The sequence below is a fragment of the Sorex fumeus genome, unplaced genomic scaffold (genome assembly GCF_029834395.1).
Source record: "Sorex fumeus unplaced genomic scaffold, SorFum_2.1 ptg000028l, whole genome shotgun sequence".
Lineage (NCBI taxonomy): Eukaryota > Metazoa > Chordata > Mammalia > Eulipotyphla > Soricidae > Sorex > Sorex fumeus.
The window spans coordinates 14510594-14581772 of NW_026606085.1; the positions used below are offsets into that span (position 1 = coordinate 14510594).

General features: G+C 50.4%; 2 protein-coding genes across 2 annotated transcripts in view; one reads left to right on the plus strand and one right to left on the minus strand.

Moving 5' to 3' along the window:
* Nucleotides 1-2561: 2561 nt before the first annotated feature.
* SLC35F2 (solute carrier family 35 member F2) lies at nucleotides 2562-38796 on the minus strand. The gene is made up of 8 exons (XM_056115153.1): nucleotides 38500-38796; nucleotides 16650-16825; nucleotides 14844-14971; nucleotides 10481-10640; nucleotides 8910-9066; nucleotides 7949-8001; nucleotides 6717-6871; nucleotides 2562-3018 (listed from the first exon to the last, which is right to left on the minus strand). The coding sequence occupies exons 1-8, from the start codon at nucleotides 38592-38594 to the stop codon at nucleotides 2833-2835; spliced, it is 1110 nt and encodes a 369-aa protein (XP_055971128.1). The 5' UTR covers nucleotides 38595-38796; the 3' UTR covers nucleotides 2562-2832.
* Nucleotides 38797-65099: 26303 nt separating this feature from the next.
* Nucleotides 65100-71179, plus strand: part of RAB39A (RAB39A, member RAS oncogene family) — a 6500-nt gene continuing 420 nt past the window's right edge. The window contains exons 1-2 of the mRNA XM_056115154.1: nucleotides 65100-65420; nucleotides 70606-71179. The exon at nucleotides 70606-71179 is cut by the window's right edge and continues 420 nt beyond it. Of these exons, the coding sequence (XP_055971129.1) occupies nucleotides 65194-65420; nucleotides 70606-71032 (654 nt within the window). The 5' untranslated portion in view covers nucleotides 65100-65193 and the 3' untranslated portion in view covers nucleotides 71033-71179. The remainder of the gene's footprint in view (nucleotides 65421-70605) is intronic.

Sequence of the window (71179 nt, forward strand, 5' to 3'; positions counted from 1 at the left end):
AATGTAGCCTGCCCACAGGGCAGAGTCTGGCAAACTCCCCGTGGCCTACCAAATATGCCAAATACCAGTAACAATGATGGGTCTCATTCTCCTAAAGAGCAGTGAATATAATCTCAGGGCTAGGATGAAAGAGACATTACTGGGGCCTGCTCGAGGCAATCGACGATTAACAGGATGATGAAATGAAAATGAAATGGTATCTTCAAAGATGCCATGCCACTGGCCGAGCAAGTGAAAACAGAGATAGATAAATGGGACTATCTTAAACTAAGAAGCTTCTGCACCTCCAAAGAAACAGTGACCAAAATACAAAGACAGTCTACAGAATGGGAAAGGATATTCACCGAATACACATCTGACAAGGGGTTGATATCCAGGATATGCAAAATACTGGTTAAACTCCACAAGAAGAAAACATCCAACCCCATCAAAAAATGGGGCAATGAAATGAACAGAAACTTTCTCAAAGAAGAAATCCGAATGGCAAAAAAGCACATGAGAAAATGCTCTACATCATTAATCATCAGGGAGATGCAGATCAAAACCACAATGAGATACCATCTCACACCTCAGAGACTGGCCCACATTCAAAAGAACAAAAGCAACCGATGCTGGCGCGGATGTGGCGAGAAAGGGACACTCCTTCACTGTTGGTGGGAATGTCGACTGGTTCAGCCCTTCTGGAAAACAGTATGGACGATTCTCAAAAAATTAGAAATTGAGCTCCCATTTGACCCAGCAATACCACTCCTGGGAATATATCCCAGAGAGGCAAAAATGTATAGTCGAAGTGACATCTGCACTTGTTTGTTCATTGCAGCACTCTTTACAATAGCCAGAAACTGGAAGAAACCTGAATGCCCAAGAACAGATGACTGGTTAAAGAAACTTTGGTACATCTACACAATGGAGTACTATGTAGCTGTTAGAAAAGATGAAGTCATGAAATTTACATACAAGTGGTACAACATGGAAAGTATCATGCTAAACGAAATGAGTCAGAAAGAGAGGGATAGACATAGAAAGATTGCATTCATCTGGGGGATATAAAGTAACAAAATATGAGATTAATACCCAAGAATAGCTGAGATCAGCACCAGGAGGATTACTCCATAGCTTAGTGGCCAGTCGGGCATTCTAGAGGAAAGGGCCGCTCAGACAGAGAAGGGAGCACCAAATAAAGGGTGTTTGGAGGACCCTCCCAGGAGGGGAGATACATGTCGAAAGTGGACTATGGACTGAACATGTTTGCCACTCAAAGCCTCTTTTGCAGACCACAACACCCAAAAGGAGAGAGAGAACACAGGGGATTGCCCTGCCACAGAGGCAGGGGGGGATGGGGGATGGGGGTGGGGGGGATATTATCCATGGTGGTGGAAAATGGGCACTGGTGGAGGGAAGGGTATCTGATCATTGTATAATCAAACCCAAGCACAAAAAATTGTAAATCTACAACTGTACCTCATGGTGTTTCACTAATAAAAAATAAATAAATAAATAAATAAAAAAGAATATTGAATGTAATAAATTATTGTGGGCTGGAGCAATAGCAGAGCAGGTACGGCCATGTGGCCAACCCGAGTTCGATTCCTCTGCCCCTCTCGGAGAGCCCGGCAAGCTACCGAGAGTATCTTGCCCGCACAGTAAAGCCTGGCAAGCTACCTGTGACGTATTGGATATGCCAAACACAGTAACAACAAGTCTCACGACGGAGATGTTACTGGGCCCACTCGAGCAAATTGATGAACAACGGGAGGACAGTACAGTACAGAACAACTTCATAAAAATAAAACAAAAATTTTAGAATAAAATAAAACTTTTACCAAAAGTAATGAAAGAAATGTAGAAATTCAGCACTTTAAAAAGCTTATTCTCGGACCAGAGTGACAGTACAATGGGTAGGGAGTCTGGCTTGCACATGACTGACCCGGATTCGATTCCTGGCATCCCATATGGTCCCCCGAGCACCACCAAGAGTAATTCCTGAGTGCAGAGCCAGGAATAACCTCTGAGCATCGCAGGTATAACTTCCTGTATTTAATACAAAAATTAATAAGTAAGAATGAAATGAAATGCTTATTCTGAAGCCAGAGACAGTACAGCAAGAAGGTAAGGTGCTGGCCTTGCACGTGGCTAAGACGGGCTCATTCCCCGGCACCCCAGAGGGTCCCCAAGTACCTAGAGGAGTAATCTCTGAGCGCAGTCAGGAGTAAGCTCTGAGCACAGGCAGGTGTGGCCCCAAGGCCACAACCAAATACACAAAATGCTTCTCCCTGTAGCCGACCTACAAGTTGACCTGAAGCCCCTCCAGCGGGTGGCAAAGACACAGCTGCCCGACCTGCAGGATAGAAGCTCCTGAGCTTCGCTGGAGAAGGGAGGGTGACTAGGTCAGGTGCTGACCAACCCCCAAGGGGGAGGGCTGGGAATCAGAGAAGCCATGCGCTGTGTGTCCACAAAACCCATAACTTTTAATCCCCATGACTCGTACCCTCAGTTCCTCTCACACTCCCCTCTAGGACACGGCAGAGAGCGTGGCCCCCAAGCGCTGACACGTTAGCCGTGCTATTGGTGGCTCTGCACGGGAGTCCCCGGACGTCCTGGGCCCCTCCGAGTCGCGGCGTCTCCTGTGTGCCACGTTCTGTGGCTGGACCCCCGCAGCCCCGCTCCGAGCACCTCCCGGGCGCCCAGGCAGCCCCTCGGGGCGCCCCAAGGCCTGCTGGCCCCTTTTCCCAGCTGCCAGGTTCTGCGGTCCATCTCCGGGGTCCCGTTAGCGCCTGTTGCTCGCACCCAGCTCCCCCAGGGTCCCACGGGGCGCGGGGGCGCCGGCTCCAGCTACACCACGGCGGCGGGCAGCTCCTGCGGGCTCTCCTCCAGCTTCAGCCCCAGGTTGTCGAAACCGATGCTGGCGGCGGGCGGGATGCTGCTGGCTGGGGGTTCCGCGGTACGCGTCGGGGTGGCGCAGTACAGGACGAAGCCCGTCATGATGATGGTGAAGGACAGGAGGTAGAGTCCCGAGAACTGCGGGGACAGAGGAATGGCTGTGGGCACGGCGCCCCCACCTCCCCAGGCCTCAACGGTCTTTCCTGGAAGGAGCGTGTGGGCTGCACACTGCGCCCTGCGCTCTGGTGGGAGTGGAGGGGGGGGGTTTCCCTGCATGCACTGACAGCCTCGGAGATACCCCGACCCCAGCAGCGATGTAACCCGGCCCCCTCCTGGGGAGGGTAGAGGCCTCAGGAGGGCCCGGGTGGCACCCAGCATTGTCCCCAAGTCAGGGGGGAAATGGACCAGGGACCAGGCACCCAGCAACCCTGACTGTTCTGCCCTGGGGACTCACTTTGTTGTGATTCATGGGTTAACTGAGGTACACAGCTATGGGGTACACAGATAAGGTTGCATGGGCTGTGTAGACGGATGTTTAGATCTGGGGGAAATCTACATCTCATTTTCTTTCCCTCAGAAGAGTCTGGAGCCCAGTAGGGTTGCTGGCCAGGAGCCCCTTGGCATGGGCTGGGCCCTCCAGGCATCTCCCTTTCCTGTTCCTTGCAGGACCCACAAGAGCCAGGATGGAGAGATTAAGGCAGGCCAGCTGCCTTCCCGGGCTGCCCCTCCCTAGATGGGATCTCAGAGAGCACAGACACCCCATCTCTCTCCTTCACCTCAGCCCTGAAGTTCAATCACGTCTCACAAAGCCCTTTGCGCACTGACGCTTTCTTGAAACAAGGAACCAGGCAAAAGCTCAGGCATTAGGGATGTGATTGTTTGGGGTGGACTGGGGGTGGAGCAGCATATATGGCTGTGCTCAGGCTACTCCTGGAGCAGTGCTCAAGGGCCACAGCCAGCAGAACTTCCTGGGGGTGGAACCTGGCCTCCGTAAGCAAAGCATGCACTGTCTTTCAGCCACTTCCCTGCTCCAGCAATTGTGTTTTGTTTGGGGGTCACACCCGGCAGTTCTCAGGGCTGACTCTGGTCTCTGCTTCTGGGGATCACCGGTGGTGGGACTCAGGGGATCAAGCCCAGGTCAGCTTCCTCCAAGGCAAGCGCCCTCCCCACAATGCCATCTGTTCAGCCCCTACATTTCTTTCTAACAGAATGAAAAACATATATAAAAAACCAAGAAGAAAACAGCCTAGGACTGACCAACCAGGATGTCATAAAATTCAGGGAAGGGGGGACAGGGCTGTAGAAATAGCACAGCGGGTAAGGCATTTGCCTTGCACGTGACCGACCTGGGTTCGATTCCCAGCATCCCATATGGTCCCCTGAGCAACACCAGGAGTAATTCCTGAGTGCATGAAATGAGCCAGGAGTAACCCCTGTGCATTGCTGGGTGTGACCAAAAATTTAAAAAAAAAATTCAGGGAAGGGACGGAACATGGTTAATGAGGAATTAACATCCAGGCTCGATTATTTACTAGTGACTAGTTCCTACAAGCGGCCCTGCTCAGCTGGTTTTGAAATGAAGGTGGAGGCGTTACTGCATGCAAAGCAACAGACATTTCTAGTTCCTTTAGATTCCTATTACACCCAACAGGGAGAGCCTTAAGTGGGGTGCAGACAAAAAGCAAACATAAAGGGGTGGGAAAGGAAAAAGAGAAGACGGAGAGAAAAGGAAAGATGCTCTCTCAAGGGAAGCAGGAGTTGGTGAATCTTAAAAGAGATTGTGGTCACCCCCAGTTGGGGCACTAGGGGCCCACCATAGCCTTTCTGTGAATATCGCAGGTGCCCCATTCTTTCTCTACCAGAACCCCCCAGAATCCCTTCCAGGCTGGACAGAACAGCCCCCCAAGAGCAGGACAATCATTCCTTCCCATAAAGCCAGGAAGAGTCTCACTGAGCGAGACTCGTTTCCTGCCAGTTTTTCCTTCTTGCATCTAACAGTGAACACAATGCCCCGGGAGAGCTGGGTGTTTAGGGAATGCTAGAAACTGGCTCAGACACCATCAGGGAAAAATCACAAGGGTCCAGCATGCCCTGAGGCACTGCAGACAGAATCACGGCTGAGTCAGGTTCCTGCAGAGCGCTCTCTGGGCTCACCTGCCCTGTCCTATGAGGTTTGGTGGCTGTTGACGTGGAAAAGAAAAAGGCATCTTGTCCTTTAACAAAGTCCCTCTCAAAGGCAGGCGGCTTTGTTAGAAGGGAGTGACAGACAGGATGGGAGGTCAGGCACCTGGATCAGAGGCGCTTACCTCTCCTTCCTGTTTAAACTTCTCCCTTGCATCTGGATCTCCACCTGACGTTACCTAGGGCTACTTTGTGGCCAGTGTTTCCTCAGAAACACTGCCAGAGGGGCAGAGCCCATACCAGAGAGAACAGACAGTTTAAGCCTCTTTTCTTTTCATTTTTAGCTGTTTGCTATAAAATAGCACAGCCAAAGTTATTTAGAATTGTTGTTTTGCGGGGCTGGAAGGATAGTACAGCAGGTAGGGTGTTTGCCTGGCACACAGCTGACCCAAGTTCAATCCCTGGCATCCTCCCCAAGCACCACAGAGTGATCTCTGAGTGCAGAGCTAGCTGTAAGCCCTGGGCATCACCAGGTGTAGCCCAAATATCAAAAAGCAACAAAATCTACATAAAATTGTTTCTTTATCAAAACATTTTAAACTGGTGGTAGACAAGGCCACATGGATATGATTCAGTGGGAAAACACTTGCCTTGCAGGTGTGGGGTCCAGAGTTCTATTCTTGGACTGAAAACACACACACGCACACACACACACACACACACACACACACACACACACACACACACGTGGTGGAGCCAGAAAGATAGTCCAGGGGGCAGAGAGCTGCCTTGCTTGCAGTTGACCCAGGTTTGCTCCCGGCACCACAAATATCCCCTGAGCACAGAGCCAGGAGTTAGCCATAAGCACTGTTGGTGTGGCCCAAACACCAAAAAAAAAAAAAAAAAAAAAAAAAAAAAGGCATGTGACCTTAGAATTCTGCCTTTACAAACCAGCCCTAAGGTGCTTGGATTATCTGTGTACTGGTCAGGTTTTCTAACTTCCTGATCTACTCTGAAGATCTCAGCAGACCTGCCCTTTGCTCTGGAAGTCTTGGAAATGGCTTTTGGCCAAGAATAATAAAACCCTATCTGGGTAAAGTCAAGGTTGGGAGACAGTTTCTGGAAGGACAAAGAGGAACAAAGCAGAAGGATCAGAAAGGACTGGCCAGGGTGCAGGCCCTGACGTGGCTGGGGACATTGGAGACAGTGGCGGAGGGAAGGTGGGACGGGGTGGGATTGGGGTTGGAATACTGAATGTCTGTAACAAATCATCACGGACAACTTTGTAAGCCACAGTGTATAGATAAAGTATAAAGGGGAAATTAAAAAATTAATAATAAAAGGTAAAAGGTAAAGACCCTCCCGTTGATCATCGATTTGCTCGAGCGGGCCCAGTAACGTCTCCATTGGAGACTTTGTTGTTACTGTGTCTGGCATATCGAATACTCTCGGTAGCTTGCTGGGCTCTCCGAGAGGGGCGGAGGAATCGAACTCGGGTCGGCCATGTTGGCCGCTTGTAAGGCGAACGCCCTACCCGCTGTGCTATCGCTTCAGCTTAAAAAAACAGAAAGGGCCTAGAAGCACTACTTCCATGGCTGGTTCACTTAGAGCAGGTGCACCAGGAGGGACACTGGCACTCTTGCCCAAGGGTGAGGTTTTGTTCCCGGGCCTGTAGCAGCAAGCCAGTGTTCTATGGGTGGATCCATTTGCTTTACCTTATAGCCAAACAGAAAGAGTCCGAAGAACAGGCTGTAGAGGTCGGCGGTCAGGATGCCCAGGTTGACTGAGGTGGCGCTGGTGACTCTGATCACCACCGGCATGAAGCTGTACAGGCAGAACATGCAGAGCGCGAAGGCAGCGAAGAGCAGCGCTGTGGAGGCAAGGGGGGGCGGGTGAGCGCGGGCATGGAGACAGCACAGCAGGGAGCGAGCTTGCCGGACCCATGGCTGACCCGGCTTCCATCCCCGGCACCCCACTGGGTCCCCTGAGCACCCCCAGGAGTGACCCCTGAATGCATCACCTGGTGTGGTTACCCCCAGCACCCTCCCAAAAAAAGGAAAAAAGAAAAGTCTTTTGTTGATCAGGATAGTGGTTGGACATGATCTGTGTCACTGAATTCAGAATCAAGTCTCCTCAAGGGCACGGAGGCAGCTGGGTATTCTATTACCGTTCTCCCGCTCCCTCAGTGCCCCCAGATGGCACAGCCTGGCTGTTCTCCGCGCAGAGTGGCTGTGTGGATGCCAACTGGGTAGCAGTGCCTCTGCCTGCACACACACACACACACACACACACACACACACACACACACATGCACTCACACACATGCACTCACACATCACACTCACACACATCACACTCACACACGCCACACTCACACACGCACTCACACACACATGCATTCACACACACGCACTCACACACTCATGCACACACTCACACTCACATACACACTCACACACTCACACTCACACACATGCAGACTCACACACATAGACGCACACAGACACACACACATACTCACACACACATACTCACACACACTCATGTACTCATACACAAACACACAATCTAAATTGAATTAAAATGATCTAATCATTGGACAGCTTTCCAGCCATCATTAAGTAAAATTTAAATATTTCCCTGATGGGCCTCAGAGAAGTCCAGAGGTTAAGGCCCTGCATGTGACCCGCTCTGGTGTGATCCCTGGCACCGCATATGGTCCCCACGTGCACCACCAGGCCGGTCCCAAAAGACAAAACAGCAAAAACCAAACCAAACAAATCTTTCCTTCTGTTTCCCCACATTTTCCTCCTGCATTCTGTCTCTTCTGTTTTACAAAAATGCTTCTAGCCTTTTTGATGAAATCTTTTCCAAGTGCTTCCTTCTCAGCCTGCGCTCTGTGAGTTGGAAGGCAGGGTGCTGAGCAGAGAGAATCTGCTCCACATACCGATTCTCCAGTCCCAGGGAATGCTGGCCACATCCTTGTACTCCACGAGAAGCCTAGGAGGAAATCAGGAGGAATCAGGATTCACGCACATATCTCAGAAGCATGTTCTTAACTTCCTGTGTGGTGGCGGGACGGAAGCCAGGGTCTCATACGTACACACAGCTGTCTCCTGCCCAGCCACACCCCTGGGTCCTCTTACAAGTATTTTCACTGCTGTAGCGATAGCACAGCAGGCAGGGCATTTGCCTTGCATGCGGCCAACCTGGCCAACCTGAGTTCGATTCCTCCGCCCCTCTCAGAGAGCCCGGCAAGCTACCGAGAATATGTCGCCTGCATGGCAGAGCCTGGCAAGCTCCCCGTGGCATATTCGATATGCCAGACACATTAACAACAAGTCTCACAATGTAACAGGGTCCACTCGAGCAAATCAAAAAACAACGGAGGACAATGACAGTGACAGATATATATATATGTATATATATATATATATATATATATGTAAGAATATATTTCCCTCTAATATTTGTTGCCTTCTACTTTAAACTCCGTTAAATGTGGTATACTACTCTTGGAGTATGAGTGATGTGAGGTATGAGATGTCATACTTGGACTAGGTTGGACAGGAATAGGTTCACTCATGGGCGAGGTTTGGCCCAAGTATGTGGAGAGCGCCCATGAGCATGACAGTGACTTTGGCCAAGGTGGGGAATTACGTTAACTTGGGGATCCTTCTGAGAGGAGAAGACCAGCTATCCTTGGTCGCCACAGTGGGGGTGCTCTGCACCAGCATCAGTCATGGAGACCAGGCGTGGAACTCACTTCCCCTGAGCTGGAAGTCAAGCCTTCCCACCAGGCCCTTCCTGCTTCTCGCAGCCCTGGGAAGGAGGCTTCTTGGCCGCTGCTTCTCCCAAAAGACCCGTGAATGGGAGTTCGTCCCAGATGTGTTTGTGTCACTCCTTACAGCTGGATGCTGCTGATGATGGTCCCAAACAGCCCCACCATTCCCAGAAACTCGCAGCGGCTCAGCTTCTTCACGATGTACTCCTCACACACGTTGGACACGGCGTAGAGGCACGCGCCCAGCAGGACCAGGACGTCTCCGATGAGCACATCACTCCCTGCAGGAAGACGGGCATAAAGCGCAGGTTGGGGAGCACCTGACCTAGAAGGACTTTTCCTCTCCTCATTTTCTCCTCATTGAACTCCTTATGAGCCAGGCTCGAGAGCGGGGACAGTGACTCCCTGATGGAAGGGGATCTAGGTGGTGTGGGGACCCCAGAGAAGAAAGGAAGTGAGGGCAGGGGAGCTTTCCACGGGACAGTTACTGGAGCCCAGGTCTGTCCACCAACAGCCCCAGCTCGTGAGCTAGAAGGGCTCACTCATGCCATGCAGTCTCCTTCTCAATAAAAACTGAAACTTGGGGCTGGAGTGATGTAGCACAGCGGATAGGGCATTTGCCTTGCACGCAGCCGACCTGGGTTCAATTCCCAGCATCCCATATGGTCCCTCGAGCATCGCCAGGAGTGATTCCTGAGTGCAGAGCCAGGAGTAACCCCTGAGCAACACCAGGTGTGACCCAAAATGTAAAAAAATAAAAATACCTGAAACTTGAGACTACATGGTGGGGTTTTCAGTGGCTGACCCCAGTGGACGAGGGGACAAGGATGACTCTACCTAGAGGAGGAAGCTTCTCTCTGTTGTTCCCTAGTTTCAGATCCCCAATTGCGGAGAGACCAAGTCCACACACAGAAAATGCAAAAGCAAAGGGACTTTATTACTAGCCTGAGCCAGCACTAGCTCGAGCCAGGGTCCAAGTCTCATCCAATGCAGTGAAATCTTGACAGGGACCCTGACTCCAAATCACAAGCAGTTTATATAGGGTTCAGACTTAAGAAGCAATTTAAATACTTGTCTATTTTTAGCATTGGCCCTATTACAATGGTGGTCAGCAATTAGGCAATGGTTAGCAATAATTTCTAAGGAGGGCACAGTGACCCTTCATGACCGGCCAGACCCAATCTTGGCAAATTATTCAACGGGGAGTTTACCAGAAACTGCAAGCCCTGCTTTGGGGAAACAGAAACTGAGGACTAGTTGAGATTTAATGTTAGCTGCAGCTTGTCATGGCTTCTGAGGAGTCTGCTTTGGGGCCTCACATCTCCTGTGAGACAAAACTGTTGAAGGCCACAGAAAAGACCCAGGCCGGAGGGCACAGGATGGGGGGGCCATGGAGCAGCTCTGTGGCGTGGCCACCAGACAACAGAAGCCACTGACCCTGAATCAAATTCAAGCTGCCAGCCAGGGCTTGGTTTCTACCTTTTACTCTTATCTGTGCAAAATGAAAGCAAAAACACAAGTGTTTGTGTGTGTGTGTGTGTGTGTGTGTGTGTGTGTGTGAAAGCTTGCGCGCGGGGGGGGGGGGGGGGGGGGGGGGGGGAAGGGTGAAGGAGGGGCTGGGGGAGGAAGGGGGAAGGGCAGGAGAGGAGGTGAGGAGAGTGAGGGACACACCTGGGCCGGGCAGCACAGCCTTACCTGAGTTGTCTTCCCTTCCGGCTAGTATGTCCGCACCGACCATGGTCCCCACACCCAGCAGACACACAGCCACGGCCACGAAGTGGATGACACGGTACCGTGCATACAGGATGAACCACGAGAGCGCCATCAGCACGGGGATCCCAAAACAGTCCAGGAGCTGTAGAGAAGCCATGCCCATCACCACCCATCAGCACCCGTCAGTGCCCATCAGCACCCATCTGTGGGAGCCCGAGGATCGGTGTGGGCTGAATGCTTATGTCTGCCAGCCCGCTACTGATCATGGAGCTAGTCCAGCACTGACTACAGGACCGGCCCAGCACTGACCAATCATGGGGCCAGCCAGGTACCGATCATGAGGCCAGTCTGGCACTGACCACAGAGCAGCCCAGCACTGACCACAGGGTCAACCCAGCACTGACCACAGAGCCAGCCCAGCACTGACTACGGGGTCAACCCAGCACTGACCACGGGGTCAACCCAGCACTGACCACAGAGCCAGATCAGTACTAATAAAGCCCAGTACCCAACAAGAGACCAGCCTGTGGCTGAGCACAGTGCAGAGATGAAACCATCAGCATCCACGATGACCTCATACGATCTGAACCTCCACCCCATTGTTCACACGAGAACACCCAGGTCCAGCTCACATGGTTCAACGGGGAGAGAAGGCAGCCCTGGCACAGCCCATGGCGCTGACCCCTGCCGCTGCAGGGGCCCCAAGCATGGCCAGTTGCTGAATCCCTGGAATTCTGTCTTGGGAAGGGGGGGTCTGTGCAGCTTTTCTCTGCAGCCCACCAGAGCTCTCCCATTGGCCCAGGAGGCAGGGATTCTGCCAGTCTTTGGTTCTGAGCCTGGGCCCAGGGGAGGCAGGAGGGGTGGGGGTGGAGACAGGCAGTTGGGCTGGGAATCAGGACTAAGTGTGGGTCACTCAGAGAAAACCCCAACACCCCCTCCCTGATATGATGCACTGGGCGGGACAGCAGGGGCTCACAGCAAATGCCCTCAAAAGCATCAAAGCTTCACCTTTGACCCAAGCCCAGGAAGTACCCCTCCCCCTCCAGGCTGCATGAGGGAACTACAAAGGCCAACAAAACAAAACATCACAGCACACCCAAACTCTGCCGCAGAGGGCTCAGCACTCATGCTCCTCCTCTGCCTTTTCCCACCGGCTCTCACCCTCAACAGGCTTATAGAGCGCATCCCAGGGTAAGAAGCTTTCAAGGGGCCTCTCTGAGGGTCCCCCCCTTCCTGTGACTGCCCTCAGACTCCCTCAGGGCCCCTTCATTCTCCGACAAACCCCTAAGCTCCCTCCACTGCTGCCTCTACCCAGGACAGCCCGTGGAGCCCCATGCCCTGCACAGCCCGGGCACCCTGCCTTGTTCCCGCCCATTTCCTAAGTGCTTTATTGAGCCTGCCTGCATAACAAACCTTCGAATGGGTAACAGCCCGTCCCAGAAGACAGCATCCAGCTCTGATGACTTAACAAAGTCTGGGCTACGTTCCTGACCTTACAGAGAAGCGAAGGCGGCTCAGAAAATGATCACAGATGCAAACCAATGCCAATTTGTTCTTTAAAATGAAAAACGAAACAAACAATTCTGGGTGGACGATGAATGGCCATTTCAGGAAGGTCAGACATTTCAGAGTCAGACAATCCAGATCACTCCTTTGTGGGTGTTTTTGGGGGCCTTTTTTGTTTCTTTGTCAACCTGCCATTCACCAGCTCTCCATCCCTAACTCCCCATATTCCTTTTTTTTTTTTTTGGCTTTCTATTTCACACCCGGCAATGCTTAGAGATTACTCCTGGTTCTACACTCAGGAATCACTCCTGGTGGTGTTTGGGTTGGGGGACCATATGGGATGCCGGGGATCAAACCCAGGTCGGTCGTGTGCAAGGCAAACGTCCAAGCCTGCGTGGGTGCCCCCGGCTCAACTAGCCTTGACTCCTGCAACAGCACTGTGTCCAATCCTGAGTCACATGAAGGCCTCGCCCGCATGCGCAGAGGGCTGACCTCGCCATTTCCAAAGTCTTCCTTTTTCATCTTTCAAAACGATAGCTGTGGCCCAGGATCTCCTCAGAACTTTCAAAAATATTTTTTAAATTAAAATTTGGGGGCCAGGCGGGAGATTCCGATGGGGTGATGCACAGGCTTAGGGGACAACAGCTCAGGCTCCCAGTACAGGGTGCCCCCATCACCCAGAAGTAGCCCCTGTTCACCGCCAAGTATGATCCAGAAAATCAAGTGAAATAATAATAGCAGCCGAGGAGGGGCATAAGGGCTGTGGCCCCACAGCACCGCCAGGAGCAGCCCTGGAGCTCTGAGCCAGGAGTTCCCAAACACCACCAGCTATGGTCCAAAAACACTCACAATATGTTCAAATCAAAGCACCCTGAATCAGAGAGCACTGCAGGAGGAGTCCATGAGGATCCTCAGCATGAACTTTGACAAGCAAATGCCTAGATTTTCCCAACAGGCCAGGGTGGAGAAAATTATTTCCAAAAGTACAGGATGGGGCCATAGCAATAGTACAGCGGGGAGGGCACTTGCCTTGCATGCAGCTGACCTGGGTTCAATCCCTGGCATCCTATATGGTCCCCTGAGCACCGCCAGGAATAATTCCTGAGTGCTGAGCCAGGAATAATCCCTGATCATTGACGGGTGTGGCCCAAAAAGAAAAAAAAATTTTTTTTTCTTAAAGTACAGGGTAGGGCCAGGGAGGTAGTTGAAGGGCTGGAGAGCAGAGGCCCTGGGCTCAAATCCCAACACTGCTGAGTATTGCTGGAGCAGCCCTGGGCTCCCTGAGCTGCTGGGAAGGAAACCCCAGCCCCACCCCCCCCTTACAAAAGCACAGGCTCAAATTTCAGCCACCAAAACCCAAATGTGATGACTGGCACAACCTAAAACTCATAATAATCATTAACTGAAGATTAAAGTCTCTGGAAATCTTCATCAAGTGACGAAATTGTGTGGGAGACAGGACGAGAAACTGTGAGGACACAAACTGTAAGGACACGAATGCCATTCGCAACGTGCTGATGCCGCTGGGGACACTTGATTCTATGGGTGGCAAGCTTCATTCTCTAGGAAATCAGGCTTTTACTTTGACAGAGATCATCTGAAATGAGCCCCTTCTGCTCTCTGTCTTAATAAATAGCTGCTATCTCAGCTGGATGGGGGGGAAGGGGGGCAATGGGCTGCGGCCCCCTCAGGGTACATCCACATGCAAGGCCTGCAGACCCCACCCAGAGCCAGTCCCCTCATCTTTGTCTTTGGACTTTTGGAGTCAAAACCCAAGTGACTGGCTGAGAACAATGCTTAACACAAGACCCCAGACAGGGAGGTCGCTCATAAATATGCATTCTGGCCCCAAACTGAGACAAAACAAAACAAAAATGCATTCTGGTAATGAATGCCATTGTGTGAATATTTATTTGCACTGGAAAAAATTCTGTGTCGTGATCTCTGTATATTTTTGCAAGTGAAATAAAGCTAATTTCACCTCCGTTTTCTGATGACCCTGGAATGCAGTACGCAATTTCAGCCTCTTCCGTGTGATGTTGTAAAGCTGAGAAAGTTGTCAGTCGCTATGCTGAGCTGCCCAGCCCTGACCAGAGGCATTAGACAGTGCTGACAGAGAGTCCCTGCTGGAATATGGGTCAGTATGCCACCCAGTCAGAACGACACCAGTTGGGAGAGTGCTTCTATATGGAAACACACACGGGCTGGAGTGATAGTACAGCAGGGAGAGAGCTTGCCTTGCATGCAGCTGGCCTGGGTTCAATTCCCAGCATCCCATAGGGTCCCCCGAGCACCACTAGGTGTGATTCCTGAGTGCAGAGCCAAGAGTAACCCCTGAGCATCGCCGGATGGGACCCAAAACAAAAACAAAACAAAACTAAAAACACAACCTCGCTCTCTCCAGCAAGGAGAAGCCTCCCAAAGGACAAGCTGGTAAGTTCTGTGAGCAACCTCTCCATCCCCAAAGACCCCTTCCATTAGCAACGTGACTTCGGAGAGTTTTTCCTACAAACCCCCACTTCACAGCACACGAGGGTAACCCAGGAAAAAGCACCTTGCCAGCATCACAGAATCAATCGCTAACTAAATATTTACGCTTGTTTTGGTGGAAGCATTTCTAATCTGCTGCCGCAAGAGCAGTGGGGACCGATTAGCTGGCTCTGTTTTCACGAATTGCAGGAAACCTTGCTCATTAGCGCATCTGCTTCTCCAAAGACAGCAGGCACCTGCGTGCAGGTGTGCTTTGAGTGAGCAGCTCTCCCACGAACGGGGTTCGAAAGTCAGAGTCTCCTCCTGGTGCTGCGAATCCAAAGTGGGCCGGGGGCTGGCTCTCACCTACCTGGACGCTGGTGAGCGTCGTATACTGGTACGCCCGGACAATCAGGTAATTGGCTTCCACATCTGCCAAGCCCAGAAGGACATACTTCCACCACTTCCTTTTCAAGATGTACAGAAGGTTTTCGCTGTCTGGTGAAAGAAGCCGGAGTTAGTGCGTGTGGTATCTACATGTTCATTCACTCATTCACATACAAAGACCTGGCAAAGCAAAGGTCTCCTCTGCCTTCCGGCTGCTGTCACCCCAACAGAACCCAAACTCCAGCAGCCAGGCCCCTTTCTAGAGAGATCCAAGCCACGGCCCTGCAGGTCTTTGCTCAATGAAAGCAACACAGGGAAAGTGCTGGAAAGTGGTTGTTATAAAAAAGCAGGACCTGGGGCTGGAGCGATAGCACAGCAGGTAGGGCATTTGCCTTGCATGCAGCTAACATGGCCGACCCAGGTTCGATTCCCAGCATCCCATATGGTTCCCCGAGCACTGCCAGGAGTAATTCCTGAGTGCATGAGCCAGGAGTAACCCCTGAGCATCGCCGGGTGTGACCCAAAAAAAAAAAAAAAGCATAAAAAAGCAGGACCAACAGACATGGGTTTGGGCATCACCTTCCTAACGGATCATCCCGGGAAATGAATCATCCCGGGTAATAAATGAATTACCTTTCTCAGGAATTCCTTGGTTACCTGATCTCTACTCAGGACCTTTACAAGAAGGTCTGTAGGTCATTTTCTGTGCGAGAAATGTGCTTTCAAGTGAAAATTAAGTCCATGATCAGCTTGGGAAAGACTTAGGGACACCATTGAAGAAACACAGCCTACCCCCAGATTCTACTGACTCAAGATAACAGCAAATTGACTTCTTCAGAGAGTCTAGCATGACAGAAGGCTTTAGGGCAAGGAAGACCAAGGAAATAAAGGTGGAGAGAATCAGAACCGGACAATCTTCAAGTACCAGCAGGTACTTCCATCCCATTAGCAACCCCAATGAGGGAGAGAATGGAAGGGCCTTGGCCCCTGGTCTCCCTGATGGCCTGGTCAGTGTTGCCTTCCCGCACCAAAACTCAAGTTCACTCACTGCTTTAGACCCAGCTGTCTGCTGTGGGATTCAGTGATTGTCATACAGAGTCACACAGAGCAGACCCTATACGGGAGGGCCGAGAGCACAAGCTGCTGGGGGTGGGGGTGGGGGGGGGTGATCCCAACCCCCCTGGAACTCCCTCTGTTCCCTCGAGAGCAAGGAGGCAAGTACTGCGTGCCTCAGTTTCCCCATTTGAAAAGTGTTTGTGACAAATCCCTCTGTCAGCATCTGGCACCCACAGTACCCGCACTGGCCTGATTCAGCCCTTCCCAGGACAGCTCGCCCTGACCCTTCTCTTAAACCAGCTGTCATCCCTGGCTCTGGATTTGGCCAGGGTGTTTTGGTTATTAGCTTTGTTATTGTTTTGTGGGGGGAGCATTGGGAGCTATGCAAGGATTGAGCCACTCCCGGGGGTGCTCAGGGGCTCCTCCTGGCACTGATAGCTGTGGGCCCACATTTTGATTTGCTTTTTTTTAATGTCTAGAAATCAAGTATACGATGAAAATAGTGGGCTGGAGGGCCGGAGCGACAGTACAACAGGGAAGGTGCTTGCCTGGCATGCGGCAGACATGGGTTCGAGCCCCTGCATCCCCTATGAGCACTGCCAGGAGTGATCCCTGAATACAGAGCCAGGGTAAGTCCTGAGCAAAGCCAGGTGTGCCTTCCCCCCGCCCCCCCTCCCCACACACAAAATCAAAATAATAACAATAATGGGCTGGAAAGTTCTGGCCCTGGTACCTGGCCGGAAGGCCAGCATCACTGTGTAGACAAGGAAGAGCAGGATGTAGTTGGTGAGGCTCTGCAGCATCGGCGTGTTCACCCGAAACCTCTCAGCCAGGTACTGGCTGGTGATGGCCGTGCCACAGATGCACAGCGACAGCATCTGGCCCAGTGCAATCGTCTTCAGAATGTTCCTGAACAAGACAAGAAAGGAGGAAATGATGACTACTGAGCTGTACATTCAACCTTGCACACATATAACACATGTGCACGCATGCATACACACACACACACACACACACACACACACACACTCCTCAGAACCAATCACAGGGACGTGCCATGGTTCCAGGTAGAACCTGAAATCTCTGCTTCTTTTTTTTCTTTTTTAAGGTTTTTGGGTCATACCCATCGATGCTCAAAGGTTGCTCCTGGCTCTGTGCTCAGGAATCACTCCTGGTGAACTCAGGACACCGTATGGGATGCTGAGGATCAAACCTAGGTCAGCCACATGCCAGCCACATGTCCTCCCCTGTGCTATTGCTCCCAGCCCTCTTTTCTTCATCTATTTGTATGAACCGTCACAGATTCTAGGCCAAAAAAAGAGTTTGTTGGCAAAAAGATCGGGTACAGCCATTACGAGACCATTTTTTCCCAACCATGCCCTGGTCTGTACTCCCAGTCAGATGTGACTCCAAAACAAAACGAAAGCAAGCACAAATCTTTTTAAAAACGTTAAATGAACGGAATCACTTTTAAAAAGTGATTCCATTTCAAAAACTGATTAAAAACCATATTCAGTGGTGGTGGGAAGGTTCAATGGCGGCGGGACTGGTGTTTGAATATTAAATGTTATAAATTATCATCACAAAATCACAGATCACAAATCATCCTGTTAATCGTCAATTGCCTTGAGCAGGCCCCAGTAATGTCTCCTTCATCCTAGCCCTGAGATTATATTCAAGGCTCTTTAGGAGAATGAGACCCATCATTGTTACTGGTATTTGGCATATTGGGTACGCCACGGGGAGTTTGCCAGACTCTGCCATGTGGGCAGGCTACATTCGGTAAATAAATTATCATAAACAATATAAATAAGTAAAAAAAACAATTTTAACTGGGTTTATTAAACATGGCTGATCACTTGCAGCATCTGAACTCAGGGTAAGAGCAAGGCCCCACCCTCGGGTTGCCACCGCCATGGCCTCTTCCCTTGGCACACCCATCTCCGCCCAGGCCTCAGGAGCTGGCCCAAGCCCCCCTCCTTCCCGGGGGTCAAACCCCCCATCACCCAGCCAGCAACCTGGCCGAGAGTTTCTGCAAGCCCCAACAACTAATCGAGAGGCTGAAAACTCAAACTCTGAACACGCTCCAGGTTGTGGGCTCAAAAGCAAAGATAAATCTAAAATAAGTGAGAACAGGCAGGCTAAGAACTAGGCCTGTCCATGGTTGACAAAGTTCCTGGGGTACGTCCACATTTTTGCTCTAAGATGCCCAGTGAGCCGAGTCTGACCACCTTCCACGAGGCACGCAGGACAGGCACAAACGGAGCCTAAAGATTGAAAGTTACGGGAACGAGCTGCTTTTGGCTCCGAGTCACAATGAGCTCATCTATGATGGAAGAGACAGCGGAGAACAAGCACGTTCGTGTGAGTCTGCGTGTGCATGTGTGTGTGTGGGGGGGGGGGGGGGGGGGGTCGGGGTGGGCAGGCTCCACAGTTTGGAGGGTGAACAAAAGGGGAAAGAAAAGCACCCAGATATACACTGAGAGTTGTCAAAACAGCTGCTGCTCCCCTGGCTGCCCACAGACTGTCTGCACTGACCAGCAGGCCCACCACGATCAGGCCCACCTCCCCCTCTCCCCCACGCCGCTTTCCCCCTCCCTGCCCCCCAACATGTAGGAAGCCTCTGGAAGCTGCGTGCATCTCTGCACGGGGCACAGACATCCTGCCTGCTGTGGTGCGTCCAGCAGGACCCCACAGAGCAAACATCAGCACAGGACATGATCAAACTCAGCCAGAGTTTGACTCTGCTCTCTCAGAGAGCAGAGTCCGTGAGTGGCCAGGACCACGGGAGTGCGGGGGACTGAATGAGCGCTCTAACCACATTACCACTGGGAGTTGTGGATGGATGTCAGAACCGAGAAAGGGGAGGGTTAGACGTGCTCCACGCTGGCTTGGCTGGCCCAGGGGCCCTTTCAGGCAATTCTCAGCCGACCCGGCCAACAGAGCAAGGCGAGGGTCCAAAGATGTGGTGCCGGGAGGGCCTGAGTGATGTGGGAGGTGGGGGGGGGGGGGGGTGCTTGGGGAACCACATGGGGTGCCAGGGATCAAAACAAGGTCAGCTGCATGCCAGGCAGGGACCTTAACCCCTGTGCTGTCTCTCTGGCCTGACACATTTTGATTCTTCTTTCCAGCAAAACTACGGTATGTATCTTCCTTATCTGAGTTGCCTAGGCCCAAGGTTTCTTTGTGGAAGTGTCATGGGGACGCTGAGCACAGAATCGGCACGGAAGCCAAGGTTCCCGGCCACCTCTGCTCCCCACCCCATCCTGGCTCCTGACCACCATGGTCTGTGCCCAGCGTCTGTTTGCCTGTTGCTTTTGGGCTTGTTATTCCTTATCACTGTCACTCGGGCAGGTGTTCACACACAACCTGTGGCCTCTGCCTTCCTCCGTGGGGCTAGTGCCACTCACACACCCCCCCCTCCACTTGTCATGGAGGACCCACTTCCCTCCCTTCATCCAGCAGCTGTTCCCGCGGGTGTGTCTCTAAGGTCCATTCCCAAACCCGTGGACTCATGGACTTGTGTATGCGCTTTTCACTGCAGCTGTCTCTCCTTTCTTCTTCAGGCGGGGAGGAAGTTCCCGACCACAGGGACACTGACCTGGGCTGGCACCTATGTGTGCCAGGCTGAAGGGTCGGACATGAGAAACCCCCACCTGCTGGCTGAGACCCCCTTCTCCCCAGAGCTGGTCGGGTGGGGGCACATATGTGAGTCAAACAGGCAAATGAGACACAGCCCTGGATGCCAGCTCTGGCCACCCCCGTTGACAGCTGTTCTCGCCCCCTCTCCCTCCCACCCTGAGACCCCAGCACACGCTCTCTGTCTAAACTCAGAGCTATCCAGGAGTCCCTGGGTGGGCCTGGTGCATTCGGAGCCAGTAGATGTTCCCCAGGATGGAACAGGTAACAGGGAGATCTGCAACACTGCACTGTCCTCCCGTTGTTCATTAATTTGCTACAGTGGACACCAGTAATGTCTCCATTGTGAGACTTGTTGTTACTGTTTTTGGCATATCGAATAGGCCATGGAGAGCTTGCCAGGCTCTGCCATGCAGGCGGGACACTCTCGGTAGCTTGCCAGGCTCTCCGAGAGGGGTGGAGGAATCGAACCCAGGTCAGCCGCATGCAAGGCAAACGCCCTACTTGCTGTGCTATCGAACCAGGCAATAATTAACAACCTTTATTCCCAATCCCACAGACCAGCTATAGGGGAGGGCACAGGCTAGAGTGGGGAGAAGGTGACGGACAGGGACTCAATGCAGGAGAAGCAGCACAAGGAGAAGTTTAACCCAGGCATCACACCACAGTTAGGGAATTGGGAGTATCCCTGGGGACGCATGAGCCATGGAGCACTGCAAGGGGCGAGACAGGAGGGTGGCAGGAAACTCAGTTAACGTAACTGCCTAGAGGGAAGAGTAGGCCTGAGCCAAGGCGAACTGCTCATAATAGAGAAGCAACAATCACAAGTATGGGGGCCTGGCGCCCCCTTGACACTGTCCTTTGCCTTTGAGACAAAGTCTCGGTAGCTCTTTCGCCTCAAGTAGAACCCCCAGATGTATAATCTACAGGGCGGCATTGCCCAGATGGCTCAGGGGGTCCAACATCACTCCACATGCATGCAAGGGGCTGCCTTTGTCCACTGGCTGTGCCACTTTCTGCTGGCCACAGAGGTAACTTGCAGCCTGCAGGCCTCATGCGTGTCTGCAGCTGGAGAAAGCCAGAGGTCCTTCATGTTACAGACTTTCTCTGGAGCGTCACCGTCTGCACCTGAACAGGGAGGTGCTCAGGCAGGGCTCCACAAGCTCACTCCAGCCCCTCCTTTGAGAAACCTCTCCCAAGGGTAGTGGCCAACACTGTCTCCTCCAGGTCACTCACCACAGCAAAACTAAAGAGGAAAGGTCTGGCAGCTGGACAGACAAGGATATGCAGCTGTAGAAAGCAAGACCAGAGCTCCTGTCCACTGCTGAGAGTGCCAGGGGGACCTGGGCCAGCCTGGTGGTGCTTGGGGGACTCCTGGGTGACCCTAGTGATGCTTGAAGGGCCTGTGGTACAGGACTTGAGGTGCAGTGCATGCCATTTCTCCACCCCTATTCCTCTAAACGTTGCTGACAGAACTGAAGCAGGAAGCATTTTCTATCAGAAAAAAATAAATGACTTTTGGGGCTGGAGCAATAGCACAGTGGGTAGAGCATTTGCCTTGCACGCGGCCAACCCAGGTTCGATTCCCAGCATCCCATATGGTCCCCCAAGCAATGCCAGGAATGATTCCTGAGTGCAGAATCAGGAGTAACCCCTGAGCATCACTGAGTGTGACCCAAAAAGAAAAAAAAGACTTTCTATGTGCCCCAAAGTCCTAAAACAATGACCAACCCATAGAACAACCAAGCCTGGAGGTGTCACTCCCCGAGGGAAAGGAGGCAGCTCAGGAATGGTTGGGCCCAGACCTAGAGCAAGAAACATGTGGAATAAGGCAAGAAACTGAGGCCCACCCAACGCAAGAAAGCCACGCAAGAGCTGAGGACAGAGGGCCGAAAAACAAGAACTGTCGCAGCAAAGCCAACACCATGACAGGCCCCGGCCACGAGCTCTGATGCTCCCGACTCTCGGGAAAAGAAAAAGAAACACTATCATTTTATAACCCCTAGTAAAATGACGCAGGCAGGGAATTACTTTCATTCGCTCCTCAGACAACAAAGAGAGAGACCGAGACTGGCAGACATAACCTACCTCTTGTGGCCACACAGTCTCTGTGAACTATTCTCACCTCAGAAGCACAGAATCCAGAGCTTTGAATGGGACCACAACTGGGGAAATGCATATTCTTCTTCTTCTTTTTTTTGGGTCACACCCAGTGGTGATGCTCATGGGTTACACCTGGTTCTGCACTCAGGAATTAGTCCTGGCAGTCCTCGGGTACCATATGGGATGCCAGGTCAAACCCGGTCAGCCACACACAAAGCAAACACCCTACCCGCTGTACTATCGCTCCGCCCCAGAAACGCATATACTGCCTCTCCCTCACATCTAACTGGAGTTGAACATTCCTTTCTCGCAGAGAAGCGGGTAATAAACTAGAGCAGCTTGAGCTCTACCCACCACTTTTAGAATCAAAGAATTCACAGACATATGCATGTCAACAGCAATGCTTGCCAACATCTCAGAACACCATTTATCAGCTGGGGGAGCACTTCAGGGTGAGCACCATAGCTGCAGACCCCTGGCTCCCCCAGCAGTGCCAGGGGCATCCTGACAACCCCCATGCAACACCAAGCCAGATTTGCCAGCATGTAAAAGGACTATTAAAATATAAAAGTACTATTAAAATAATCACTTGATCACTTGACTTCCCATTAATCATCGATTTGCTCGAGCGGGCGCCAGTAACGTCTCCATTTGTCCCTGTCGCGTGCTAGTGTAGCCCAATGGTGTCTGTTTGGTCTAGGAACACGAAGAGCCTCAGACCGATCGTTCATGATCTTGATGAAGAAGGCTGACCATCTGGTAGGTGGGCGGCCACGTGGTCTTTTGACATCCCGTGGAATCCAGTCGGTAACAACTCTAGTCCAGCGGTCATCTCTAAATCTCATTTGTGACCAGCCCATCTGATTTTTGACACCTTGGCAAACGAGACAGTGTCCCTGATTCTTGATCGTTGACAGAGGTTGGAACTCCGAATTCTTTCTCTCATTTGAGTGAAACGTGATATTCCAAGCATAGCTCTTTCTATTCTTCTTTGGGAGACCCGAATAGCATTCTCATCCTGTTTGCGTAGGGCCCAGGTCTCTGAGGCGTCTGTATTATTTTAGTGGAGGCGTAAAATAATACTATTTGAAATGTTTTGTTTTGTATTTGTTAACCCCTGTGCATCGCCGTGTGTGACCCAAAAAACAATACAAAATAAATATTCCACTACCTCCACTACCCAGCCACCGCCACACTCCAGGACACTTTCCAGACCCGCGTGGCCACTCTGGCCGAGACTCACACACGACTGAAGCCCCACTGAACAAGATAAGCGGAACTCTGAGACCTTGGACTCCAGGCTCAATGGACCCAGGGACAGAGATTCTCTGCTTGCTCCCACCAACCACAGGTGACGAAGGGATTAAAATCGGGAGCCCCACCCTACCCTGCCCTGTCTGCTTCCACCAACCACCAGAGACTCAGGGATTAGATTGTGCACAGAAGACCCACCCTACCCCTACCAGGACCAGATAAATACTTCACTGGCAGACCTCCACTACCTCCACTACCTCCACTACCCAGCCGCCGCCACACTCCAGGACGCTTTCCAGATCCGCGGAAAATACATCTGTATTTGTTTTGTTTTGTTTTTTGGGTCACACCCGACGATGCGCAGGGGTTACTCCTGGCTCTGCAGTCAGGAATTACTCCTGGCTCAGGGGACCATATGGAATGCTGGGAATCGAACCCGGGTCGGCCACGTGCAAGATAAGCGCCCTACCCACTGTGCTATCACTCCAAATCCTTCTGTAAACTTTTGCTTTAACTTGATGTCAAATTTAGAGGAAACTCTAAACATAGAGCTGCATCCAGCCAGGGACTGGCCCCAAGGGCTGGCCCCAGGCTCTGCATATAGGAGCTTTGGGCTCCAATTGCTCTGGATGTGGGTGCCCCCAAAAAGAAGCACTTAGGCATAGAGGCTCACATCACCACAGGCTCTTAAAACCTGCCCCTTCGCATGGGGGGGAGAGGGGAGCGACAGGACAGCAGGGAAGGAGCTTGCCTTGCCACAGCACTGACCCAGGTTCAAGCCTCGGCACTGCCAGGAGTGATCCCTGAGCACAGAGCCAGGAGCATGCCCCAAGCACCATCCAACGTGCCCACCCCGCCTCAAAATGTAATTTAGAAAAGTTCCAAAATACTTACAAATATGCAATTCCTAGAACAATAATAAGAGGTTTATAATGGAGGTTAAACTGAGACTACTTTTACTACATAAAATAATGTATTCCACCCTGGATATGCATTTGGTTTCCAAATACACTGGAGGCTCCTACAAGGCAAAAGCCACAGCACAGTCATCGACATTTCTCCAGTACGCAAATCGATACAAGGAGGCTGACGGCCACAACTGCAGAAACGCCACCAGAGAGACCTCACTGAAGCCTCTGCCAAGTGCCAGGAGTGGGGATTCACCAGAGTAGAAGAAACGATTCCAGAGCGGGACTTGGACGTGGATCAACCCCAAACCATCAGAAAGCACTCAACTTCGAAATGAAAATAGACCAGGGCCGGATATAGCTCGGTGGGAAAGCACAAGTCTCTCATTAAAAAAGGGAGGGTGGGAAGAAGAAGGAAGGAAGGAAGGAAGGAAGGAAGGAAGGAAGGAAGGAAGGAAGGAAGGAAGGAAGGCAGGCAGGCAGGCAGGCAGGCAGGCTGCAATGCATACTAAAATGGGGCAGATGCTAACGGTCTCCGCCAGGCAATACAGTTGTAGACAGAGAATGCTGATAACTTGCCCGTTTTCTCTGATCTTCCAGTACACCAGCAGCTGCCCCCTCCCATCCATCCATAAACAAGTCAGGCTCCTCAGGGGGAAGGCAGATGTCAGGAGTAGAGTGCAGGGAGAGGGGAACAGAGCATATTTTCTCCTTGGGCCAATGTACCAAGCTCTAGGGCTTGCATCTCTGCAGGGGGCTCGGGTGGTCTCGCCGTGGCAGCCGCTTACCATCACGATTGGTTTCAACTAGAAACATGAATTGGAACAGCAGGAACCACTTTACCTAACGCCTGGTCACCCCCCAAATAAAATGACTGTGATGTTTCCAGACACAAATGACTAGAAAATTCCACAGACGAAGAATAATTCAAAGATTCTGATGCACATCTTCTTACCCATAATGCTAGACTCGGGTTCCTAAAATTTTCCCTCAAACCACCTCATGAAGGAATGAAGCAAGCTTTTCTCAAAACTGCCCTGTAAGTCATACCTAACACCATTACACTTCTTACATTTATGACTATAATACAGAGGTGAAGTCAGTGAAGCCTTTTGTCCTCACAATGCAGAGCTGCTAGCCTGGACAGGGCGGGAAATACCCTCACCCTGCGTGTTTTAGAACCTTCGAGTAGAAGCCAAGAATAGAAGAAAGCTGGGTCTGTCTAGAACCAGCTGGGAGCCCAGTGGACCCTATCGGGGTTCTTTCGTCCTCACTCAAGCATGTGACTGACGACTGCATTTGGCAGTTGTAAATATTTCCAACCAACATGAACTTCAACCTCTGGGTCTTCTCAATTCAGCTAATTCCTGGAACCGCTGATTGTATTCTGGGTTTGCGGACAAGAAAGGGCTAAAGTCAAAAGATCCTGTGCCCGGGTAAGACACGCATGGCTTGATGGACAGAGGGATGGATCAGGTGACTGAACCTTAAAGGAGAAACAGAATGTGGAAGAACCAGAGAACATTTCTCCTGCTGTCGTCATCTGCCCCTTGATACCCAGATTTCTAACAGCCAGGGGTCTACTTCCCAAGTCTAGGTTCTTTTTTGTGGGGGGCCTCACCCGGCGATGCTCAGGAGTTACCCCTGGCTCTGCACTCAGGAATTACTCCTGGCGGTGCTCAGAGGACCATATGGGATGCTGGGAATCAAACCCGGGTCGGCCGCGTGAAAGGCAAACGCCCTACCCTCTGTGCTATTGCTCCAGCCCCCCAAGTCTAGGTTCTTTTTTGAAAGCCCTTGGCCAGGGAAAAGTTCACAGGAAGCACAAGGAATAACTCCGCCTTTGGGCCCGGGTGCTAAGCTGAATCCCCAGCTCTCCTACCCTCCTCCGTTTGCCCCCAAACTTCCTCATGTCCTGCTTGGTCACAAATCCAGGGCTCCAAATTGCTGACAAAGCTCCCTGGGTTTGCCAGAGGGGCATCCATCACCATCAAGCATGATTTATTTATCGCATCCATGCTAATGGAGCCCATCAGAATACCTGACTTTATGTCTTTTCATCGTGCCCTGCTATTTAGAAAACCTTCCTAGACCCGATCTGATTTGATTTTTGATCCATTCTACAAGGGAGTTACAGATGAAGAGCTGAGACGGAGGATGGGGACAGCCGTGGTGATATCCGAAAGCAGACTCAGAAGCCAGACATACCCGCTGGCCCTGCAGTCGCTCTTGCCTTTTTTGGATAAGGGCCACCCCTAAAGGTGCTCTTGCCTGGGCAGTGCCATACTCAGGGACCACCAGAGACCCGCCAGGTATGGGGTCTGCCACTTGTGCTAGCCCGAGACACTTCCTCCTACGCGACTGTTCGAGCCCCTGCGAATTCACAATACACCCCTCCTTTTTGTCCCACTTCACTGTTATTTGGTAAAAATGGATAAAGGTTCAAAGACAGCTTGGGTGATGCTAATGACAACTCTTTCTCTTTAGGGGTGGTGGTGAGGGTAGGGTCACATCCTGTGATAATCAGAGTTTGCTCCCAGGCGGCTCCTCAGGACCATGAGGAGGCAGGGATGAATCATGCACCCCCAAGGCAGTTCCCTCCATCTCCCAAGTCCCAAAAGCTGATTCTTTCCATGAACTACCTGACCTTGAATCTGCCCATTAAATATTATTGCAGTGTCACAGGCATCCGGCATTTTATAGCAGATATGCCAATTTCCGCCAGCCTCCAGGGAGAGTGGCTGGCGGGTGAGAATTCGGGTGCCTCATACTGGGAATGCTCCATGCGACTGTCTCCTGACACATTTCAGTCAGTTCAATAAACATCGTCCGGCCCAAGGGCTCGAGAACTCGCTTTCTGGACAGGTCCAAATGCCTACTGAGCGGAAGTGGCCCCTGAGTATTACCAGGTGTGTCCCACAAACTCCAAAATTAAATTTAAAAGAGGACAGGGCGCCCCGGAGGGGGGGGGGTGAGACCCCTCCCGCCCTAAGGGACCCAGCCCCAGCAGCCAGAAACCTCCAGAACTCAATTGCCACCATGCTCAAGGCCACTCTCCAAACACTTGGGCTGACCCTCACCCACGAGTGAACCTATTCCTGAACCCTATGCATATTCCAAGAATACTGCACCACATCTGATGGGCTTCAAAGTAGGAGGCAACCAATCTTAGAGGGAAATTCTTTTTTTTACTGGGCGATAGCACAGCGGTAGGGCGTTTGTCCTACAAGCGGCCAACATGGCCAACCCGATTTCAATTCCTCCACCTCTCTCAGAGAGCCCAGCAAGCTATTGAGAGTATCTTGCACGCACTGCAGAGCCTGGAAAGCTACCCGTGACGTATTCGATATGCCAAACACAGTCAGTAACTACAAGTCTCATGATGGAGATGTTACTGGGCCCACTCAAGCAAATTGACGAACAACGGGAGGACTGTGACTGTGACCGTGATGGTTTGCCTTGCGCATGGCCGACCCTGGGTTCGATTCCTCCATCCCTCTCGGAGAGCCCGGCAAGCTACTGAGAGTATCCCGCCCACATAGCAGAGCCTGGCAAGCTTCCCATGGCATATCAGATATGCCAAAAACTGTAACAACAAGTCTCACAATTTGTTGTGAGACATTACTGGTGCCTGCTCGAACAAATCAATGAACAATGGGAGGACAGTGACAGTGATTGATATATATATGTATATATATACATATATATATACACAGTATATATATGCACACAAGGCTAGACCTTAATGGCCCCTGGGTAAAATACAACCATCTTCACACTCTTTCCTCTAAAGATACCTTTTTGTAGCATTTTCAGTGGTATGTCATAACAAGCAATACAAAATATATTATTTCAGTTCTGCTTTGGGGCAGGGGGTGGGGTTCCAGATGGAAACATTCGAAATAGGGTGTTTGGTGTAATCGTGGTGGGATTGGTGTTTGAATATTTAATGCAATCACATATTGTGAACTACTTTATAAAATAAAAATAATTAATTTAAAATAAATAAATTTAAAAGAGGAGGATAAATAAAAATTGAGGTGTATCCCAGTGTTAGTAGAGCACTTGCCCAGCATGGGTGAGGCCTTGGGCTCGATCCCTGACACCACAAACAAAACAACCCCCAAACCAAAAGTGTGCAAAACAGCATGACCAAGTGTGGGGCCCCTGGACCCTGAAACTATGCCAACTGAGAGGAAAGGAAGGGGGGACATCCTGTTTCTATTTCTACCTTTCAGAAAACAAAAACAAAACAATAGGCTAGACTGAGTTGCGGAAAAGTTTCCCTGGCATTTAGGCTTACGACTGTTTGGGGTTTGTTTATTTTATTGCTCACATCTTACTTCCTCGCACCCTGAAGCTGTGTTTATTAGAGCCATTTTTAGAGTCTAAAACGAAATGTCATGAAAATGATGCCTTCAACTGTTCACGCCCTCGCTGTGACTAGCGGACTGTGGAAGGGACAGAATAAGGCTCTGTACATTGGGCCCCATGGGACGAGCCTCCCCTGCAGAGCACTGGGCCTGCAGCTCGGGACTACAGGGGGGGAGGGGGGGAGGAGGGGGCTCGAGGAACCAGGCCATTAAGCCTGAAACTCCTGAACGACTTTTATGCAGACTATCAAAAATTCAGACTAGTCACCCAGGGATTTCTTCTTATATACTATGCCCTGCACAGCCCCTCAGATAGTACATAAAATTCTTGGGAAACATGCAAATGCTCTTATTCTCTCTCATTAAAGGGTAAATTCCTGTAGAAATCTAACATATACAAACTGATTGAATTCCCATACACCTTCAAATGAAGGCATCATATTGCCACATTCAATTTTGGGGAAGGGTACATCCCAGCAGTGTTCAGGGCTGACTCCTGGCTCTGCACTAAAGGATCACTGATGGTGGTGCTCAGGGGACCATATGGGATGCCAGGGATCAAACCCAGGTCAGCTACAGGCAAGGCAAGCGCCCTACGCATTGTACTATTGCTCCAACTCTTAAGTTCATTTTTTTTATTCAAGTTCATAAAATACTATATGAATGAGAGAGAGAAGGAGGAGGAGGAGGAGGAGGAGGAATAGGAGGAGGAGGAGGAGAAGAAGAAGGAGGAGAAGAAGGAGAAGAAGAAGGAGGAGGAGGAGGAAGAGGAGGAAGAAGAGAAGAAGGAGTAGGAAGAGAAGGAGGAGGAGGAGGAGGAGGAGGAAGAGAAGGAGGAGGAGGAGCAGGAAGAGGAGGAGGAGGAGGAGGAGGAGGAGAGGAGGAGGAGGAGAAGGAAGAGGAAAAGTGCCTGCCATAGAAGGAGCTGGGGGAGGAGCGGGAGGGAAACTGGGTTCATTGGTGGTGGGAAATGTACACTGATGAAGGGACAGGGGTTAGAACATTATGGAACATTATCTGATTGAAACCAAATCATGAACAACGTTGTAACTACGTATCTCAGTGTGATTCATTTTTTTTAAAAGGGGGAAAAATAGTATACAATAACATCTATAATCTCTGTATAATGGCAGCACTAATAATTAAATTTGAATTAAACTAGAATTAAAAACTAAATAAGATCCTAAAGGATGAAGTGGGGGAAGGGTCAGAGAGAGAGAGTGCGCGCACAGTGGGGGCGGGTGTATCCCAGCGGTGTACTTAAGGGCTGGGGTACACTGCAGGGCCTGGGGTCCCATCACCCGCACTGTGATCTCTAGGGCTGTGCCCTGAGCACAGAGCCGGAAGTAGCTACCTGAGAACCCCCACATATGGCCCTGAACAAACAAAAATTCTGCAGGCTGTTCTTGCCATTCTACCAGGTTAAGGGCATGGAATAATTGTGAGAAGCGATGCAGTGACAATGTGGCACCTGGCTCCGGAACAGGGCCCCTAAATTCCTACAGCCTTCAGGTCACGGCTGACTTTCCCCATTTTCCAGGTATTTTCTAGGTCTGTCGCAGGTCTGTCGCATTTGCTTCATTAGCTTCCTTGAGTTCTCCCTGGCAGCTCTTTCATACAGAGCCAGTGGTCCCCAGACCCCGTTACATTATTATTATTAGGGCCTCTGGTCCCTGAGAAGTTACATTGTTGCGATCTGTCCTTGCTGCTGATGCTACTGTTACAATCGCAGCTACAATTGCTCCCCACCACAACTATTCAGCCCTAAAAGTATTCTGTGTCCTTAGAAGAGATTAAGTTATGAAATTTACATACAAGTGGTACTACATGGAAAGTATCATGTTAAGCAAAATGAGTCAGAAAGAGCAGGATAGACACAGAAAGATTGCATTCATCTGGGGAACATAAAGCAACAAAAAGGGAGACTAACACCCAGGAATGGCTGAGATTAGTACCAGGAATTTTGCTCCATGAATGGAAGGCCTGCCACACGTTCTAGGTGAAAAGGAAGCTCAGATAGAGAAGAGAGCACCAAATGAAGGGGGTTGTGAGGACCCTCCCAGGGTGGGAGAAGCATGCTAAAAGTAGTCTAGAGACCAAACATGATTGCCACTCAAAGCCTCTCTTGCAAAACACAGTACCCAAAAGAAGAGAGAGAGAACAAGGGGGAATACCCTGCCACAGAGGCAGGACAGGACGGGGGCGGGGGGGGGGGGATGCTGGGACCCGTGGTGATGGATGACGGGCACTGGTGGAGGGATGGGCACTTGATCATTGTATAACTGAAGCCCAAGCACAAAATTTGTAAGCCTATAACTGTACCTCATGGTGTTTCACTAATAAAAAAAGAAAAAAAAAGTATTCTGTGTCCGAGCACTGTGTGAACTACCCAATAAACAGCTCCTGGTCCTGAGGCAGAACCTTCCCAGCAAGTCTGCCATAGATGCTGGGACACCGGGTAAGCCCTCTTACACAGTGGGCCCAGTACCCCCAGAAAAGGGCCCCCCAAAAGGGAAAAAGAGCAACCAAAACCCTGCCTTCTCCATAGCAGCATGGAGGGTGAAGAGAACCGCGTGGCAGAGCCATGCTGAGTGCAGGGACATGTCTCACTGAAACCGTGCAAAACCCTTCTAGGGAAGGCAGGGGGGCAGGAGTGGGGGGCACGGCAGAAGGTTTGCTCCTGCGACAGGTCACGGGGTCACCAGCTGCTTATCCCTCAGCCCCAACAGTGGCCACTGACCGCCATGGCCGTTCGCTTCTAGCATCCACACACAGCGGGTCATTTGCATTAAGGGGGTCCTATTGGTTCTTGGGGAGGGGATCAAGCCTAAGTCGCCACCCAGCTGCAGGCTCTCAAGAGGGAGCCCAGAGCCTCCAGCCAGACTCCCTGCCTCCAAGGCTGGATTCTTGGAACTGGAAAGTACGAAGCCCCCACTCCAATCCCTGAGTCTCTGGACACCCCGCAGAATTGGGGGCTACAGCCTGCGGTGGGGCGGGCGGGGGGGGGGGGGGAGTCAGGCACCAATCTTGGGCAATGTGGCGAGCGTGGCCACTTCCACCAGCATCCTCCCTGGGTTCCAGAGACCCCAGCTGGCTCAAGGCGATGGCACAGTGGTGAAGAAGGCAGCGAAGGGAGGTGTCAGCACTGCTTCCTGTCTGATGACCCTGGCCCACACAAGCCACCGTGACCCACCCACCAAGGGCACACAAGGACAGAGCAGCCCTGGGACAACCCAACGGCCCCAAAGTCCACAGTGCCCACATCCCAACACTGCCTGCCATTGGGGGAAGAATGGATGGGGCAGGCATCTCACTGCTGGTCACCCCCATTCCTGGTCACCCCAACTCCTGGTCACCGCCACTGCTGGTCAACCTGTTTTCTGTGTGTAATTCTGTGTGTGTGTATATGTATGTATTAGTGTATGTATGTGTGAGTGTGTATGTGTGTTTATGTGTATATGTGTGAGTGTGTATGTGTGAGTGTATGTGTGTATGTATATGTGAGTGTGTGTGTGAGTGTGTATGTGTGAATGTGTGTATGTCTAAGTGTGTGTATGTGTGAGTGTGTATATATGTGTGTGCATCTTTGAGTGTGTGTATGTGTGAGTGTCTGTATGTGTGTATGTGTGAGTGTATGTGGGTATGTGAATGTGTGAGTATGTGTATATGTGTGATTGTGTGTATGTGTGTGTGAATGTGTGAGTGTATGTATGAGTGTGTATATGTGTGAGTTGTGTGTATGTGTGAGTGTATGTGTGTATGTGTGAGTGTATGTATGTGTGTGTGAGTGTGGGGGGGGGGTCCTGGGGGGTCAAACTCAGGGCCCTACATGCCAGGCAAACTCCCCAGTCATCTCCTCCTGAACAGTCCAGTTGAACAGTGAAAGTGAGCCTTGCAGGTGGACAGCAGGGGCCTCAATCAGTCGCCAACACCATCAGCAAAGCAAGAGGCAGGAGGTGATGCCAGCTGGAGGCAAGCCCTGCAGCCCACCCTAATCCTGCAGGCCCCCACGACCCAGCAGCGGGACGCCTGTCTCAGCCGACACGTCAACAAACAGGCTGCAGCACCAGAAGGAAGCAGGAGGCTCTGTCTGGCCTAGAAAGCACCAGGAGACTCATCCGGGGAGGGGTCAGGGTGAGACTTCCTGTGAGTCACTTTGGTCACTCAGCACTCGAGATCCCCAGCTCTCCTCCAGAGAAACACCCACCTTACCCAGCCAACTCTGAACAGTGCCCCAACTTCTCAGCTGAATGGCCAGGTGGGCGGAAGAGGTAAAAGAGCTGGGGTTGGAGCCAAAAACCCCCAACTCATCCCAAACTCCACATGCTAGTTTGAAAATCCCTGTGAACCGCATGAAGTAAACTGTTTCATGTTCAAACAATGTGAAAGAGAGCAGGCTTGGGCCGAGGACGTGGCTCAAGTGTAGAGGACTTGGGTTATTTGTGGTCTCCTCAACCACGGCCACACAAGATGGGTTTTTCACAAAAGTGGAAACACGTAAGGATAATGACCATTAATGCCAGGAGATGCAAATAAAAATATTCACTTTTACTTTCATCTGACTCAAAACGTTAAGTACAGCAGGATGAATGAAGTGGTGTCTTCACAGGGAAGAAACAAAGTGAGCATTTAGCGGCACAAAGGGACCCAGGTAAGCAACTTAACATACCAGGAAAATAAAGCTCCCCGGGTTACACAGAGCAGAATATTCTTTTCGTAAGGTAGCACTGTAGCACTGTCCTCCCATTGTTCATCAATTTGCTCAAGCAAACATCTCACAACAAATTGTGAGACTTGTTGTTACTGCTTTTGGCATATCGAATACATCATGGGTAGCTTGCCAGGCTTTGCCGTGTGGGCAAGATACTCTCGGTAGCTTGCCGGGTTCTCCGAGAGGGGCACGGAGGAATCAAACCCAGGTCGGCCGCATGCAAGGCAAACGCCTTACCCGCTGTGCTATCGCTCCAGCCCACAATAATATAATAAAATCATTTCTTTAGAAAGACACAGTGGTATAAAGTTATGTAAAACTGAGAGCAAGAGAATGGAGAAAGGAGAATTCGGGAGAATTTGGGAAGGTGAATATTGTGTTTGGAGAGGAAGTGGACAGCAAGAAAATGTGAATCATCATTAGGAGTCTAGTCCGGGGGCTGGTTGAGTGAATCCCATCATTGACAGTAATATAAGACCGCCTGACTAAAAAAAATTTTAAGAAGAGTTGGAGAGATAGTATAGTGGATAGGGCATATGACTTGCATGCAGCCAGTCTAGGTTTGATCGATCCCCAGCATTCCAGATGGTTCCCTGTGTACCACCAGGAATAATTTATGAGTTCAGAGCGAGGAATAATCACAGGTGTGGCCTCCCTCCGCCACACACACACACACACACACACACACATTAAATTCTCCCCTCCCCCTTCCCCCCCCCCCCCCCCCCCCGGTATTTAGTGAGTTGCCAAAAGATCTGTTTTTATCCCCTTTTGGCAAAGGAGTAGAACAGAGCAGTGAGGTCATATACCAGCCCCTCCCCAGCACTCCTTTCCACACCCCAGCCTCCTTAACAACACAGATGAGTATTTTATAAGAGAAACAATGGGTCTGTTTGGGCACAGGAGGGGACGCTGAAGGGGGTGGAAGGAACCCATGTAGGAGCACACGCTGAGGAGCCACAGGAAGGGTGCTTGCCTTGCACGCAGCCCACCCAGATTAAACCCCTGAGCACCACCGTGATTCCTGAGTGCAGAGCCAAGAAGGAGCCCTGAGCTTCGCCAGATGTGCCCCCACCCACTCAAAGAAGCACATGTGGATTCCCTCCAAGCAACCCCATGCTTGTTTCAAAGAACACATTCCTCTGTCCAGCGCCTGCCAACCAAACAGTCAAAGGCAAGAGATCTCCCCAGCTCCAGCTTCCCAATCTGCCCCCAGAGTGGACCCTGAGGCACCTTCAGGAAACCCAGTTTGCACGGAGTAGGGTTTCTGCCCGTCTTTCAGGGCTGGTCGTCTGCATGCAGAAGAACCAGCTCAGCTCAGCCTCCACCTGGACACCCCAACTCTCCACCCTCACCCTTGTAGGGCTGAGTGAACCACCTGTTTCTAGAAGCGTGTCCCCAGGGCCACAGAGCCCAGAGCTGGGTGCCCGCTCCTGCCCAGGTCATTCTCAGCTCTCATGTGACTTCTCGCCACCTTAGTGACAGCTGCCGGCATCCTTGAGTGGGGCCCAGCATCACCCACTTCCTATGGAGTGACCTGAGTGTGGGGGGCAGGGAGGAAGTGTCCAGGCCTTGGACAAGAGGGATGGAGGGGGATCAGGACTCCTGGAATGTTCTGGAAATGACTGTCCCCTGCCTCCTCCACCTGTAATGAAGGGCCTGGGGGAGGGATCTGGATAAGCTGTGCTGGTCACCTGGGAGGGACAGAGCCCTGGCCTGGGGCGGAGGAGAGAGGGCAGGCAAAGAAACACTTTTAAAGCCACTTTTAAAGCCCTTGTCTCTGGCTCCCAGGCCCACCTCTACGGGGTCCCCAATGGCTTTTGTTTGAGAAAAGCCACAATCAATGCCTCTTTTGTAAACCTCAGCACCCAAAAGGAGAAAGCGAACAAAAGGGAATGCCCTGCCACAGAGGCGGGATGGGATGGGGGATTTGGAGGGGTGGGAGGGATACTGGGATAATTGGTGGTAGAGAATGGGCACTGGTGGAGGGATGGGTACTTGATCATTGTATAACTGAAACCCAAGCACAAAAACTTGTACCTCATGGTGTTTCACTAATAAAAATTAAAAAAAAAAAAAAGAAAAGAAAAGCCACACCCACCTGTGGCACGGCTTATCCTGGCTCTGCACTCAGGAATCACTCCTGGCAGGCTCAGGAAACCATATGGGATGCCGGGGATTGATGTGAGCATCTTTCCTGCTTCACTATCGAGCACAGACCCAACAACACTGAGAACATGAGATCTGAACTACAACCAGGGAGCTCTGAAACCCACCTGTCAAGATGGGATGTGGGGTCAGTGAGCAGGAGCGCGGGGACACTGCAAGGGAAGTCACTAGGATATTGTCTACCTCGGACACATCTACCAATAACTTTGCTGGTGTTGGGATTTCATCTGCCTCAGATGCTTCTATCAATAACTTTGCTGGTGTTGGGATATTGTCTGCCTTGGACGCATCTATCAATAACTTTGCAAATCATGAGTCTTAATTAAATAAAAATATTAAAATAATGATAAAAAGCAATTCCCAAAGTTGGTAGCGAGGGTCTAGCCTGCTTCCCCGCTAACTGTCTTTGAGCTCTAAGAGGCAGAGAGAAAGGTCCCCCTTCAGGGCAGAAACTGCTAAGGCCCCAGAATGCAACAGCCTGGCCAAGGGACAGAGGACAAGAGTCATTACCAATAGCTCTGCGGCCACGAGTCTCCTTCCTGGAACTCAGTGGCTAAGGCTTAGTCCTGGGCTTGGCCATTTCAATTTCCCCAGAAGAAGAGGGGATGAGCACAGGGTGTCATCATGTGGTGATGGAGGCTGGGAATTGGCTGTGATCTGGGGGTTCGTCACTGGAGGACCACCACGGACCAAGAAAGGAGCAACCGAGGGCCAGGCCCCCTGCTAGAGAACACAGAAAGCACTGGAAGATTTGTCACCTTTGCTGTCCATCCCCTGACATTCTGCTCCCATCATGCTAAGCAACTTACAGTTCCCGGGGCAAGATAGAGCTTCCCTTCTAGTCCACCCAGCCAACTCCTACTCAAATCTCAGGACCCCTTTACCTTTGCCCACCCACTCCTGAACCCACCTCACCACTGGAACATGACCTCCGCCCTCCTTGTTGTCAACCAACCCCCAAACCCTAGCTTCTGCCTGTCCTCTGATCACAAGCTATCTCGGGACAGGGAGAAAACCCTATTTGTCCTCACAGCTCAGAGGCGCTGGGAAATCCTGCATGAACAGAAGGAGGAATGAACATGAGTCCTGCACCACGCCACAGAGAGGCTGGAACGGAATTCACAAGATGGCCCACTTTAAAGGGAAAAGAAGGGATGAAACCACAGTTTCAAAATTTGTTAGAAATAGAAAACTGATAATCATGATAAGGAATCTGCATTTTGTTCACACATGGATTGGAAGTGAACTAGATGGCTAGATGATAAAATGAAATCCCAGAGCTCCTGGGAAATTCACAGCCTCCCACAGCACGGGTCATGATGAGAAAAGCCAAAGTGAAAAGCAGAGTCCACCGGGGATGCATTGAGTTCATTATCGTGGGTGCCCGCCACAGGAAATATTCAATAATCAGCCAGTGAACAGGTGAGTCCATTCTCTTAACCAGAAAGGAAATGGATCAGGATCCTACCGAGGCAGGGAATCAGGTTCAGGGTGAGGGCTTACACCCGGCTCCAGTTTTAATAATGAGTTTAAAGGGCTGGAGTAATAGCACAGCGGGTAGCACGTTTGCCTTGCACACGGCCGAACCGGGTTCGATTCCCAGCATCCCATATGGTCCCCCAAGCACCTCCAGGAGTAATTCCTGAGTACAGAGCCAGGAGTAACCCCTGAGCATTGCTGGGCGTGACACAAAAAGCAAAAAAAAAAAAAAAGAGTTTAAAATAACTGTCCAAAATAACGGGTGTCTAGGCCAGAGATGGCACAGAGTTAAGGCGCTGGCCTTGTGTGAAGTTCCCAGAGCACCGCAGGAGTGATCCCTGAGCACTGCAGGGTGTGACCCAAAAACAAGCAAATAACAACAAGAAGGAAAAACAAGTGTGTCCTGAGCCAGAAGAAAGCTCAGACTTTGAAAGCATCTAGACCTTCCTGGCCCAGGTCCCTGTGGCCCAGAGCTGGAGCACATCACAGCTTCCTGGCCTTGGATGGGGAGGAAGAGCTTGTGTGCTCCCCTACCTGACCCCACCCTGAGTCTACTGGCACCTACTGACAGCCAGCCAGGCACCCTGCAATATCCCCACTCAGCAGGTGCAAACAGACAGCACAGGCCTGCCTGAAGCTAGTGACACAAGCTGTCACCCGAAAGCTGTCCCCACAGGGGCAGCCCCTTCCCTGCACTCACAGGCCTGGGGGTGGGGGTGGGGGTGGGGGTGTAAAGCAAGCCCAGCACCAACCCCGTGACCATCGGCACCGACGGCACCATAGGCACCATGACGTAGGCACCAAAGAATCGCTGTGGTGAAAGTTAAGATCTTTTCCGGAAAGGTTCACCTTGGATGCACTGTAGAGCACTGCATAGCACTGTCCTCCCGCTGTTCATGGATTTGCTTGAGCGGGCCCAGTAGCATCTCCATTGTGAGACTTGTTGTTACTGTTTTTGGCATACTGAATACATCACGGGCAGCTTGCCAGGCTTCGCCGTGCGGGCGCAATACTCTCGGTAGCTTGCCAGGCTCTCCGAGAGGGGCGGAGTAATCGAACCCTGGTCGGCCCAGGTTGGCCGCGAGCAAGGCAAGCGCCCTACCAGCTGTGCTATGGCTCCAGCCCACCTTGGATGCAACTTCGGGATAATCACCGCTGCGCGCCTACGGGGGCTGTGGTTACCTCCAGTTCAGAGGTGGGGTCTGGGGCACGGAGGTTAGTGCCCAGCAGTGAGTGGCAAAGACAGGCTGTGAGTCCCACAGCTAAACCCGCGGCTGCGCTTAACAGGTCTCTGTGGTGGCAGGTGGCCGGGTCCCACCCCTGGCGTGCACTGAGACCCAGTCGTAGTTAGTGCCAGAAACGCGCGCCTAGCGTGCATCCCGCGTGCAAGACAGCGAGGCTTTCCCGGTCCTCCTGTCCAGGCTCTGGGGAGGGGAGCCGGGTCGGGGGTGCAGCTGGGCGGTGGAGTCCTGCCCCGCAGAGACCCGGGTTCCATCGGGGAAATTAAATACCCGAAAAGCCCTTGGCTGTGGTCATCGGAGCGATGAAAGCAAAGGCGCCCGCGCACGCACAGGGGGACCGAGATCCGAGACGGTTCCAGTCACACACCGCGCCAAGGGGGCCCTCGCGCACCGCCCCGGGGGAAGCGTTTGCAGAATGGGGAAACCCCTCCGTTTGGAGAACGGGGGTCCCTCCGGCACAGCTCTCCAGCCCCGCGCCGAAGCCCCCAGCCGGGCGCGCCCCACTCTGTTCCCACGCGGCACCGGGACCCCCGGGAAGAAAGCGGGGCTCAGCCCTGCCCCGGGACCCGGTCCCCAGCCCTTCCCGCCTGCCCCCGCCGTGGCTCCGCCCCCCCCCCCCCCCCCGGTCCGCAGGTCCCCGCACACCCGCGCGCGGGGACAAAGGCTCAGAGCAGCGCCCCGGCCCGGCCCGCGCGCCCGGACTCACCAGGTGAAGAGTTTGCCCCACGCCCGCCGCAGCAGGCTGGCCCGGGAGCCCGCGCGCGGTTGCGCGTCCCCGGCACCCCGAGACGTGGCCTCCATGGGGGCCCCCTGCGCTCCCGCGCCCGGAACCCCAGAAGTGCCGGGGCCCGGAAAACGAGAGGCGGCGCCTGTGCGGCGGCGGGGCCCGCGGCTCCCGGGCTGCAGATGATTAACTGTCGGCGCGGCTCAGTACAGCCAGGTACCTCCGGGGGCGCCGGAGCGCGCGGACGCTTCCTCCTCTCCTCCTCCCGCTGCTCCTCCTTCTCCTGTTCCTCCCCCGCCCCTCCTCCCCCTGCTCCTCCCTCTCCTCTCCTCCTGCTGTTCCTCCCCCTGCTCCTCCTCCTCCCTTGCTCTTCCTCCTCCCCTGCTCCTCCTCTTCTCACTCCCTCTCTCCTCCTCCTGTTTTTTCTTCCCTCCTCCTCTCCTTCCTCCTTTCCATCCTTCTCCTGCTCCTCCTTCCCCTCCTCTTCTCCTTCCTCCTCTACTTCCTCCTCTCCTTCTCCTTTCACCCCCTGTCTGTCTTCCTTCTTGCCATCCTTCTCCTGATCCTCCACCTCCGCCTTTCCTCCTCCTCCTTTCTCCCCCTCCTTCCCCTCCTCCCCTTGCCTCCTTCCTCCTCTCTCCTTTTTGTCCCACTGTGCTTGGGGAGGGGGAGGTGTGGTTAGAGTGGAAGGAGAAAGACTGACCCAGATGGGGCGGAACCTGTAAATTCATGTGAGGATCAGAGCCCGCCCTCGTTGGACTCTGGGTGAGAACTTTGCCCATCCAGGTTGGATGAGACCAGCTAGTTTAGGGCAGGAGCAAATGACCCCTCTTCTGAGAGGGAGCCGGCCCAGCACCACTGGCCAAGGTTCTGGTGGTCATTTCTCTCCCAGTGGTCTGGAGTAGAAGATTCTGGGGTTTCTCCACATCCAGGGAAGCCAGAGGTCAGTCTGGAACCTGAGCACACCCTGTCAGCTGAGCACTGGGCCTCCCTCACGGCCTTTGGAAGTGCCAGGCGCACTGCTGGCTCCTTCTCAGGATGGGGGGCCCCCAAGCTGACCCCACACCTTGCCAGGATTCCATTTTCTTTACCCAACAGACCAGAGACGGGGATCCCAAAATGACCCGTCGGCTCTCCATCCCCTCTTGGGGTCACAATCCTTTTGCCGCCTCTGATCCGTCATTCTTGGACCGGCTCATCCATCTCCTTTGACCAATCGAAGCTGCAGCCTCATTTACTTATGTTGTCATTTTCCCCCTTCTTGCTTTGTTTTAGGGTACTTACTCAACCTTACTACTGGCGTGCACGCAGGTCCAGGTAACTCCTGCTGGGTGACCAGGCTCCCCAACTGTTTCCTAAAGACCCTTTGTTTCTTTCAAGTTCATAATTGTTTCCAGACTTGTACCCCAAAACAACCCATAGGCAGCAGCACTGTCAGGTCAGTAAAATAGGGGGCCGGAAAGACAGAACAGTGGGGAGGGTGTTTCCCTTACAGGCAGCAGACCCAGGTTCCATCCCCAGCACTCAGAGGGTCCCCCCAGCACCACCAGGAATGACCCCCTGAGCAGAGAGCCAGGAATAAGCCCTGAACATCACCAGGTGTGGTCCCAAAGCAAAAACAAACCAACATCAAAAATAACAACAACAACAAAACCCTGCAAAGAAACCAAACTGCTATGACAAATAACATCAGCTCTCTCTGCCCTTCAAGAAAAGCCAAGTTTCTTTCTTTTTTTTTTTTTTTTTTTTTTTTTTAGGTCATACCCGGTGATGCTCAGGGTTTCCTCCTGGCTCTGCACTCAGGAATTACTCCTGGCAGTGCTCAGGGGACCATCTGGGGTGCTGAGAATTGAACCCGGGTCACCCATGCCAAGTTTTTATTGACCAAGAAAAACATTCAAACAAAAATGACTTTTGCATCAGGCAGCATTTGGAAAGAGTGAGTCTGCGAGAGATTGGGGTAGGATGGGAAGAGCCGGGTGCTGGGTAGTTTTAACAAACTGGGAACATGAGGCGTGCAAACCAGACACGCCAAACCAGAGTTCTCGCCATCATTTTATGGTAGATGTGATGTATTGCTAAACTTGAGCTGCCCCGGTCCCCAGACACACCCACAGCTTCAGTTCCCGCTGTGTCCAGTGTTCACTGGGCACTGACCGTGTGCTAGGCATTCATGATAATAAGCCTGATGTGTATCCACGCACCACAACAGCCCCCGTCCTCCAGAGCTGGGGAACCACAGTTGGCTACCTAACAGGTGAAGGGTGGGGCCAGAGCGATAGTGCAGTGGGTAGGGCGTTTGCCTTGCACACAGCTGACCCGGGTTCAATTCCTGGCATACCATATTGTCCCCCAAGCACCACCAGGGGTAATTCCTGAGTGCAGAGCCAGGAGTAACCCCTGAGCATCACTGGGTGTGACCCAAATAGAAAAAATAAATAAATAAATAATTTTAAAAGGGTGAGAGGTAAGAGGTCATGTCCCAGATCTACTGAGCCTCTCAGACACAGCCCATCAAACCTTCCCAAACAATCATTACTCAGGCTGTGGGGAAGAGATGATGGTGCCTGGAAGGAAAAGGAAAGCTCACAGGCCGTGCAGGCCACACCTTGTTCTGTAGCCATGGGCTCTTCATCTGTTACCACAGATACCGTGGCCATTACATGGGCAGGCAGGGTTTGGGGCCCAGGGCCTGGGCCTTGATTCAGTGGCTGAAAGCAACCTCCAGCCATGCAGACACTAGTCTGCCCTGCTGTCATCCACATGCAGAGTGTGTCCCTGTGGTTCAGCTGTCTGGGACCCCGGACCCCCTCCCCCATCCGTGTGTGACCTCTAGAACACAGCCAGGTGCGTGAAAGTACCCACCTCCGATAAGCCCCAGCTATACAGATGGGTGAGCCCCGAGACTAGGGGTGTGACCCCGTGAGCACTGCACACAGGCTGAATGAGAGCAGCCCAGACTGGAGGAAGAGGACAGCAGGGTAAGGCCTGGCCTTGTGGGTGGGCAGCCCCGCCCCAATCCTTGCTCCCCATATGGTCCCCGGGGACTCGTCAGGAGCGATCCCTAAGCAGGAAGCCAGGAATCAGCCCTGAGCATCTCTGGGTTTGACCCAAACATCCACTCCACCCCACTCCCCAAAAATGAGAGCCCCATGCCACCCCCCCCACCCCGCACACACACTCACAAGATGCGTGCAAACACTGCAACAGAGAAGTGAATGTGAGTCCCAGTCATGGCAAGAGCAGCACAAGAGGAGGAAAATCGCACTGGTACTCCCTTCCCCAGCGTGAGCGGGATGGGGATCATGAGCACTGAAGACTGAGTCAGGTTCCGTGAGGGTCCTCGAGTTCACTGTGCCCTGCAGCAGCAGAGGAGGGAATCACAGAAGCCCCGTAGCAATGGGGTGCTGCTTGTCCAGGGGTTAGTTGTACTGGCTGTTTTCAGCGGGTTGCCTTCTTAACGTGCTGTGACAAGCGGCCATTGTGTTTGTTCTTCCCAGATTGCTCTTACTTCTTTTCTCCACCTACCCCAGATCTGAGCAGCGAGAATTGAAAAGGCACAGAGCCTCGGGTGCCTGGGATGACTGGCAGGTTTCTACTTTTACTGCGACATTCCAAGATGCTGAACACGGGGCCACCGGGGGCCGCGAGAAGACACGGCTAGGACCAGACTAAGGGGCAGAGCTGGTCCCAATCAGCTCTACGGATGTGCCAGAGGTACCCCAACCAACGTGGGAAATAACGCTCATCACAAACGTCACTGTGGGTTCTGACCGAAAAGATGATGTGAACGTACAGCGACTGACCCGGTGATGTGGGGAGAGGATCCAGCCCCCTGCATCACTGTCCCACGCGCCAGGCGGGTCCTGACTTCCAAAGCTGGTGGGGAGAGCCCTGAGCCTTCGAGACGCCGAGCCATCCCCAATCTTGCTGTGGCCAGGAAGCCAGCAGCAGGAGGTCAGGACAATGGGCCTAAGCTGGCCAGGCTCCCGACTGGTCCTTAGAAGTCCGGATATGATTAACCCCGCCAGCCTACTGCCCCCAGCTCTGCAGGGACACGGGGCCATGTTCTTCAGGAGAAGGAACATCGGAAATCAAAGGAAACCTGTGCACGGAGCCAAGAGGCCCATTCAGCTCTCAGGTTCCGTGGCTCCATGGCCCCTTGCTACCCACTGCTCTGCAGTGAGTTTATTTTGTTTTGGTTTGGGGGGTCACACCCGGCGATGCCTGGGACGAAGGGGGCCCTATGGAATGCTGGGATAGAACTCAGGTCGTGCAAGTGCGAGGCAAACACCTCACCCCTGTGCTCTGGCTCTGGTCCTGCTCTACTGGAGGGATCTGGGAGCTGTCACAGACTCGCTTTCCTCCCGTTTGAATCCTCTGTGCTTCCAAGGACCTGGCCAACTCTTCCTTTACCAGCGTTAGGACCGTTATTTCAGTGCACAGGTCCTGAGGGCCTCTGACAGGCTGTGGTGGAGTTGAGGTTGGCTAATGGACATAGCCTCTGTCGTCTCTCTCTATAAGCAACTTAGGAAAACCATTTCCCAGCAAGGGCAGGGAGAACGCTCCAGGGCGCTGAGGCACATGCTTTGCATGGGAGCGTGTCCCCCTGAACTCTACCATGAGTGGCCGCCAGGAGGGCCAGGAGTAGCCCCCAACACAATGGCAGGTGTGGTTCCGCCAGATCCCCCAAAGAAAGTGTCCGTGACACCTGTCCATTGGCCATGCTGAATCTCCTCCCGGAAACGGACGAGACAGTGATAGCGCCTCCTGCCTTCCAGGGGAGCCTTCGACCAGGCCCACCCAGCAGGCCCCCATCTTTGGCTCTGAAATGGGAGACTGAACTGCTCCCCCTGAAACAAATGCTCGTTGATCAAACAGGCTGAATCCTCTCCTCCTCCTCCTGCCTTGGCCATGGCTGGGACTCCATCCTGCCCCTCATCTGTCCCACTAATGCCATGCCCCCGTCCTGGCACACTGCCTCCAAGCCAAGTCTCTCCTTCCCTGAACCCATGTGCTTTCTATTTGCAACAGATGCATGGCAGCGTGAGCTGGGCGCGAAGGACAGACTGAGAGTCAGCCCTAGAGTCTGGGGATGCGGAAAGAAAAAAAGAACGTAGACAAAGCTCCAACTTATACAATCGATCCATTTAGACAGCATATGTGGGTCTAGGACTGCTACGAACCTCCACCAGAGTTTCTTCTGACTTCGCCCTGCCCAGGCGTAGCCTGGCAAGCTCCCGTGGCATATTCAATATGCCAAAAACAGTAACAATGATGTGTCTCATTCCCCTGATCCTGAAAGAGCCTCCAATGTGGCACTCTTGGAAAGGACAAGTAAGGAGAGGCTGCTAAAACCTCATGGCTAGGACAAATGCACACATTACTGGTGCCCACTCGAGCAAATTGATGAAAAACGGAATGACAAAGGTGATGACAGTGATGATGTGGGTCTAGTCCATATACGCAGGGCTTGGAGACAGGTTTAGAGACTGTGGCAGTCTGGGTTCCACCCTTCTCCTAGAGAGCCAGTTCCTGATCCCGAGCAGTTATATGCAGCAATTCAGAGGGATGGGGGCTAGGCAGAGGTAAGGAGGGGAGATCATCCGTTTCCCACTGGGGGAAGAAACCACCCATGCCTAGACCACAGAGGGGAACACTGGCAAGAGCAGAGATTGCAGACGTGCTCGGGAGATGGGGGAGGCCCCAGATGCCAGGGCTCAGGTAGCCTGCGGAGCCACCAGGAGGAAGGAGTCCTGCTGACTTCAGTTTAGGGAAACTGACTTCCGGGAATGCATCTGTATTGTTTGAAGCCACTGAATGGGTGGTAAGTTGTTAGCAGTAGCCACCAGAAACAAGCCGCAGGGAATGGTGTGCACTGATCTGAAAAGAACGAGAGAGGCCAGCCCAGAGGAAGGAGCGAGAGGCAGGGGGGATTGTAAGTAGGGGTAGAGAGCGATGCTAAGTCAGCTTCGGGCCATGGGGTCATCGTGTAAACATCAAACCAGTGTGTCGTATGCCCTGAGCAAGCGTGGAAGCGCAATGCCCAGCAGCGTCACTCCAACGCCAGCTCATCCTCTCCAGGTCCCCACAGCTCAGGCCATTTTCTCTTAGATTCAGGATTTAGACTGAGCAGATCTGTGAGCATCAAACCATACTTTTCTGTTTTAAAAGCGCACTGAAGTGCTGGGGATTTTGCATGTGATAATGTTGCCGGGAAACAGAGCGGAAGAAATAAAAGAAAACGTGCAGCGGGAGCTGAGCATCACCTGGGCCAGGATCCCAGGATCCCTGGGCCACCATCCCTATGCTGTCCCCACTAGCGCTGCCAGGATCAGACAACCCCAGATCTTAGTGACTTCATGCCACAGTCCTTGTCATCTCTCTCTCACGGTTTCTGTGCATCAGAAAATCAGGAGAACCTAAGGCAGGTGACCCCTGAGTATGGAGCCTGGTGGAGTCCCTGAGCATTGCTGGGTGTGGCCCACAGACATACAGTTGTGGGCAGTGGGCTCCGGGTATGTTGGGTAGTTGCACGGCCCAGGGACCACCAGTGGGTGGTTTTGGGCTCGAATAGCTGGGGCCCAGCAGTGTCACTCTCCACACATACACACCCCCCCCGGGGTCTCTGATGGAGTGAGCGGGTCTGTCCCATGGCTGGGGGTCTTGGGGTTGTGCTCTGAAAGCCAAAGGCTGCTGTGGCCGTTCGGTCCCAGGCAGACCTACAGATCAGCCGTGGGAAAGAGCCTGGACACAGGAGGGCTTTGCCGTCAGGACTGGACCCAGCTGTGACTGATCCCAGGAAGGAGGAAGAGCCAGGGAATAGCTACTCATCTGGCAGGAGGGAGAGCAGGCATGCGGGGGTGGTGCAGTGATACCCTTTGGGGCCTGGATAATGGGCTGCTCGCCTGGGCTCTTTTTCTCATGGTCTCCGTGTCCTCTGTGTGACCCTCTGTGTCTGATGTGGCTGTGGGTATGTCCAGCAGGGATAAACTCTGCTTTGCATCACAGTGTCCCCCTGGACAGCCTCTGCTCCTAGTCACACGGCTCCCAGCCAGGTACAGGGGAGGGGACCCGAACTGCTTACGCCCGAGAATCTGTGTCCCGCCAGCATTTCCCCATGGTGGCATCTGGGGGCCGCCTGGCCTGGCATGTGAGGACACTGCAGGGGGCGGAGTGTTGCTTAGAGGTTCCACTCTGAGCTCGGGGTCTGGGTGAGCTCGGTCACTGTCGCCACAGTCCTTACTGAACAAGACAATCCCCCATCTTGGGGAGCTTCAAGCACAGAGGGAGGAAGCCCTGAATGTAGGTGTGGCCCAAAAAACTAAAAGACAAACAACAACAAAGATGGAAATGATCAGGTGAATAAATTAGTGCTCGGAGAGAGGAAAGACGGTCAGACATCCAGATGCTGCCCCCTGGATGAAGCCTCCCTATCCCATTGCAGGAGCCACTGTACCAAAACGCACTCTACAAATTTCACCAGGGGCCCTGAAATGGCCCAGTGGTTGGCGCTCCCAGAAGCGGTCCCAGGCAGCACCAAAGGAGGCCCCTCAATTTTTAGAATAAATAAAAATTTCACCAAATGCAAGATAGGCATAATAGCCTATCAAAGTCACCAATCAAAATCCCAGGATTATGATCCTAAACATTTATGGTTTGGGGGTATGTTATTTCATGAGGCATATTTTATACCGTATTAGTCATGGATACAACTTCTTTATTTTAAAGGATTTAAAAAAGAAGGATGAATTTAAAATAGATTACAGACATCAGTATTTGAAACTCCTTCAGTGTCAAAGCAAGGTTTTCAGGTCCATTGAGGTCAATTTTTTAAAACATTTTTATGAAAAGTTTTTATGAGAAGTGTGAGATCTTTCGGGCATAGCCGATGTTCAAGCTCTGAGATTTTGCTCTGAGATATTGCTCAGTCCAGAAAGGGCCAGTCTTGACATTTGCAACAGAGGAATGAGCCTGAAGTGCAGCCGCTGAGTAAAACAGGTGGGTCAGAGAAAGACAAATACCACATGATATCTGAATCCGGAAAAGCATAATCAGCCAGAGAGATGCCCAAACGGATAGCACAGGCCTGTCATGGAGAAGACCCAGGATCCGTCCTCAGCATGGTGGAGCACCACTGAAAGTGGCCCCGAGCATCGCACCCAAGTAACCCCTAAGTACCACCAGGTGTGGCCCAAGAAAAAAAACCAAAGTAGAAATCAGGGGCCAGAGCAATAGTACAGCAGGGAGGGACTTTGCCTTGCATGTGGCTGACCTGGGTTCGATCCCAGCATCCCATGTGGTCCCCTGAGCACTGCCAGGAGTGATTTCTGAGTGCAGAGCCAGGAGTAACCCCTGAGCATCACTGGGTGTGGCAAAAAAAAAAAGACAGAGAGAAAGAGAGAGAAATAGAAATCAGAAAAGTAGGGCGTGGGGAATGGGGTGACAGCCTTTGGCAGACAGGAAGTGCTGGGGCTCTTTGGCGAAATCCTGGGATTGCAGCTCACAATACTCCACTCAAAGTCTAAAACATGGCCCACAAGCAGATCGCAGACATTCTCCCCAAACACACAGAAAGTCTCGACGTGAGGTGTTGCACACGCTAACTGAGCTTGCTGTGGCCCTTAGCCTATAAGTTATATAGCCATCACACTGACTACTTTAAACATTTTTTTATCAGTTCTATCCCACTAAGGCTGGGATGTGTCTTTTATTTCTCTATATTTGGAGTTTGAGAGCCACACCTTGCAGCACTCAGGTGTTACTCTGACTCTGTGCTCAGGGTTGTTCCCAGAGACTGGGTGAGCTGAGGATATGGCAGTGCTCAGGGCTTACTCTTGGCTCTACTCTCAGGGATCACTCTTGATGGGGCTTCGGATCATATGGGGTGTTGGGGTTTGAACCCGGGTCAGCTATATGCAAGGCAAGCACTCTCTCCCCTGTGCTATCGCTCAGGCCCCAAAGCAAGCATAAGCTCTCTCCCCAGTCAGAATCCTTCTGTTAGAAACTCCTGTGGTAGCATCCAATCAGATCCATCTCTGGCCGGTACACTTGAGGTTCACAGAGACAAATAACTATTTCTCTAGCCAAGCTTCATTTCCCTTTTCAGAGATGCTCTAAGAAATTTAGTATCACTCTGTCTTCAACTTGAATCATCCAAAGTACACACCGTACCTAAAACAAAAATGTCAGAATTATTTATCCTGAAGCTGAATGAATCAATAACACTGTGTGCTCAGATGGCAACTTTGAAGAATTCTCATTATTGCCATTATCTTACAATGGAACATATTGCAAATCAATCAGCCAGATATTGGTTGAATGCAAATTATGTGCAGAGCTCTAGCCATGATCAGCAATATTCGGGATGTTTGATCCTTTCCTTCCTCCCTCCCATCCCTCCACAAGCATCTCCAGGTACCTACTCTAACGAGGCCCCATGCCAGGTGTCAGGGGGATAAAGAGCCATTTAGACCTACTTCTCGCTCTCAAGTGGTCCGTGATTTACTGAGAAGAAAAGACCCCCACAAGACCTTTTCTACTTGAAGGAAGACTATAAGAAACTTGCTTTTTCTTCCTGGTTATTCCTAAGCAACAGCCAACTCACATCTCAGCCCCAATTTCTGCCCCCAATCGCAGACAATTTCTCTCTTGGCTTTCTAGAAGCCCTTGCCTGAAATCTTGCTCCTGAGGTTGACCAGTTACCAAATTAAGTGGCCAAGCGACATTAGTAAAGATACAGACATGAGGTTAAGCAAAACTAATTTAAAAAAATAATAAAAATAAATAAAAATTAAAAAATAAACTATCCGTCAAACATGATAGTTGGTAATTAACCAGAGTGATCTGCCCCTCCCCCACCCCACAATGGGCACTCTGACCCCCCACCCCTTTCCACTGGCATCCAGCTGTACCCAGCCCTGCACCAACTCTTCGGCCTCTTTCTCTTCTGCCAACTCCTATTTGCCTCCTTCCCTCCACCCCAAGCAACCTGCCTCCAGGCTAGTCACAGTTTCACAGTCTGATGTCAGCTTCCCTGGATCTCAAATCACTCTGGCTGGGTTCTCGGGATTTTCCCATTTCCGTTACAATTTCTTGTTTAACCACCAGGTAAGACATCATTCTTCGCTTCTAAGAAAAATTACATTCTCTTAAAAAGTATATTTTTACTATCGACTCCTAACTCAATTGTGTGATAGTACAGCCTGTGTGATACCAATACTTTGAAATTTGCCAAGCCTAGCTTTAAGCCCTAGTTTTGGTCAATTTTCATAAATGTTTCATATGTGTTTAAAATAATGTGTGTTCTCTAATGATCTAATATGCCCATTGAATTAATCAATTAGTAATGGTGTTCTTCAAATATCCCATCTCCTACTGATTTTTTGTCTGTTTGCCCCATCAATTATTGAAGGCTTCTTTAAATCAGTAAATCTCAAAATGTGGTTCCCAAATCAGAAACATCAGCAGCCCTTGAGAGGTTAAGAGAAGTGGAAATTCTCCGACTTCACGCTAGGCCTGTGCAGTCAGGAGCACTGGAGGGGGCCCAGCACCCCAAGCTTCCATGCCATGGACTGCGCAGTGTGTGTGTATGAGTATGTGTTTGTGTGTGTGCATGAATGTGTGTGGTGTGAGTTGTGTGTATGAGTAAGTGTGTGAGTGTATGTGTAGGTATGAGTGTGGTGTGTGAGTAATTGAGTGTGGGCCCGTGTGCACATGAGTTTGTCACTGTATTTGAGTGTGTGTGAGTGTGCATGTGTGTGTGTGAGTGTGCAGGTGTATGTGTGTGGTTAACCTACACTTTCATGAAGGGAGTCTTGGAGATCTGCCAATATTTGCTTCATAATTTTTCATCTGTTATTAAAGTACACAGTAGCTTTATTACATATTATTTTTCTTGATTTTTATTTTTGCATTTTTTTAGGTGCTCAGGGGCTATTCCTGGCAGTGCTCAGGAGACCTTATGAGAGATTAAACGGGGATTGGCCACATGCATGCAAGGCAAGCCTTAACCCCTGTACTAGCTCCCTGGCTCAGAGCAGTTTAAAATTGTTTTATATCTGAACTGAATATTTTATGACTACAAATGACACTATGGATAGGGTTTAAAATAAAAGCAGCACTCCGTTGTAAAGCAATCTCCTTGCCATGTGAGGTGGAGGGAAGATGGGGGAGGGAGAGAGAGAGAGACAGAGACAGAGAGAGAATTCAAAAAGCTAAATGAATCTTCAAGGGCTATTTTTTGCCTCTACGAGATCAAAAGTTCAAGACAGGCACCTCATAAAGGGGGGAAAAAAAAAGACAGGCACCTCCTTTTTTGGGGGTGGGGGTCTCCCAAGATGTGCCCAAGGAATTAATTCTCGGCCAATTCTCTGACAACTGAGTTGCCAACTCAATGTGACAGTCCAAGGATGCGGGGATGACACCTGGTCCTGTGGAGTTAGTGATATTGGTGCCCCCAGCAATGTCCTGCGACCTCTGGGCCCACACCCCGTGGTGCTCCGAGGACCCTGTAGCACTGGGAACCAGGGGATCAAACCCACATCTGTGACAAGCTACGCACACACTAACTGGACTATCTCCTGACCACAGGAAACTTCCCTTCTGAAATTTCTTTTTAATTCCGTCATCTGCTTCTGGTAAGGCTCTCATTTTTCTGTCACCATCTAAGTGAAACACAGAAGAGGGAATCTACACTTTTATGGAAAGTCTGTCCCATGAGAGATCCGTCCTCCAGTAATGGGAATATTAGCTCTGTACAGGAAACAGAGCTGCAAAGCAGGAGAATCCCAGGCACACCAGGCCCTCAGAGGGGGTGCTCCTGCAGGCCCCGTCTCCAACTGCTAGGAGTAATGAGCATGCTGATTTCACTCGTTTTGCACCCTGAGCCAACAGACTATGAGGGTACAAGTCTCCTGCTCAGTGAGAAGGAAATAAGGTGCCTCCATTGACAATGCCAGGGAAAGTGTTAGGAGGGAACCACCCCAGAAAGCAGGGGTCTTTACCCAGAAAGCTGTTCTGGGTACAACCTACTCTTTAGATTATTGCATTATTGTTCATTATTGTGCTTTTTTAACACCTTCTAAGCAGAAGTGAAAAGAAGAGGTTTAAACATTTGAGATATAAGCGTTCCAAGTTTTGTTGCTAAAAAGCTAGTAGGTAGAGAGATCTCGGCATAGAGCATGCATGTGCAGAAACTGAAGCTCAAGAATGAACTGAAAGTCTTGTGAACTGCTGACAGCTGAGAAAACGGCAGGAAGACTCCAGCACAGAGAATCACAGTGGCAAGGATGGTGGTGCCCTGCGTCACCACACAGTCTGTTCCAGTGTGTCTTCCTGTCACCCTCATGGACTCACCCACCTCAGTGGGAAGGAAAAGAGCCTCACAGCTGAGGTCCCGTCACTGCTATGTGCTGCCCGCTCCTGCAGAATGTTTTCCAAGACGGTTACTCGCACTCCAGTGTGCTGCTATAAATAATTAAAACCAAATAAATTAAGAACGGTTAAATCATTTAAACTCCTGTCAAAATAAATTGGCTACTAGTCTGCGGCTTACAAGATCTGAGGTTCATGCTTCGAGTTCGTTGTTTCTCATTAAATCAAAGTCCCAAAGTTATACTTCCAACTTCTTTATGCCAAATTATGTCACTTTTCCAATCTTGCAAAATGCATTAGAAAAACAAGCTTAAATGAGCCATCCAGAAGGGTTTATAAATTGGCTATGGAAGGTGGGTGGACTTCTCACATTCCCACTGCCCACGTCCAGAGACCAGTGCTGTCCCCCAGCCTGGGAGCGACAGTTTCACAGGACACATGCCCCGGTGTTTGTTTTCAGAGAGCTGGTCCTTGTATTCAGGAGGTTAACATATGTGTTCATATGCATGCAGTTTGGGCATCCAAAGTTAACAATTTGAGAGTAGAGCTCATGGAAAGAGTGTAGGTTTGCAGTTATGAGACACTGGGTTTGACCCCCTCCACACCACACACACACAATAAATGAATAAAAAGAAAGAAAGTCAGGTGCCAGAGCAATAGGACAGCGGGGAAGGTACTGGTCTTGCATGTGGCTGACCAAGGTTTGATCCCCAGCACCCCAGAGGGTCCCCTGAGCCCACCAAAATTGATCACTGAGCGCAGAATTAGAAGTAATTAGAGTTGGGGCTGGAGTGATAGTATAGTGGGTAGGACGTTTACCTTGCATGCGGCCAACCCGGGTTGATTCCCAGCATCCCATATGGTCCCCTGAGCACCTCCAGGAGTGATTCCTGAGTGCAGAGCCAGGAGTTACCCCTGTGCATTGCTGGGTGTGACCAAAAAAGCAAAAAAAAAGAAGAAGAAATCAGAGTTACATACCAAGTGTGGCCCCAAAACATCAGAAACAAGACAAGAACCAGGTGAAAAGAACCAGGAGAAAGCTCAAATGACTGGACAGGACTTTGCACCCCAGTACCACGTGGTCCTCCAAGGCATCACTGGGACTGGCCCCTGGCACTACTAGCTATGACCCCCTCACCCCCAAGAAAGGGAAAAAATCAATAATTTGTTGAAGAAATAAAGGATGTACAAAACAGTCAGTGACAGACCGTTTAAGTGCCTGTTAAGTGCCATGGATGCTTCAGGAAGGGGCTCAGTGTTGGTTGAGAGTGCAGGTGAGCTGCCTTGGGCTCCACAGAGAATTTCTGGGAAGTTGTGGGGTGCTCAGGAATGCAACCCCCAGAAGTTCCCTGGGAATAGTAGACAGCTCCAAAACAACCAAACCATGAAAAGAAAGGAAGAAAAATAATAAATCAGTCTCTAAATTAAGGAAATAACTACCTCGAATAAGCACCTAGCTACTGTTGATGGCTTTTTATGAGGCTATCAAATGATTGGGGGAATTAAAAGAGGTTGAGAGCAAAATCAAAACAGCGCTCAGCAAGAAGAGTATGGTCTTAGGGGACAGACGAACTGAGACCCAGACAGAACACCAGGAGGACTGTGGGCAGAGAGGCATCTGAGGGTGCTTAGATGGTGTTGAGTGAGGGCTTAAGGAGTTCTGACTGACCAGATCCACACTGCCCATTACAGCACACAATACTGAATAGCAACAACATTAGCTGTAAGTGCTTCTTCCCTCGAGGCAATGATCATGCTCATTTGACAAAACAAGTAACTGAGACTCTCAAAGGTTCGTAACTGCCCTTAGAGTCATGCAGTTAAGCAGGGACTGGTACTAACCAGGTTTGTAAATGCCTGCTCCGGCTCTCAGAGACAGCTGACTGCTATCTCCAGAGTGAGGAGAAGATGTGGGAGGGGAGCAGGTATCAGAGGCTAGACAGGCACCCCAAAATATTCCACAGACTCAGAGTCTTGTCTCAAATGAAGGAGTCTTTCTTAGCTGACCAGCAACTGCTTCCTCTCAAGCCCAGCCCGGATGAAAAAGGCAGTGCTGAGAGCAAAACGTGAGAATATTTTTTTTTAAGGGCAAAACTATATCCTGGAATTCCACTAAACAAGCAAGCAGGTTACAGAAGCAAGAAAGAGTAGCAGTTAGTGAAGCTGAATTCTCACTCCATCGTGGCACCTTTACTCGAACCCTATCCCGAAAACAGGAATGGGGCACAGTCAACTCCCATTGCCTGGTGTGTGTGTGTGTGTGTGTGTGTGTGTGTGTGTGTGTGTGTGTGTGTGTGTGTGTGTTACTTCCCCCTGGTGTTGAAATCCTGACTATAACAAAGGGAGTGAAGCTGGGGCACTGACCAAAGCAAGAGGATGTCTAGAATGGCTCCTTGAGGTGGTGACAGACACATCCTCTTTAAAAGTAGGAGTTTGGGGCCAGGGACCCAGCTCAAAAGTCTGAATGTTAAGTGAAATGAATCAGAAAGAGAGGGATAGACATAGAAAGATTGCATTCATCTGGGGAACATAAAGTAACAAAATAGGAGACTAACACCCAAGAATGGCCGAGATTAGTACCAGGAGTTTTGCTCCATGGCTTGGAGGCCAGCCACACATGCTAGGGGAAAAGGCAGCTCAGATAGAGAAGGGAGCACCAAATAAAGGGTGTTGGGAGGATCCTCCCAGGATGGAAGAAGCATGCTGAAAGTAGACTATAGACCAAACCTGATTGCCACTCATTGCCTCTTTTGCAAACCACAACACCCAATAGGAGAGAGAGAACAAAAGGGAATACCCTGCTACAGAGGCAGGATGGGGTGGGGGGATGGGGGGTGGGAGGGATACCGGGATCTGTGGTGGTGGGAAATGGGCACTGGTGGAGGGATGGGTACTTAATCATTGTATAATTGAAACCCAAGCACAAAAATTTGTAAGTCTACATCTGTACCTCATGGTGTCTCACTAATAAAAATATTTTTTAAAAAAGTTTTTTTTTCTGAGTTCCAGTCTCAGCACCACGTGGTTCCTGCAGCACCACAGGGCATAGCCCATCAACTACCACAAGGAAATGCAGCTCAGGAGATGGACAGGGCCAGCATGGGCAGGACGAACGGGAACTGCAAACACCCACTGGCGGCTACCACGGTCACCAAAATCAAGGCCACAGGGGGAACAGAGGTCAGCTGGAGACCGGGGTTCCCTCCCCTGAGCCCGGATCCTAGGAGCACACAGAGCTGAGACCAGCCCCATACGGCTGACAGACAGCAGGGGCAGAACCCTCCCTAGAGGACCCTGCATGACCGGCCCAGGCCTCTGAGAGCATGAACTCAGGGACCCCACGAGGGAGCAGGCTGTGAGGATATCCAGGAACAGAGTGGATGAGGGTTATTGCTGACGGATGCCACAGGATGCAGGAGGCTGCACTTCTGTGGAACCCGTGTGAAAGGTGATTTACTCCTCGGGAAGGATCTGGGGAGGGGAGCAGGTCTGTGGGCAAATGAGGGCTTTTAAACCCATTTTTTTTTCATGAGAGAGCATTACAAAGCTGTTCATGATTGGGTTTCAGTCATACAATGTTCCAACACCCATCCTTCTACCAGTATACTGGTATTATAATTTCCCAGCACTAGTGTCTCCAGTTGCCCTCCCACTCCATCAAGGCACCCCCACCCCCACCTACCTCTATGCCATAGCACCTCTCTTCTCCTCTTCTCTCTCTCTCTCTTCCCCCCTCTCTCCCTCTCTCCATCTCTCCTTCTCCCTCTCTCTCTTCTTCCCTCCTCCTCCTGGCTTTTAGCTTTTGGAGTGCCTCTAAGGCTGCAGGCAAATAGCAAGATGATAAAAATATGTGTCTATCACTCGGATGTGATTTCTTAATACCCACGAATATCAATTCACCAGGCCCCACTGGGTTTCCAGTTCCTCTGTGAATTCAAAAAACATCTGTGGGGCCACGACTCACTCAATGGACTGAAGCATGTACTGTGCCTGCAGGAGGCCCAGGGCTGATCCCAGCATTATGGGATCCTTGGAAAACCAAAAGTCAAACAAACAAAAACATTCTTGGGAATATGACTTAGTGGTCAAGCCTCATGTCTTGCATGCGGAAAATGAGGATTTGATCACACACACACACACACACACACACACACACACACACACACACACACATCCCTTTTTCAGACTGGAGCAACCGCACGGTAGTTAGGCATTTACCTTGCACATGGCCAACCTGGGTTCAATTCCCAGCATCCCAGTGATTGGGATGGGAATCACTCGGAGTGATTCCTGAGTGTAGAGCCAGGAGTAAACCCTGAGCATCACTGGGTGTGACCTTTAGTCACTGTCACTATCCTCCCGTTGTTCATCGATTTGCTCAAGCGGGCCCAGTAACGTCTCCATTGGAGACTTTGTTGTTACTGTGTCTGGCATATCGAATACGTCACGGGGAGCTTGCCAGGCTCTGCCGTGCAGGCGAGATAATCTCGGTAGCTTGCCGGGCTCTCCGAGAGGGGCGGAGGAATCGAACTCGGGTCGGCCATGTTGGCTGCGTGTAAGGCAAACGCCCTACCGCTGTGCTATCACTCCAGCCCCGGGTGTGACCTTAAAAAGGAAAAAAGAGGGCTGGAGCGATTCCACAGCGGGTAGGGCCTTTGCCTTGCATGTGGCCGACCCGGGTTGATTCCCAGCATCCCATATGGATGGTCCCCTGAGCACTTCCGGGGTAAGTCTTGGGGGCAGAGCCAGGAGTAACTCCTGTGCATCGCTGGGTGTGACCCAAAAAGCAAAAAAAAAAAAAGAAAGAAAGAAAGAAAGAAAGAAAGAAAAGAAAAGAAAAAAATTCCCTTTTCTATACAGATATACAAGTATAGATTTAATACCTTAGACTAGCAAGCAAAATAACTCAACTGTTAACAAGAGCTCACAGCAGTGAATACCAGTTGGCCTGCCCACAGTGGAAGCTATACACTAGACTGTACTGCCTCCCTGTGGAGCCCAGCTGCCACCGCAGAGGGAAGCTCTCTGTTTCTGAAGTGCACACGCGTTCACACCCTAGAAATAAGCCAATGAAACTAATTCTTAGCCTATATAATTTGGGGGGAGTTTGGCCGTGCCTGGTATTTCCCACAAGAAAACCTTAACTAATGGTAATCTCTACATATGGCCTTAAAAAGCAGCTGGAATTGGAAGTAATTGGAAAAGTAATTGGAAAAGACTTGATTCGTAGCTTTATTAAGTTACCGAGAAGCCATGGACTGATTAGAAATCAAGCTAAAAGTAAAGGGATTTCCCCCTGTTCTTCAGTCCAAAGCACAGCCTGGTTTCCTGCCTCTTATCAACCAAAACATAAGCTTGGTTCAGCTTTATAGTTGCATTCTCTGAAGGCTTGGTAGATGGTACGGAGTGAGTTTTATAACCTTCGGGGAACAGGCTCATACAAACTCTGTGAAAGATGGTTAGCACTGACCGGGCAGACAGAGGAAGCGAGGTTTCCTTCCCGGGGCTGAGGCAGCTCCTGATTGGAGCACAGGCCCTGCAGACGGGAGCCCCAGGTTTAAGCCCGGGAACACATGGTCCATCCCAGAACACTCCAAAGGGATGAAAATGATCACGACCTCTTATGTCGATTTTCTAAAAGTCAGAGACCAAGTGGTGGGCTCCAAGCCAGGCACTATTCTGGTTTGCTGGGCACAAAACAGACAGAATAGGACAGCTTCTTCTTTTTTTTATTTTTTTTATTTTTTTTTTTTTTGCATTTTGGGTCACACCCAGTAATGCTCCGAGTTTATTCCTGGCTCTGCATTCAGGAATTAGTCCTGGCAGTGCTCAAGGGGCCATATGGGATGCCGGGGATCGATTCCGGGTGGGCCGCATGCAAGGGAACCGCATGCAAGGGAAACGTTCTCCCCGCTGGACTAACTCTCTGGCCTGGATTCTATTCTTTTTTTTTTTTTTTATGTAGGAGTACTGCTATTTATTCAGCCACTGATTAGCTGATTGAATTTGTACATTAACTCCACCTTACTTTTTCTTTATCATTTTTTATAATTTTATTTATTGGATCACCATGAGAGCAGTTACAACGCTTTCAGGTCTAAATCTAGGTCATACAGTGAAACACCTGTACCTTCACCAGTGCCCATTCTCCAACCCCAAAAGCCCCAGTATACTCCCATCCCACACCCTCCCCCTACCTGTGGGGCAGATGATTTCCACATTACTCTCTCTCTACTTTGATCACATTTAATATTTTGACACCAGACCCACCATTATTATTTGAGATTTTACCCCAACACTCAGATCTGCTGAAAAGGCAACAGTAGACAATTTGTTTTCTATTGCTGGTTATGAAAAACATATGATGTTGCGTGGCTGCAGTAGTGGTCACGCGATTTTGGAATTCCGAAATTTTAACACTTAAATCTGGAGGGATTTCTGCCAAAACCTGCTGGGTTCCGAGATTTGCTCCTGAGTCTCTGGGATCATGGCCATTAAGCAGCTTGATCAGGAGCCAGAAAGGCCGTTCGTGGGCGATGACTTGGGGTCTCATTGGGGTGGGGAGGACAGGACCAGCTCCACCCCCATCCCGTGAGGCCCTGTGTCTCGTCACTGCGGGCCCAAACCTGAATGTCCATTAGCCTCTGGAGGATGGTGGCCACCGGGCCACCAGGGGGAACAGGCCAAGGCATGAAACCTATTCCCACCTGGGTTGGCCCAGCACCAGTAACCAACTGCAGGGACCAGACGCATTTCTGCCAAAAGCCGCTGGGTTTCTAGATTTGTTTCTGAGTCTCTGGGATCATGGCCATTAAGCAGTTCAATCAGGAACCAAAGAGGCCTTGCCTCCGATTATATAGCTGAGCCGAAGGTTCTTTGTGGGTGTGTTTCCCACATACCTAACTTTTGGCCGTTTACTTTCTTGGTAAACTTTGCCCCAAATTTTTGGGGGGTCCAAAGGCACAGCAGCAATTTTGGGGTATCTGGAAGTCTGAAGGTGCCATCAGGCTGCTGATGCACTCGCCTCACAGATACAGGTTGACCTGCTGGCGGCACCATAGCCCCCTGGATTCTATTCTTTTCTAGGGGATTGTTCTGGTTTTTACACACACTAGTGGCGCTCAGGGGCCACTTCCAGCTCAGTAGTTGGGAGCCACTCCAGGCAGTACTCAGGAAACCAAGAGATGCCAGAGGTTGAACCTGACCTGCACACATGCACAGTATGCCCTACACTCTCTTCAACCCTCTCTCCAGCCCCATAGTCCTCCTCCAAAAAATTCATATATTCCCTGTTGGGAAAGGGGTTTATGCGTTGAACAATCCATTCTTGGGATGTCACCTTAGAAATATTTTATGTTAATCTGAGGGCTAAGTTGGATATATATTGTTTGTTGGAGAGGGGACAGAGTTGAAGCCATCCATTATATATGGTTACACTTTCTCCCTGTTCTTCCTGGAGTCTGGCAGCCATGCCCATGAATAAGCTCATTTACTGGCCATGATCCAGAGACTCATAAATAAATCTTATAAGAGATAAACAAGCTGCAGAGACGCTATTGGACCCCAAAGTCACCATCCAGTTAAAAATTTAACTCCACAACGGGTAAGGCATTTGCCTTGCAAGCAGCTGACCCGGGTTCGATTCCCAGCATCTCATATGGTCCCCCGAGAAAACCAGAAGTAATTCCTGAGTGCATGAGCCAGGAGTAACCCCTGTGCATCACCAGGTGTGACCCAAAAAGAAAAAAAAATTTAACTCCAGCTGTATCACAACATTCAAAATTTTAGAGTTCCTGGAGTACACAGCTACAAATGCTGCAAACACTGTACCACTGATATACCAGGAGGAGCGTGCCACATTGGGATCGAAAGGAAAAGGCAACCAATCTCTATTAAGAAGATATTAACACACAAGATTTAACTTGTAACAACATGTTAGTAATCTCTTATACAAGGGCTTAATGGCTCCAGGGTGAGATACAACAATCTTCACACACTGTCTTTTTTGTTTGTTTGTTTGTTTGTTTTGCTTTTTGGGTCACACCCGGCAATGCACAGGGGTTACTCCCGGCTCTGCACTCAGGAATTACTCCTAGAAGTGCTCAGAGGACTATATGGAATGCTGGAAATCGAACCCGGATCGGCTGAGTGCAAGGCAAATTCCCTACCCACTGTGCTATCGCTCCAGCCCCCAACACACACACACACACACACACACACACACACACACACTGTCTTTTAAGGAAAACTTTTCTAATCACTTCTAGCTAATTATTCATAACAAGTAACATAAAATAGATTATTTAAGACCTGCTATAAGGGCAGGCTTGGGTGATGGTTAGAAAAGTTGGAAATAATGGTGGTGGGAAGGAGCAATGGTGGTGGGATTGGTGTTGAAATATTAAGTGTAATAAATCATCATGAACAACTTTATAAAAATTTTAAAAATTAAAAATAAATAAAAATGATAGGGCTGAAGAGATAGCACAGCAGGTAGGGCGTTTGCCTTGCACGCGGCTGACCCGGGTTTGATTCCCAGCATCCCATATGGTCCCCTGAGCACCGCCTGGAGTAACTTCTGAGTGCAGAGCCAGGAGTAACCCCTGTGCATCGCCAGGTGTGACCCAAAAATCAAAAATAAATAAATAAAAATGAAAATCATGTGTTTTCAGTAATTAGACCAGTTTTCACTGTCTTTTGTATGAAAGAAAAGAGTGAAATGCAAACACTGGTGGTCCTGAAAACAGGAAATAGTGTATGCATGTGTGTGAGAAAGAGACAGACACAGAGACAGACAGAGAGACACAGAGACAGAGACCTGGGCCACATTAGAGGTATAGCATGCTGTGTTCCCTTGACCATACTGAGGCTGAGAGGAAGCCAGGAGAGGTAGCCACGACAGGTTTCAAAGAGCTACTGGCAAGGACGGGGGGAAACAAGAGGATATGCTCATTAGGGTCTCAGTCGTGGCTCAGTGGCACGTGCCTCTCATGTGTGAGACCCTGATTTCCATCCACAGCTCAAACAAAGAAAACCAAAGAACTACTGGCGAAACACCTTCATTTGATGAGATCTAAAGCTAAGTGGGTTGGGAAAAGAAAGTTCTTTCTTCTCCATTTTTTTTTGGGGGGGTCACACCTGGCGATGCACAGGGCTTATTCCTGGCTCTGCACTCAGGAGTTACTCCTGGCGGTGCCCAAGGACCATATGGGATGCTGGGAATCGAACCCGGGTCGGCTGCGTGTAAGGCAAACGCCCTACCCGCTGTGCTATCTCTCCAGCCCCTCTTCTACATTTAAGCCTTTGTGATGTTGGAGAAATACAGTTCAATATGCGAACTTCCGGGAGGACCATATAGTATCTTCTCTAATATACCTGGTCTCTGTGGATTGGGTTGTGTTGGTTTTGGGGCCACATCCAGTGGTGCTCAGGGCTTACTCCAACTGTGCTCAGGGGTCATTTCCAGCAGAGCTCAGGGGACCCTGTGGGATGCCAGGGATCGAACTCGGGTCAGCCACCTACAGATAGGCAAGTACCCTATCTGCTGTGCTATCTCGCCAGCCCCAATCTACGTTTTCAATAAAATAAATAAATAAATAACCACTCTTGCCATAAGTCCACAAATGCATTACTGAAGAATGCAGGTGGCCTGTTCCCAGTGAAAAACTGCTTGCTATAAAACACAGTAAGAGTGAAGTCATTTCTCAAGGAGCAGTCAGAGCCAAGAAGTTAGCTCTGATGAGGTGGAAAGGTCCCTAACAGTCTTTGGGAGGCTTCCAACCTGAAATAACAGGCATCTCAAAAGGGCTTTTGGCTTGGAAGAGCACCAATCATTTCTCCCCCCTCTCCCTCAATTATATTGATTTCCAAGCATCTTTGGAAAGCAGAAATATTTTAATGCTTAAGGACTGGGACTAGCAGAAAATTTGCTTCTACTTTTACTGCTCAGAAATTCCAGCAAAATTGCTTTCTTTAATGGTCTTGAAATTCATTGTGATGATTTATACCCTAACCTTTGAGTCATTTAATTTCCAGTGATGGGAAAAGTGAGGTAAGGAAAAAAATAGAGTAATCGATCATCAAGTTAGTCGCCCTCAGCAAAACTGTTCCTCTGATGGCAAAAATTGCATAGCATTGACTTAATTTGCATCTCTTTCGTTACTAGTGAGGACAGGTATGCACCTCCACCCCTCTTAATGACCATAAATTATTCATTTGTAATCAACCTGTTCATTGGTAGAAATGACCTTTCGTAATCATATAGCAATTTCCCAGGTAAGTTAAACCAAGCTATGTTCTGGATCCTCTCTTTTTTCATTTGTACCTTAGTGATATTGCTCTGGAAAGCCCCTACCCATAGAACACAGCAAAACAAAAACAGTGGCCCAACAGATAGTACAGCGGGGAGGGCACTTACCTGGCATGCAGCCAATCTTGAGTTCAATCCCCAGTACCCCATATGATCCCCTGAGCACCACTAGGAGTGATGATCCCTCAGTTCAGAGCCAGGAATAAGTTCTGCGCTTGCCAGATTGGCCCACAAACAAACAAAACACAATCTTCATCTTAAATGTGAATCACTTTTCTAATGGATCTGCTATTTTAAGAAAAATATTTCTAAAAAGAAGAGTCTGGGAGACAACTCAGAGGTCTAGGGCCCATATTCGGCATAGACAGAGCCTTTGATTCAATCCCTGGAATAGCAGAGCCTCCCAGACCCCTCTAGGTTTACAACCCCAGTGCCCCAACATCCCTGCTGGGAAGATCTCTCCCTGGAAAAAAACAGAAATAGGGCCAGAAAGATAGCTCAGTGGGATGCACTCTCTTTGCATATAGAGGCCCGGGTTTGATTCCCAGCACCACATGGTCTACTGGGCATTGCAAAGCATGCTCAAAAACTAACCACCAAGAGAATAATCATAACAGTGTTTTAAAAGCAAGCTTTCTAAAAAATTCACAACCTTGAAACACAGATCCCTATGTTCAGCTTATTTATTATTAGTAAACTTAACTCCGAAAATTGCCTACATGTGTTTTCATGTTGAACCGCTGATTCTGTTTCACCTGATAAAATGTTTCCAGATTAAGTTCCTAAGGATATACCCCATTATACCCCATTATATTGAGTTAGAACTCCAAACTACTTCCTGAGAAGAGTTTAAGTCCTACCCAAATATTTATTCCCTTGGCTTCTTTCTAATGCCTTTCTAAGACTTTTCATCCTTGTAAAGTTGCCAATCCTTGGGTCCGGAGCAATACTACAGCTGGTGGGACTGCCTTGCATGCGGTCGACCTGGGTTTGATCCCCGGCATCCCATATGGTCCCCCAAACACTAAGGAGTAATTCCTTAGTGCAGAGCCAGGAGTAACCTCTGAGCATCACTGAGTATGACCACTCCCCCCGCCCAAAAAAAAGAAAAATATATATAAAGTTGCCAATTCCAATTTCAGCCCAGTGAACTATTAATATCTAAGGGTCTGCCTTTAAATACAAGCAAGGTACCTGGCTTTAACAATAACGTTGGATTCACAAAACTTGTCCAAAATGAGTCTAATAATAATTATGAAAGACTGACCTTAATTTCTGCTAAGATCTATCCCTAGCAAAAGCCAAACCATGGGGCTCGATGGCCGGGACAGAGAGTACAGCAGGTAGGGCAATTGCCCTGCACAAGGCCAAAGGAGGTTCGATCCCCAGCACCCAATATGGTCCCCCAGGCCCAGACAGGAATGATCCCTGAGTGCAGTACCAGGATTAAACCCTGAGCACCCTGGGTGTGGTCAAAAGATCAAACAAACAAACAAAAAAACCCTGCTTCTCAAGGAGGTACCTCAGCACCACCACCACTTACCAGAACCTCCGCTTTCAAGCCAAGAACCTTCTTTACCCACCGTAGAAACACCACCTTAGACCTTGGGCTAAACTGACCATCACCATGTAGCTCAAAAATCTTACATTAGTTGTAGCCTGAACCTAAGGATTAGCTGATGTCAAAGAACTGTCTCTGGGTGGAAACGTGGCTTGTGGCTCATGGCTCAGTGGTACAGTGTCGGCCTTGCAGGCTTGAGGCCAAAAATTTGATCCCCAGCACTACCCCATATGTTATGTGCAATTCTAGCAACGCTGTCATTGGTGGCTGTCATTGAGTAGGTGACATCTAGAACTTGCTTGACCACTTATTCCAAACCTGCTTTCAATTCCTTCACCTTAGAACACCTCAAAGCAAAGTCCTCCTTAAAATCAGGAGAGGGGCCTAGAGTGATGGTACAGCAGGTAGGGCATTTGGTACAGCAGGTAGGAGCGATACTACAGCTGATAGTATGTTTGCCATGCACGCGGTCTATCTGGGTTTGATCCCCAGCATCCCGGATGGTCCCCTGAGCACCGCCAGGAGTAATTCCTAAGGGCAGAGCCAGGAGTAACCCCTAAGCATCACTGCTGAATATGACCCAAAGAGTATTAATTAATTAATTAATTAAATAAAATTAGGATATGCAAAATTCCCAATTTGAGACAATGGTGGTGGAAAGATAATGGTGGTGGGATTGGTGTTGGAATATTGAATACTGTAACAAATCATCATGAACTTTGTAAACCAGTTTATATTGTTGGGATCGGGAGTTCCCTAGCCCTGGGAGGCACAGAGAGACCAGATAGACACAATTCCTGCAGGAGTAAAAACGGGGTTTATTTAGACCAGCATGCTGGGGCTCCACAGCACACCCCAGAGAGAGCAGTGGCTGAGAGCCCCGAACTTCTTCAAAGGGGATCTTATATAGGCCTTCACTGGCCGGTACAGCAAAGCCTGCGCATTTCATAGCCAATAGATTTGTAACAACATATACTTTCTTAACCAATCCATTTAAAAGTACCTCACTCCTTAGCCTATAGATTCAAAGATCAGCATTTACGTACATCGATTGTCAGCACAAGCAAGGTTATAGCTGGAATCATTAAGCCTTAGGTAATCTCCCTTGACCATCCTCGTTTTGAGTTACCCAAGTCTGCAGGGTGCTTTAGTGAGACAATACACTCCAGGAAAGGGCAATTTCCCCCAACCACCCGCATCCTGAGTTATCCTTTACCCAAATCTGCAGGGTGCTTTACTGAGACAATACATTTCAGGAACAGTAAATACACCTGAATCCTGTCACACTTGGTTTAGAAAGAAGTTATGCCCTGTTCACTTTCCAAGTCCCGTCTCCCCCAGGTGCAAAGCAGCCAAGCAGTTTTACAGAAAGCAATGTTGCAAGTTAGCTAAAGTACACAAAAATTTGATGCCCTAATATGGATTCTTTCAATATAAAGTGTAGGGGGAAATTTTACATATGTAGACCTTATCTATTTCATGTAAACTCCAAAATATATGAACACAGAATTTCAATGACAGCTAAGACATAATTATTACCATAATGAGATCCAAGTATTTAGGTTCCAGAATTGAAAACTTACTTATGTAAGCGAGAATTGGCATTTTATTATATTGTATTAAATGATTTTAATTTCCTTATTTACGTAGGTTAAAATCATATAATAATCTACGAACTATTATTATCTGAACATTCTACTTGTCATTCCTTAAAGTTTTGTTGGAAGAAGCAATATAAAGTAAATTTGTTCTATGCCTAAGGGGACAGGTTGAGATTAGGAGGAAAACTGGGGACACTGGTGATGCTGAAACACAAAATGCTTGAAACTGTATGATAAAGAAATTTGTAAATCACGGTGTTTTTTAAAAAATTATTATAATTTCGACGATCAACGGGAGGGCCTTTACCTTTACCTATTATAATTTCATTTTAATAAAAATATAAGATCTAGGAGGTAAGAGGCCTGAACACGTGAAACCGATTAAAGACTTCGCTGGACTTCCGGAAACGATCGCCTCCGCCCTGCCGGAATCCGAAGAGCCCGCTCTGAAGCGCAGGAAAACGAGTCGCACTTTTCATTGGCTGACTTTCCCGGAACTGAGCCCTGGCTTTGTTCTCATTGGTGGTTGGTGCTGTCACGTCCCCTGACCGCACTCACTTTCCCCGCGGCGCCCAGTGAGGAGTGAGAGAGAGTAATAATTTACAGTAGGCCCGGGGGCGAGAACGCTGGGGCGAATTTCCTCCGCCCACCGGGGGTCGGCCCCGCCCCCTCGTCCGCGGCCACGCCCCCAAGGGCCCGGCCACGCCCCTCACTCCGCGAGGGCGGAGGACCAGGCGCGGCTGCGGCTGCAGGAACATGCTGGAAGCCCACGGCCCCGCGGCCGGGAGGTGCTGAAGGGACAGTTCCCGGACGGCGGGCGGGGCGGCCTGATGGAGACCATCTGGATCTACCAGTTCCGCCTCATCGTGATTGGGGACTCCACGGTGGGCAAGTCGTGCCTCCTGCACCGCTTCACCCAGGGCCGCTTTCCCGGGCTGCGCGCCCCCGCCTGCGACCCCACAGTCGGCGTGGACTTCTTCTCCCGCCTGCTGGAGATCGAGCCGGGCAAGAGAATCAAGCTGCAGCTCTGGGACACCGCGGGGCAGGAGCGGTTCAGGTAGGGCTTCCTGCACGGGAGAGGTGGGGGGCTGCGCTGAGCTGCCCTGAGCTGCCCTGCCCGGCCCGGCCCGACACTCCCGTTGCAAACACTCCCCATGCAAAAAGTACAAACACTCCGGATCTCGCTTCCCCTTGCCCCTTCTCTTCCAAAGACTGCAGTTTCTAACTTCCCCGTCCTCCCTTCCCCGCCTGAGCCGGGATCACCCTCGCGGTCCCCCAGCTCCCCACTGGTCCCCCAGTTCCCTCTGCCCCGCTGGGATTTGGATGCCCAGCTCTTGAGCGCCCCCTGATGCCCTCTCTCCGAACCCTGCATCCCTCTGCGCACACCCACAGCTGTCCCTTCTCCTGCCCTGCACCCTCCCTCCTCCTCCTCCCTCTCCTCCTTCCCCACCCCCTCCTCCTCTCCCCGCTCCCTACCCTCTACGTCCTCCTCCCTCGCGAGTTTACCCGCCATTTCTGGCCAAACTGCTAAGTCCGGCTCTGGGATTCCTGGTTGATTCCGGGTTCCTTCAGCGAGTGATGCTCCGACCCACCTCACCGCATAAGCTCGGAGGCAGAGGGCAGGCGGTCAGGGTTGGAACACCTGGCGGCACTTCTCTAATCATCAGAAGCTCCAGGCCAGGTCCCTGGCTATGTGTCTTTCAGAGCAATCAGATGTGACACCAGGGACCGAGTCCCCAAGGCCGGCTTCTTTGGTCTGGGGTTGAGCTGTCTCTTGAAAGTTTGCAGGTGTTGCTTTAAGGAGAAAAGAGATGCTGAGATTTGTCAGGAATTTGCCCCTTCCTTAATCTGTCACGGATGTGACTGCTTCCCCAACATCCCAGACCAGAAGGTGCGGTTTCTAAGAGCAGAAAGGCTCCCACTGATATCTGTCCAAAGGTCCAGGGGTCAGCCACAGAGGTGGCTCAGAGAAATAAACCCAACTATGAAATATAAGCAGCCCCTAGGTGTTTGGGATGGAGCATTGTGATCTTCTGGGCCAAGGTTACTTAACTTTTTAGAGAACCTGGTAAGTTGAGTGTTTGAGAAATATTATTTTTTTATGGGGGGGCTTTGGGGGCCACACCCAGCAATGCTCAGGGCTTACTCCTAGCTCTGCGCTCAGAAATCACTCCTGGTGGTGTTGGGGTGGAGGGGGGACTCTATGGGGTGCCAGGGAGCAAGCCTGGGTCCTCCACATGGGAGGCAAGTGCCTGTCAGTCTGCCCCCTGTTATTTTTAAGGTTGCACTGCCAACTGGAACTCCTAGGCATTTTGCAGTTCTCAGCAGGCCACTGCTTGTGAAACAGATTGGGAGGGGACTTCCCAAACAACCTTCTCCATGCCCTCACCTCCCCCCACCATGCCCTTCTATTGTGCATGAGATCAGCCCACTCCAGGGAGCCCACTCCAACAGCTCCCGTTCCAGCTGTGACACTGACTCATAGCATTCCGGGACTTCCTTTGCTTCTGTGTGTGTAATGGAGAGATGGCAAGGCCGCCCTTTGGAGATGTGCAGAGGTCATTGATCGGAACCACCAGGACCTAGAATTCCACAAGGAGGGAATTGATTTGTTTTCAAGAAGTCTCCTTCCTTTGAAAGCCTTTTTCAAACTTCTGATTTCTTATCTGTCAGATAAAGGCATCCTTGTTATCTTTCTCAGATTCCTTACGTTTTTACCATGTTGATGTTGATAGCAAATTCCTGGACTTCTGATCTCATTCAGACATGAACTTTGAGATGTTTCATGGTCAGGAAAACATATTTACTGGCAGCAATTTGTTCTCCCCTCTAAATTAAATATAACTGGAGCTGAAAGAATAGTACAGGGAAGGGCTGCAGCGCTTGGCTGGCACATTGAGGGTCTTGACCATTGAGCCAGGAGTGACCCCAGGATACTACAGAGTGTGGTCCAGATCTCCTCCCCCCCAAAAAAAAAAAACATTTAAGTGAAGATAATAAAAACTTTTAAAATTTTTTTTGTTTTAGTTTTTGTTTGTTTGGTTTTGGTTTCTGGGCTACACCTGGAAGTATTTTGGGTTGTACCTGGTAGTAATCAGTTCTTACTGATTACTGGACTCAGGATTTACTCCTGAGTAAAGTTCAGGGCACCATATGAGATGCTGGACTCAGGGTCTGGACTCAGGATTTACTCCTGGCAAATTTCAGGGCACCCTATGGGATGCTGGGAATCCAACTCAGGTTGGCAGCATGCAAGGCAAGCACTCTACCCACTATGCTATCTCTCCAGCCCACATTTTCTTTATGTTTAAACTTCTAGCAACTGCGTTGATTTACGTCTACAAGATAGGTAGTAAAATCTTGCTTGTGTCCAATTCTTTCAAAAGATTTTTCCCTCAACTTCTGAACAAGAAAATGAGCATTGATTCATTGATTAGATTTTAAAGACTTTTTCTTTGTCCTAATTATACCAGCAAGATTTGTGGGAAACAGTATATTTGTCAGTTTGTTGATAATTAGAAATAAAAAGAAACCAACTTTAGACACTAACTTGAAAGCATTAACAAATGCTACAGAACAACAGAAGAGTGAGCTGATAGTTATTACCATATTGGGGGCTGGAGATGTAGTTGAGTGGGTAGGGCTCCTGCCTTGCACACAGCTGGTCCCTGGCATCCCATATGGTCCCCCAAGCACTTCCAGGAGTGGTTCCTGAGTACAAAGCCAAGAGTAATCACTGGGTATGGCCCCCAAAATCATATTTTAAAAATTTGGCTTTAATTTTCTCCCCCACACTCCAGCTTTACTGAAGTATAATTGATAGTATCAATTTTGCTTTGGAGCCACACCGAGCTATGCTCAGGGCTTACTCCTAGATTTGCACTTAGGACTCACTCCTGGCAGTGCTCAGGGAATCATACACGGTGCCCAGATTGAACCAAACTTAGCCATGTACAAGGCAAGAGCTTTTCACCCCCGTACTACTCTCTTTTGAGGGCTTTTAGTTCAAATTGTGTAAACTTTGGGGCATTTTGACAAGAGAAGGAAGTCTTCCTAAAGGAGTGCTTCTCAGAGCACTGGGTTCTGTGATCAAACACATCTAGAAAACCCAAGTATTTCACAGAGCACTCACTCAGAAATTCCTATCAAAACTCTAAGAAGCACTGCAGCAGAGAAACCTGCCGACTGTAATTGCTTAAACTAGCATTGCCCAAGTTTATTTAAGGGTTTTTTTGTTTGTTTGCTTGTTTGTTTGTGTAGGCACTGTGAGTAACAAAGTTGTTGACCCAGAGACTGGGGCATACAATGTTCCAGCTCTGGTCCTTCCTCCAGTGAATGATCCGAGGCCTTCCATCCCCAATCTGTCACATTTCCAAGTTTAATGCTGTCATTGCGTGTCTTGTTGGCCCTGAGAGATTAGATACATGCAGATGCCTCACCACAGCCGAGCCTGAGAACCAGGCCCTTGTCCCGTGTCACTCCCAGGCCTCCTCATCTTGCTTCCCCTTGAGAGACTTTTTCTTTTTAATGTAAAAAATTTATAACAGCTGACATTTTAAACAGGGAAGTTCCCTCAGTGAGCTGCAGTCTTGGGGTAAAACCATGATACCTTGGGGGCCATGTGTGACCCCCTCCCCCACCAACATAAAATAAATAAAAATGCCTGAGCTAAAAAGCAGTCTTTTTGTTTGTTTGGAGGCCACACCCAACACTGAGGCTCTGTACTCAGGGATCACTCCGGGCAGGCTCAGAAGAACTATATGCAGTGCTGGGGATTCAACCTGGGTTGGCCACATGCAAGGCAAATGCCTTACCTGCTGTAGTATCGCTCCTGCCCCAGCAGGCTTTTTTCCTGAGAGGCCTCATTTAATTCCTACACTCCTCGATGTGATTCCTGGCCTTCCAGAAAAAGAGATGATCTGATCCCAGATGGGCAGGTTCTTAATGCCTGGTACCCAAGATAACCCACAAAGGAGCACTGTCTCCTTGCAGCCTCCTGGAGCTCCCGGTCACTAGAATAAAGTAAGGTCAGGTTGTTTGTGTAGTGCAGTCAGCTGCTAGAATGCATTGACTAAAGTTATGTGATTATAACAGAAATCTAGCCACCAGCTTCGATGCTGGGGGACATTATAGAAGACCCAGACCTCGTGTCAGACAGAGTTCATGAGCAGGCAGGCGGTGAAGTCTGAGAAATCCAGTAACCAGAGTGTGGCTTTTTCCACGAGTGGATTTTTATCATCCAGCTCTGTTGGTTCCCTCCCTCCCTCCCTCTCTCTGGGCCTCTTACTCAAATTTTTTTCTCCTACAAAAGAATAATCTTCTAAGTGCCTCCCATATGCCTTCAATATCTTCCTTGAAGCATCAGTAACTCCTGTATCAGGGAAGTTGATTCTAAAACTTGCCACTGTGGGGGCCCCAGAGGTAGTTCAAGGGGTAGAGCAAGTGCCTAACATGCATGAGGCCCTGCATTCAGTCTCTGTAACTGCATGACCCCCTGAGCACTGTCAGGAGAGCCCCTGGCCATGGAGCCAAGAGTAGTTCCCAGGGACCACCCCGTGTGGACTAAGAACAAAACAAAATAGAAACATCTTCAGATCCATTTCCTTGGCCCTTCACCAAATGGAGCTGCCTAATTATAAGCACGCAGTTGGAAGGATGAGTCTATTGGATATGTCGTAAAACCGGATAATCCTTAGGCAAGACTTCCTCGTGGGGCAGTGACTCAGAGCTGGAGTGGAGCCCAGAGTTTGAAATCCTGAACACTTTGGTCAAGGGTGGCCCCCGAGCACTACAGAACATGGAGCCTCGAACCCTAACACTGGGGCAGGTATAGCACATAGGGTGTTTGCCAGGCCAACCTAGCTTCAATCCCTGGCTCCCCTTAGGGTCCCCAAGCACCCCCAGGAATTATTCCTGAGCACAGAGCCAGAAGTAACCTCTGAGCATCACCAGGTGTGGCCCCCTTAAAAAAAGCAGGGGAGGGGGGACCCAAAACTAACAAAAAGATGCCATCCATGAGAATGTGTGTCTGCCTTCCTGAAAGGCAGTGCAATTTCTGAGTTCTATCGTGGTTGACCCGGATTGCAGATCGGTCTCATGCAACAGTGCTCACATAAGACACTTCCAGTTGGACTTATAAATTCTAACTCAGTTGCACCAATGTGCCTGCATCTAGGGTGCCACTTGAAATCGGGCAGAGAGAGCACCTGGTCTCCTGACCCCCTTCCTGCTATCTCTTTCAGATCCATCACTCGCTCTTACTACCGCAACTCAGTGGGTGGATTTTTAGTCTTCGACATCACCAACCGACGCTCTTTCGAACACGTGAAGGACTGGCTGGAGGAAGCCCGAATGCACGTCCAGCCCTTCCGGATAGTGTTTCTGCTGGTGGGGCACAAATGTGACTTGGCTTCCCAGCGCCAGGTGACAAGGGAAGAAGCTGAGCAGCTGTCCGCAGACTGCGGGATGAAGTATATGGAGACCTCGGCCAAGGATGCCACCAATGTGGAGGAGTCCTTCACCGCCCTCACCAGGGACATCTACGAGCTTGTGAAAAGGGGAGAGATTTGTATCCAGGATGGCTGGGAAGGGGTTAAAAGTGGCTTTGTGCCAAATACTGTGCATTCTTCCGAGGAGGCTGTGAAGCCTCGAGCAGAGTGTCTCTGCTGACCGCTGCCCACTGCCTGCTGTCCTGGCCACCTTGCATAGGGTGCTGGGGTGCAGGGTGCCACCCCCAGGGCAGCGGGAAGCCTCAGAACAGGGATCTGTCCAGAGGGAGCAGGAGTCTGGTGGGAATCTGATCCAGGAAGCTCTGCT

Coding starts and splice junctions, on each gene's coding strand:
- SLC35F2 (XM_056115153.1), bottom strand. CDS start 38,594: ATGGAGGCCACGTCTCGGGGTGCCGGGGACGCGCAACCGCGCGCGGGC. Junction 16,826..38,499: donor TGGGGCAAACTCTTCACCTG/GTGAGTCCGGGC, acceptor TGTCTTGTTCAG/GAACATTCTGAAGACGATTG. Junction 3,019..6,716: donor TCTTTCTGTTTGGCTATAAG/GTAAAGCAAATG, acceptor CTGTCCCCGCAG/TTCTCGGGACTCTACCTCCT.